Source organism: Odontesthes bonariensis, chromosome 7 (assembly GCF_027942865.1).
Source record: "Odontesthes bonariensis isolate fOdoBon6 chromosome 7, fOdoBon6.hap1, whole genome shotgun sequence".
NCBI classification, from domain to species: Eukaryota; Metazoa; Chordata; class Actinopteri; order Atheriniformes; family Atherinopsidae; genus Odontesthes; species Odontesthes bonariensis.
In genome coordinates, this window is record NC_134512.1 from 560,109 (window position 1) to 631,906 (window position 71,798).

General features: G+C 45.3%; 1 pseudogene; it reads left to right on the forward strand.

The window, feature by feature from the left end:
- The first annotated feature begins 4,762 nt into the window (after positions 1-4,762).
- LOC142383604 (paired box protein Pax-6-like) lies at positions 4,763-47,777 on the forward strand (annotated as a pseudogene).
- The last annotated feature ends 24,021 nt before the right edge of the window (positions 47,778-71,798 follow it).

The following is a 71,798-nucleotide window of genomic DNA, read 5'->3' on the forward strand; positions in this document are numbered from 1 at the left end:
CTTTCTTGTGATTTTTACTGAACCATCATTTTGTGAAACTGAAATACAAACACATACAAAACATGCATCAAAAATAGTACATGAATTACTATTATGATCAATTATGTAAAACAAAGTACTTACAGACGTTGCTTGAACAAGCATAGAAACATAAAAGGTGGCAAATGAGGAGTGGCAGACAAAGGCAGCTGTCTCCACTGCAGGTAAGGTCAAAATGATTCCCGTCACTAAGCTTCTGACAACTTCCTATTCAACTGAGTCGTCAAAATAAAAGTCTCTCAAAATCGTTTTTTTTATAACAAGAGTCATAATAACAAAATAGATACATTGGTCTTACCACAAGTGTAAACAATGAAAGTTGCATGAAAGGAAAATATTAAATGCAAGCATGACAGGGATAGAGAATCAAAATCATCTTTTTCACGTTTTTGGTGTTAGTTCTGAGTCTCCCCGCTGTGGGGGGTTACACACGAAGTGCCAGCAAGTGTCAGAACCTCTGTTTCAAGTACTCCCCCTTTTTTGAATTGCCGCCAGAAAATTGGCCAATCCGTGTTTGAGCATTAAGGCTACGGCTACACGAAAACGAAACGAGGGTTTTTTTGAAAACGGGTACGAAAATGATTGCGACCACACAGGAAAGCTTCTGTGTCCACATGGAAACGCGACGCTTGCTGAAAATGTTGCAGTACACACGAAACACCTCTAGGTGCGCTGTAAGCCACCCCCACCGGTTACACCAGAACAATAGAAGAAGCAATGCGCATGCGTGTACGCCCCTACTTCTCACAGCGCGAAGCTCACGTTGTTCCTTCAACAACGCCGCTGTAGTTAGCAGTGTCTGCAGCAGTGCTGCTATCAATGTTGTGGGGTCCATGATGATCGCTGTCTGTCCTTGCAGGGCCGTAACCAGGATTTTTCAAATACCGAGGTCAAATATTGCGATAAATCTTATTTGACAAAAAAAACATCCTAATATGGTGACTTTTTAAAATACAGTTTGTAAATGTGAATAAACAGAGGTAAATCACAAGCCCATCAAGGAGGTGAATATGTAGGTGAACAAGTTTATTATAACAATGTGATCACAAAAGTAGAGTATTTGAGTGAGTGAGTGGGTGAGTGAGTGAGTGAGTGAGTGAGTGTGAGTGAGACTCAGTTCTTCCCCTTTCTTCCTCGACTCCTGACTCTCTCTCTTCAACTCCCTCATTCTCATCCTCTCCTGTGTCATCTGTTTTAAAATATCATCATCATCATCAGCATCACCATTAATATTATTGTTATTATTAATATTACATTATTATTATTATTACTATTGTCACCATCATCACCATGCATGTGCATGACCCACTAAAAGGTCAAATGAATGAGTTGGGCTATTGGTCTAACCGATGTGCAAAATTTTAGACACCATTTGCAATAAAATCCAAATGGTTCATTAGGGAAAATGCAATCATTTTACCTAAGTAACTGGTTGAATCCACCCACTAAATTAACATCGTAGAATGTGCCAAACAGACCACAAGATGTTGGCTGTATATTCTCAATTCAATCCATTCACTCAACACAGAGAAGACATAGTATCATGCTGGGCCTGACAACTAGCTAAATGCTGGTAAAACTTGGCTTCATAATGCACCATGAGCAGCACAACTAACCTCAAGATTGTGTCATATGAGAGAGTACACGGGGTATTTCATTCTGTTATTTTGTCCCGTGTGCATCATCAATTGTTTTAAGTAAAATGAAAAATATAAGTTTCTGACCCAGTTTCTATTAGTCTGCTTTATTTACATGTCGGAAGCCATATAGCACTGAACAAAACTGTAGCTAGTGAGGCTGAATGACCATTAGCCACAGTTGGCACAAAGCTGTCAAGCCCTGATTTAAAAAAAAGTTAGCTTAACAGCCCAAGCCGTGTCACGATTCCCAATAATTTCATTACAGGTCGCTACTTTTTTTTTGGAAAATCGAATTGAGAGAGAGATCTGTGTGCAGTGTGTTTGTGCCGACTGGAAAACGAAATCCTAACCAAGGGGCTTTGTGACTGTTGCTTGAAATGCTGAGGACAACGATAGCATCCTCCTATTCCTAGCCGCGCTTTGAACGCATTTGAACATTATGAACTGTCACTCATTCTCACTGGCGATTGGCGAAATGAACTCACCTCCTTCTCTCTTTCTTTTCCCCTGGCCAGTTGGCTTTCCAAAGCTGAGTTTAGTTTGTTTAGTAGATTTCTTCATCTTGCTTCCATAGCTGACTTTCGCGTCGAAGCTGTGTAATATGATAAACATGTTTCCAATGTCGGGTGGCGTTAAAAAAAAAAAAAAAAAAAAGTCGGGTGGCGTTTTTCCGCTCAGTTTTAAAATATAACGTGATGATAAAGGGATTATGTGGACTTTATTTTCAGAAAAACGAATGAGAATGCATGCTGATCTTTCCACCAATCAAAGTCATAACTATTTTCATCTTATATTAATTTGACATTTCTCTGAATAAAAAAAATAAATAAATTTAAAAAAAAAACACCGGGGAAAATACCGAGGTCATGACCTGTGTGTCCTCAATGCTGGTTACGGCACTGTGTCCTTGTTGTGTTTTCTTCTTCCGGATTTTGAATGGAAGCCGCTTTTTGTTCTGGTCACTGACGTATGTGTATACGTCACTGGCGTTAGCCATGTGGCTGTGACGCAGATGTAAACGAATCCGTTTTCGCTGTAACAATGGAAACGAAGCGACGCCGTTCTCAGATCTTCCCACTCTGGAACCCGTTCTCAAAAACTATCGTTTTGGGGTAGTGGGAACGCCGGCTCCGTGTGGCCGCGACAGCCAAACGATAAGAAGAAGTATCATTTACAGTGAAAAACGTTTTCGTGTAGCCTCAGTGACGTATCTTTTGGGGCAATCGCCCCCCCACACCCAAATCCACAGCCACCCCCTTTCAGACACGCTCCTTCTAAATGAATTATTTATAATGTTGTGCCCACCCATTCCCACCTGGAAGAGGAGCAATGGCGAGAAACAGAAACAGGTGTGCCTTCCAAGGCTGTGAAAGCGGACTACGATCGTTACATATTCTTCCCCCGGACAGCAATGTTCCCGATCAATGGCTTTTATTTATTTTTAACAGCATCCCCAGTACATACAACCGCCGACTTTTCCTTTGCTCTGCGCATTTCACGGAGTACAGTTTCACAAAGGTTCAGTCGGAATTTAATGCTCAGTAGAGCGTCAGTTCCGACTTTGCAACAAAATCAACCCCAGGAATCAGTACAGCCTGTAAGTATCACATTTTATTTTGTTTTAAATGTGTGTTGTGCCATATTCCTGTTGTAAGAATTGCACGTTAGCTCTGGCTTGTTTTTCAGTGAGAGCAAGGGCAGCCAATCAAGCAACGGCAACCGAATAGCGCCAACACCTACCTGCATTTCATAATGAGGTTGCCAGATAAGCTCTGAAACGACGCTAATAAGGGCAAACGACGCATTCTAAACCCAGCATAGTAACAGCTGTTTCAGAGAGCCTTTTAGGGAGGTTCTGAGCCATTACAGACCCAACCAATTTTTTTTGGGCTACATATCACATCACAGAACAAGGATTAATGTCCCATTCAACCATTCTCTATCACCTTTAAAAGCCTGCTGATGAAGAACCACCTGAGCCTTAAAACTGATGAAAAGCAAGAATAGTATACAGCTCCGTTACGCCTGTGAAGAACTGAACTTATTTGAAGAGAATTAGTGCCCCTTCGTGTTTGTTTATTTGTCTGTTTAATGTCTGACAGTTTTGGAGGTTTTTTTTTCCATCTTATAACCTTATGTGTGCCTTGAACATGTACAATATACCTTTGTTTATACATGCCACATGTTTCTGTACATTATGTTAAAAGGTTTAATAAAAATTTTTATTTTAAACTCCCAAAATGTGGAGCACTTCTTCTGCATCTGTTGGGGTCTGGGAGTTCTATGTGGGCCTAACTGTGCTTAAAACATGACAGCATCATCTGTGTTGTCGCCCTCTGTCGTTTGCCTTTTTCAGAGTTAACTCCCGGTTGGGAATAAATTCAATTAGGCTTCAAGTTCAGTTTACTTATTACAATTCGTTTTAGGCAAATGCAGTGAATATAAGCACATTCAGTATTTCCACCTTCAGTCAGCTTAATTTAGTTATGAATTAATTGTGTAGCACACAGCCAATTCATTGGAGTTCCATTTTTTTCCAGTGCATTTATTCAGAAACTGTCCCAAAAATCATTTTAATGGGGTTCTTTATAAGCCAGTTGGATCCTCTAAAAACTTAAGAACAGTTCCTTGTAGATTTTATTTATTTATTTTGAAGCTTTATTGAACTATTTATTGATTGCTCCTCAAGGCCCTTTGAAAGGTCTCCAAAGAAGCTCCTGTAAAAGGTTCTTTGTGGAACTGAAAATCGTTCTTCTATGACATCATTATCAAAGCATTTTGGCTCCAGTTAACTCTTTTATCCTTCAGTGAGAGTGATGGTAGACCTCTCTGCACGTGTGTGCGCGCACGCCAATCACATAGACTAACTCCCTCTCTGTGTGAAACTCGGCTCCTCTGTCCCTCCCATCAGCCCTCCCACTCGCTCTCCCTCCCTCCCTCCCTCCCTCCTCCTCCTCCTCAGAGGACCAGCTCCGGCTCCCCCTGCACTTGTCTCCTCAGTCAAGGAGAAACTAATTGGAAGAAAGAATAGACGAAGGAACTGTTGGGAAACTGAACAAACCAAAAGTTGACTTGTCTTCAGCATGCCTCAGAAAGGTAAGCTTCTCTCGTCTTCTTCCTGTCTTCTTCAATCTTTCACTCCATTAGATTAGACACAGACACAATGTGTATCTGTTCACCATGAAAACAGCTCGCGAGCATCCTGTTTTACAAAATGTATGAAGCCAAAAAGTTTGGAGTCTGGTCTCAGAAAGAAACAAAGAAGGAGGAAAGAGGCAGACACTGGTTCGCTTCTGGTCAGATGAAGGCTGAGAGACAGTTAAAAAAAAGTTGAAAGAGGATTCAAATCCTTTTTCTTTTCTTTTTATTTCTTCTGTCATATTTTTACACAAATGGTTCATGGAGATTTTCAAAGTAGTTTTTGCATTTTGAATATCAAATATGATCCTTCAGTTTGCCTTTAACTTGGAACTAACCGGTTCACCCAGAATGTGATCTGTAACGGATCTTTAAAATAACCAGTAAATGATCCAGTAAAGGCAGCAGACCCGCCGGGTCCAAGGCCGGCTGTGGAGGTCCGGGCCGGCTGTGTAGGAGCGCTCCCGGCCGGCTGTGTAGGAGCGCTCCCGGCCGGCTGCCGCGCTGATTCCGGGCTTAAATTAGGGAGACATGAAAAAAAAGAAGATACAAATCAATCAATATCACCAACAGCAACATCAACGTCCTGCGGCGACGCTCGGGGGGAAAGGAGCGTGTTAAAGTTTGGCCTAAATAGCGCGTGTGCCCTGCTTGCTGTTTGACTCCAGAGTTGATTTGAAAGCATCTCTTCATCATTTTTCGTTGACGAGATTTCATTCAGCTCATCAGGATGTTCCTTCTGATGCTAAAGTTCCTCTGAAATTACCAGTCCGAATTGTTTCTGTTATTGTCACAGAGAAAATACACATCTCCACATCACAGCAGACATTACAGTATTTATTAATAAATACACTGAAAAAATCTCTTTGAAGCGTCACGCGACTCTGCAGCCTGATCACCGTTTTATGTGATCATGCAAGATTATTTTTATTCTTCCTCTGATTTTCAAATATAATAATAATAATAATTATAATAATAATAATTATGACATTATTATGTAATTAATAATGACACAATAATGTCATTATTATTATTATTATTATTATGATAAATCGTTCACATCGAAACCAGAGACAGAGGGCGGCCCACAGATCAGCTGTGATCAGCAGGCCGCACGTGCACAGCAGGTCAAACAAAGAATGCAAAAACATTTCCATCATCCCTTTTTTTCTGGAAAAAGCCCCCAAAGACCCTCAGCGGTGTGTTTCTGAGATGCCACGCACTTCCGATCCTGCACGAGCTGCTGAAGACTTCTTCACCTTTTCATCTTCATCCAGAGGATCTGGATTCAGTCAACATAAGATCCCTTTGAATCTGTTACCAACGCATGAACTGGAGGAATTCCATGAATTAAGGAGAGTTGTCTTGTGTCAGTACTGATGAAGCATGAGATATATAACACATGCACTCAGTCCCCTTCACTTATCTTTTTTTATTATTACTTGATGGCAATGCAATGCGCATATTATCACAGTGATTCACATGTTTTTAATGCTCCTCTACCGGCTTTCCTCTAAAAGCCCATGATGTTAACAGAGTAAGGACCCCGCAGACACAGCTGGAGTAAACAGGCTGCTCATCCGGGTCAGCTGCTGGCAGGTGGACCGGCAGACACCTGTTCGGGCTCAGCTGAGTCTCCTCTGTTTGCCCAATCAAAATAAAACAACATTATGGTTCGTGTTAATGATGGAGTTAGCAGTTTCTCTCTGTCTGGAAAGAGAACTGCTGTATTGCGAAGCAACAGGCCGGCAGCTCCGGCCCGCGGCTCCGGCCCGCGGCTCCGGCCCGCGGCTCCGGCCGGCGGCTCCGGCCCGCGGCTCCGGCCCGCGGCTCCGGCCGGCGGCTCCGGCCCGCGGCTCCGGCCCGCGGCTCCGGCCCGCGGCTCCGGCCGGCGGCTCCGGCCCGCGGCTCCGGCCCGCGGCTCCGGCCGGCGGCTCCGGCCGGCGGCTCCGGCCCGCGGCTCCGGCCCGCGGCTCCGGCACAGCGCGTCTGATAACTTGTTAAAAGAACAAATAACCATGAATTGATTGATCAATTGCTCTTCGTTCAGCTGATTTACAGAGAAACCTCTGGCTAATATAACCTCAGATCAGGAATAACCTCATCCCGATGGGTCCACTTCAGCGCGCTCCACCACGGCCTCCCGCTTGATCTAATTCACTTTCAAAGGGGGTTGGAGCCTATCCCAGCTGCGGGAAGCAGGGCCACACCATGGACGGGTCACCACAGGGCCACAGGGCCACACCATGGACGGGTCACCACAGGGCCACAGGGCCACACCATGGACGGGTCACCACAGGCCATAGGGAGACAAGCGACCGTACACACTCACACACACCGTTTAGCGTCACCAGTTAACCTAACATGCATGCTTTTGGATTGTGGGAGGAAGCCGGAGAGAACCGACGCGTGCACGGGGAGAACACGGTGCACACAGAAAGAACCAGCTAAAATCAGAACCAGAACCTTCGTGCTGTGAGGAGAGAAAGCTGAGCACTACACTATTGCAGCCTGATTCTTCTTCTTCTTATTATTATTATTATTATTATTAGCCTATTATTATGTTCATATCAATGTGTTTTTATGGAGGCCACCATAAAAGCCCAGCGCTGAGCGGTTCTGCGGCACCGGGAGAAGCAGCGGCTCTGCTCTCCTGTCTGTGCCAGGAAGCAGCGCGCTCCCTCCCGGGTCTTTTCTCCTCATATGAGCGGTTGACTGAGACTTTTATTTTGTCATCAGGGTGTTCAACAGAGCTCTTTTATGCCAGTTGTCCTGCTCAAATTAGGCTCCCCGCTGCGGTTTTGTGTTGCAAGGTTTTAACGAGCCGCAGCTAACGAGGCGACGGCACACAAAGCCCGGCGGGTATTTACGGAGCCGGGCTGCGGCCCCGCGCCTCCGCGCCTCCACCCTTTGTCCTCTTTCACAGGGAGAAAAGCGCCGAGCTGCAGCGGGAGCGAGGTGCCGGGGCCGGGCTGCGCGTGCGTTGGTGTGGACCTCCATCTCGTTTATTATGCGGCTTGTTAATGACAACAGCTTCAGATAAAGAGCTCCTTTGAAGCTTTTCTTGGATAACTTTGCTCCAACAGAAAAGGGCGCAAAGAGCAGAATAAACGAATGAATGAGTGAAGCAATGAATGGCATGAGCTCCCACACACGGACGGAGTAACACCGCCCATCTCTGCCCGGCCCTCCTCTGCAGCCGGGGCCCAACACTGAAGCCTCTGCTTAGGGCCGGGGCCCAACACTGAAGCCTCTGCTTAGGGCCGGGGCCCAACACTGAAGCCTCTGCTTAGGGCCGGGGCCCAACACTGAAGCCTCTGCTTAGGGCCGGGGCCCAACACTGAAACCTCTGCTTAGGGCCGGGGCCCAACACTGAAGCCTCTGCTTAAGGCCGGGGCCCAACAGGCCGCAGCCTGAAATGCTCAACATATTCCACTTTCATGGCTGAGCGGCGGCTTTTTTCACCTGTTTTGGGGGAAATCCTTTCGGTTTTTCAGGTTTCATGTCTAACAGGCGCAGGGTGACACGGTGCTGCAGCAGTTAGTTTTTCTGAATGTGGTTCTTCCAGTACTCACAGAGAACACAGCCATACTTTAATGTTGGGAAATTGTAGATTAATAGGGACGCCTCCTATGTTTATAACAGCAACATAATTATGATATTTCTTCTTATTATTATTATTATATATGATTACCTAAATCCTGAGACTGCAATTTAACTCTGAGGAAAGGAAAGGCTCACGTTGAGCTGAGTGTGAGAGTCCAAGTCTGCAGGTGGGCCAAACACAGTCCAGCTGTTTCAGCTGTTTCTCCATCACAACATGCTACAAACACATAGAAGGAAACCTCTGCATGTGTGCACCGAGTGCATGAACAGGTGTGTGTGTGTGTGTTTGTGTGTCTGTGAGTGTGTGTGTGTGTGTGTTTGTGTGTTTGTGAGTGTGTGTGTTTGTTTGTGAGTGTGTGTGTGTTTGTGTGTCTGTGAGTGTGTGTGTGTTTGTGTGTTTGTGAGTGTGTGTGTGTTTGTGTGTGTGAGTGTGTGTGTGTGTGTGTTTGTGTGTGTGTGAGTGTGTGTGTGTGTCTGTGTGTTTGTGTGTTTATGAGTGTGTGTGTGTGTGTGTCTGTGAGTGTGTGTCTGTGTGTGTGTGTCTGTGAGTCTGTGTGTGTGTGCGTTGGATAGTCTCACAGGTGCAGTAAAACTCATTTATAATCTCATTTCTCTGTTTGCACAGATTACAGAAGTCAGCCCAGCTGGGAGAGCGGCGTGGCCTCCATGATGCAGAACAGTGAGTCCCCCATCTTTCTGTATCTGCAGCTGCAGTAAAACGCTGGGGCCCTTAGGAGCCGCCACATCTGTGATCTGGTTTCATAAGCACACTTTAATGGTAAACAGGGATTTATTACTCAAGCAGATGAAAGAAGTATTTTAGTGTGTATCAGATAAAGTGTGAAAATGAGGTGCCATCCAGGAAGGCATGAAGCAGAATCCTGAAGAGCTTCTCTGCTGCAGCAGGTGTTAGTTCCCAGGAAAACACCCCACAAAGCCTCAGCGGGCTAAATGAAGTTCATTAACTCCAAAGATAATGACTGAAGTAGAGAAGATGTTTGGACATTCTATCACATTTCCTCCCCTGAAACACACCTTTCACAGCTTTACTCGTACAGAAAAATTCCCGTTGGCACACAGAACATGTTCATTCACCATCTCTCCTCTGCTCTCAGCTTTCTGTCCGAAGGCAAACAAAAAAGTTCACTGACTGCTTGTTGTAGTTTTCATCAGTTCTTGTCTGTCACTGACAGGGACAGGGACCTCCTCTCTATGATTCTATAGGCGAGTACAATGTTGATGCAGAAAATATGAGGCCAACTAAAAATGACTGGAATCATCCTTCAATGATCCATGGAAACACAGCTGGGTCATCAGAGTAGAGCTTTAACTGCTGAGCTGCACGCATGTGTCTCTGTGTCTCTGTCTCTCTGTGTCTCTGTCTCTGTGTCTCTCTGTCTCTGTGTCTCTGTCTCTCTGTCTCTGTCTCTCTGTGTCTCTGTATCTCTGTGTGTCTCTGTCTCTCTGTGTCTTTGTGTCTCTCTGTGTCTGTCTCTGTGTCTTTGTGTCTGTCTCTGTGTCTCTGTCTCTGTCTCTGTGTCTCTGTCTCTCTTTCTCTCCGTCTCTATGTCTCTGTGTCTTTGTCTCTCTGTGTCTCTGTATCTCTGTGTGTCTCTGTCTCTCTGTGTCTTTGTGTCTCTCTGTGTCTGTCTCTGTGTCTCTGTGTCTCTGTCTCTGTGTGTCTCTGTCTCTCTTTCTCTCTGTCTCTCTGTCTGTCTCTGTGTCTGTCTCTCTGTGTCTGCCTCTGTATCTGTCTCTGTGTCTCTCTCTCTCTTTCTATCTGTGTCTCTGTGTCTCTGTGTATCTGTGCCTCTGTGTCTCTCTGTGTCTGTGTCTCTGTCTCTGTGTCTCTCTGTGACTGTGTCTCTGTCTCTGTGTCTCTCTGTGTCTGTATCTCTGTCTCTCTCTGTGTCTCTGTGTCTCTGTCTCTGTCTCTGTGTCTCTGTCTCTCTTTCTCTCCGTCTCTATGTCTCTGTGTCTTTGTCTCTCTGTGTCTCTGTATCTCTGTGTGTCTCTGTCTCTCTGTGTCTTTGTGTCTCTCTGTGTCTGTCTCTGTGTCTCTGTGTCTCTGTCTCTGTGTGTCTCTGTCTCTCTTTCTCTCTGTCTCTCTGTCTGTCTCTGTGTCTGTCTCTCTGTGTCTGCCTCTGTATCTGTCTCTGTGTCTCTCTCTCTCTTTCTATCTGTGTCTCTGTGTCTCTCTGTCTCTGTGTCTCTCTCTCTCTTTCTCTCTGTCTCTGTGTCTCTCTTTCTCTCTGTGTCTCTTTCTCTCTGTGTTTCTGTGTCTCTCTGTGTCTGTCTCTGTGTCTCTCTCTCTTTCTCTCTGTCTCTGTGTCTCTCTTTCTCTCTGTGTCTTTCTCTCTGTGTCTCTGTCTCTATGTCTCTGTGTCTCTGTCTCTGTCTCTCTGTCTGTCTCTCTGTCTCTCTGTCTCTGTGTCTCTTTGTCTCTTTGTCTCATTGTCTCTCTGTCTCTGTCTCTGTGTCTCTGTGTCTCTGTCTCTGTCTCTGTGTCTGTCTCTCTTTCTTTTTGTCTCTCTGTCTGTCTCTGTGTCTCTCTGGTTCTCTGTGTCTGTGTGTTTCTGTCTCTGTGTCTCTCTGTCTCTCTTTCTATCTGTGTCTCTGTGTCTCTGTCTCTGTCTCTCTGTGTCTGTCTCTGTGTCTCTATGTCTCTGTGTCTCTCTGTCTCTCTTTCTCTCTGTCTCTCGGTCTCTCTGTCTCTATGTCTCTATGTCTCTGTGTCTCTCGGTCTCTCTGTCTATCTGTGTCTCTTTCACTCTGTGTCTGTGTCTGTGTCTCTCTCTGTCTGTCTCTGTGTCTCTATGTCTCTGTGTCTCTCTGTCTCCGTGTCTCTCTTTCTCTCTGTCTCTCTATCTTTGTCTCTCTGTGTCTTTGTCTCTGTGTGTCTGCCTCTGTCTCTGTGTCTCTGTGTCTCTTTGTCTCTCTGTGTCTGTGTCTCTGTGTCTCTGTGTCTCTGTGTCTTTCTGTGTCTCTCTGTCTCTCTGTCTCTCTGTGTCTGTGTCTCTGTCTCTGTGTCTCTCTGTGACTGTGTCTCTGTCTCTGTGTCTCTCTGTGTCTGTATCTCTGTCTCTCTCTGTGTCTCTGTGTCTCTGTCTCTGTCTCTGTGTCTCTGTCTCTCTTTCTCTCCGTCTCTATGTCTCTGTGTCTTTGTCTCTCTGTGTCTCTGTATCTCTGTGTGTCTCTGTCTCTCTGTGTCTTTGTGTCTCTCTGTGTCTGTCTCTGTGTCTCTGTGTCTCTGTCTCTGTGTGTCTCTGTCTCTCTTTCTCTCTGTCTCTCTGTCTGTCTCTGTGTCTGTCTCTCTGTGTCTGCCTCTGTATCTGTCTCTGTGTCTCTCTCTCTCTTTCTATCTGTGTCTCTGTGTCTCTCTGTCTCTGTCTCTCTGTCTCTGTGTCTCTCTCTCTCTTTCTCTCTGTCTCTGTGTCTCTCTTTCTCTCTGTGTCTCTTTCTCTCTGTGTTTCTGTGTCTCTCTGTGTCTGTCTCTGTGTCTCTCTCTCTTTCTCTCTGTCTCTGTGTCTCTCTTTCTCTCTGTGTCTTTCTCTCTGTGTCTCTGTCTCTATGTCTCTGTGTCTCTGTCTCTCTGTGTCTCTCTGTCTCTCTGTCTCTGTGTCTCTCTTTCTCTCTGTCTCTATGTCTCTGTGTCTTTGTCTCTCTGTGTCTGTCTCTGTGTCTCTCGGTGTCTCTCTGTGTCTCTGTCTCGGTGTCTCTCTCTGTCTCTGTGTTTCTGTCTCTCTTTCTATCTGTCTCTCTGTGTCTCTGTCTCTCTTTCTCTCTGTCTCTCTGTCTCTCTTTTTCTCTGTCTCTATGTCTCTGTGTCTTTGTCTCTCTGTCTCTCTTTCTCTGTCTCTATGTCTCTGTCTCTGTATCTCTGTCTCTCTGTGTCTCTGTATCTCTGTGTGTCTCTGTCTCTCTGTGTCTTTGTGTCTCTCTGTGTCTGTCTCTGTGTCTCTGTGTCTCTGTCTCTGTCTCTGTGTCTCTCTGTCTCTGTCTCTGTATCTCTGTGTCTCTGTATCTCTGTGTGTCTCTGTCTCTCTGTGTCTTTGTGTCTCTCTGTGTCTGTCTCTGTGTCTCTGTGTCTCTGTCTCTGTGTGTCTCTGTCTCTCTTTCTCTGTCTCTCTGTCTGTCTCTGTGTCTCTGTCTCTCTGTGTCTGCCTCTGTGTATCTGTCTCTGTGTCTCTCTGTCTCTGTCTCTGTGTGTCTCTCTCTCTCTCTTTCTATCTGTCTCTCTGTGTCTCTGTGTCTCTGTGTCTCTTTCTCTCTGTGTCTCTGTCTCTATGTCTCTCTGTCTCTGTGTCTCTCTGTGTCTCTGTCTCTCTGTGTCTGTCTCTGTGTCTCTCACTGGCTGTCTCTGTGTCTCTATGTCTCTGTGTCTCTCTTTCTCTCTGTCTCTCTGTCTCTATGTCTTTGTCTCTCTGTGTCTCTCTGTGTCTCTGTCTCTCTGTCTCTGTGTCTCTGTCTCTCTTTTTCTCTGTCTCTGTCTCTGTGTCTTTGTCTCTCTGTGTCTTTGTGTCTCTGTCTCTCTGTCTCTGTGTCTCTGTCTCTGTGTCTGTGTCTCTCTGTCTCTGTGTCTCTGTCTCTGTGTCTCTGTGTCTCTGTCTCTCTGTGTCTCTGTGTGTCTCTGTGTCTTTGTGTCTCTCTGTGTCTGTGTCTCTGTGTCTCTATGTCTCTGTGCCTCTCTGTCTCTCTGTCTCTGTGTCTCTCTTTCTCTCTGTCTCTCTGTCTCTATGTCTTTGTCTCTCTGTGTCTGTCTCTGTGTCTCTGTGCCTCTCTGTCTCTGTGTCTCTCTTTCTCTCTGTCTCTCTGTCTCTATGTCTTTGTCTCTCTGTGTCTGTCTCTGTGTCTCTGTGTCTCTGTGTCTCTCTGTCTCTCTTTCTCTCTTTCTCTCTGTCTCTGTGTCTCTGTCTCTCTTTTTCTCTGTCTCTATGTCTCTGTGTCTTTGTCTCTCTGTGTCTTTGTGTCTCTGTCTCTCTGTCTGTGTCTCTCTGTCTCTGTGTCTTTGTGTGTCTCTCTCTCTGTCTCTGTGTCTCTCTTTCTCTCTTTCTCTGTGTCTCTGTGTCTCTCTGTCTCTCTTTGTCTCTGTGTCTCTTTCTCTCCATGTCTGTCTCTGTGTCTCTCTGTCTCTCTGTGTCTGTGTCTCTGTCTCGGTGTTTCTGTGTCTCTGTGTCTCTCTGTCTTTCTGTGTCTGTGAGTCTGTCTCTGTGTCTCTCTGTCTCTCTGTGTCTTTGTGTCTCTCTGTGTCTGTCTCTCTGTGTCTTTGTGTCTGTCTCTGTGTGTCTCTGTCTCTCTTTCTCTCTGTCTCTCTGTCTGTCTCCGTGTCTCTGTGTCTCTCTCTCTGTCTCTGTCTCTCTGTCTCTGTCTCTGTCTCTGTGTCTCTCTCACTCTTTCACTCTGTCTCTGTGTCTCTCTTTCTCTCTGTGTCTCTGTCTCTATGTCTCTGTGTCTCTCTGTGTCTCTGTCTCTCTGTGTCTGTCTCTGTGTCTCTCTCTGTCTGTCTCTGTGTCTCTATGTCACTGTGCCTCTCTGTCTCTGTGTCTCTCTTTCTCTCTGTCTCTATGTCTCTGTGTCTTTGTCTCTCTGTGTCTGTCTCTGTGTCTCTGTGTCTCTCTGTGTCTCTGTCTCTCTTTCTATCTGTCTCTCTGTGTCTTTGTCTCTCTGTCTCTGTGTCTCTATGTATCTGTGTCTCTCTGTGTCTCTTTCTCTGTCTCTGTGTCTCTGTGTCTCTCTGTCTCTCTGTGTCTGTGTCTCTCTGTCTCTCTGTGTCTCTGTCTCTGTGTCTCTGTCTCTCTGTCTCTCTGTGTCTGTGTCTCTGTGTCTGTGTCTCTGTGTCTGTCTCTGTCTCTGTGTCTCTTTGTCTCTCTGTCTCTCTGTGTGTCTCTGTCTCTGTGTCTCTGTATCTCTGTGTCTCTGTCTCTCTCTGTGTCTCTCTCTCTGTGTCTCTGTGTATCTGTGTGTCTCTGTCTCCCTGTGTCTCTCTGTCTCTGTGTCTGTCTCTGTCTGTGTCTCTGTATCTCTGTGTGTCTCTGTCTCTCTCTGTGTCTGTCTCTGTGTGTTTGTGTGTCTCTGTGTATCTGTGTCTCTCTGTGTCTGTCTCTGTCTCTGTGTGTCTGTCTCTGTCTCTCTGTCTTTCTGTCTCTCTGTCTGTGTCTCTGTCTCTGTGTCTCTGTGTATCTGTGCCTCTGTGTCTCTCTGTGTCTGTGTCTCTGTGTCTCTCTGTGACTGTGTCTCTGTCTCTGTGTCTCTCTGTGTCTGTATCTCTGTCTCTCTCTGTGTCTCTGTGTCTCTGTCTCTGTCTGTGTCTCTGTCTCTGTGTCTCTGTGTCTCTGTCTCTGTCTCTCTGTCTGTCTCTCTGTCTCTGTGTCTCTTTGTCTCATTGTCTCTCTGTCTCTGTCTCTGTGTCTCTGTGTCTCTGTCTCTGTCTCTGTGTCTGTCTCTCTTTCTTTTTGTCTCTCTGTCTGTCTCTGTGTCTCTCTGGTTCTCTGTGTCTGTGTGTTTCTGTCTCTGTGTCTCTCTGTCTCTCTTTCTATCTGTGTCTCTGTGTCTCTCTGTGTCTCTGTCTCTGTCTCTCTGTGTCTGTCTCTGTGTCTCTATGTCTCTGTGTCTCTCTGTCTCTCTTTCTCTCTTTCTCTCTGTCTCTCGGTCTCTCGGTCTCTCTGTCTCTATGTCTCTATGTCTCTGTGTCTCTCGGTCTCTCTGTCTATCTGTGTCTCTTTCACTCTGTGTCTGTGTCTGTGTCTCTCTCTGTCTGTCTCTGTGTCTCTATGTCTCTGTGTCTCTCTGTCTCCGTGTCTCTCTTTCTCTCTGTCTCTCTATCTTTGTCTCTCTGTGTCTTTGTCTCTGTGTGTCTGCCTCTGTCTCTGTGTCTCTGTGTCTCTTTGTCTCTCTGTGTCTGTGTCTCTGTGTCTCTGTGTCTTTCTGTGTCTCTCTGTCTCTCTGTCTCTCTGTGTCTGTGTCTCTGTGTCTCTGTGTCTCTGTGTCTCTCTTTCTCTCTGTCTCTCTTTGTCTGTGTCTCTCTGTCTCTCTGTGTCTGTGTGTCTCTGTGTCTCTCTGTGTCTGTGTCTCTGTCTGTGTCTCTCTGTGTCTGTGTCTCTCTGTCTGTGTCTCTGTGTCTGTGTCTCTGTGTCTGTGTCTTTGTGTCTGTCTCTCTGTCTCTCTGTCTCTGTGTCTCTTTGTCTCTGTGTCTCTTTGTCTCTCTGTCTCTCTGTCTCTCTGTCTGTGTGTCTGTGTGTCTGTGTGTCTGTGTCTCTGTCTCTCTGTCTCTCTGTCTGTGTCTCTGTGTCTCTGTGTCTCTGTCTCTGTGTCTCTTTGTCTCTCTGTCTCTCTGTCTCTCTGTCTGTGTGTCTGTGTCTCTGATTCTCTGTCTCTGTCTTTCTGTCTCTGTGTCTCTGTGTCTCTGTGTCTCTCTGTCTCTGTCTCTCTGTGTCTCTGTGTCTCTGTGTCTCTCTGTCTCTCTTTCTCTCGGTCTCTCTGTCTCTATGTCTCTATGTCTTTGTCTCTCTGTGTCTGTTTCTGTGTCTCTCTGTGTCTCTGTCTCTGTGTCTCTGTCTCTGTGTCTCTCTTTCTATCTATGTCTCTTTCACTCTGTGTCTGTCTCTGTGTCTCTCTGTGTCTCTATGTCTCTGTGTCTGTCTGTCTCCGTGTCTCTCTTTCTGTCTTTCTCTCTATCTTTGTCTCTCTGTGTCTGTCTCTGTGTCTTTGTCTCTGTGTCTCTCTGTGTCTCTGTATCTGTGTGTCTCTGTCTCTGTGTCTATGTCTCTATGTCTCTCTGTGTCTCTGTGTCTTTGTCTCTGTGTGTCTGCCTCTGTCTCTCTGTCTGTGTCTGTGTCTCTCTGTCTCTGTGTCTCTCTGTGTCTGTGTCTCTGTGTCTCTCTGTCTCTCTGCGTCTTTGTCTCTCTGTCTCTCTGTGTCTGTGTGTCTCTGTCTCTGTGTCTCTCTGTCTCTCTGTGTCTGTGTCTCTCTGTCTCTCTGTGTCTGTGTGTCTCTGTCTCTGGGTCTCTCTGTCTCTCTGTGTCTGTGTGTCTCTGTCTCTCTGTGTCTGTGTGTCTCTGTCTCTCTGTGTCTGTGTGTCTCTGTCTCTGTGTCTCTCTGTGTCTGTGTCTCTGTCTGTGTCTTTGTGTCTGTCTCTCTGTGTCTCTCTGTCTGTGTGTCTGTGTCTCTGTGTCTCTGTGTATCTGTCTCTGTCTCTCTGTGTCTCTCTGTCTCTCTTTCTATCTGTCTCTGTGTCTCTGTGTCTGTCTCTCTGTCTCTCTGTCTGTCTCTATATCTCTCTCTCTGTGTCTCTGTGTCTCTCTCTGTCTGTCTCTGTGTCTCTGTCTCCGTGTCTCTCTGTCTCTATTTCTCTCTGTGTCTCTTTGTCTCTGTCTCTCTGTCTATCTCTTTCTCTCTGTCTCTGTGTCTCTCTTTGTCTTTCTTTCTCTCTGTCTTTCTGTCTCTCTGTGTCTCTCTGTGTCTCTGTCTCTGTATCGCTCTGTGTTTCTGTCTCTGTCTCTGTGTATCTGTGTCTGTGTCTCTGTCTCTCTGTGTCTCTGTGTCTCTCTTTGTTTGTCTCTTTGTCTCTGTCTCTGTGTCTCTCTTTCTCCCTGTCTCTGTCTCTGTGTCTCTGTGTCTCTCTGTCTCTCTTTTTATCTGTCTCTGTGTCTCTGTGTGTCTCTCTGTCTCTCTTTCTATCTGTCTCTGTGTCTCTGTGTCTCTCTTTCTATCTTTCTCTGTGTCTCTGTGTCTCTCTCTGTCTGTCTGTCTCTCTGTGTCTGTGTCTCTGTGTCTGTCTCTCTATGTCTCTCTGTCTCTCTGTGTGTCTCTGTCTCTGTGTCTCTGTGTCTGTGGCTGTGCCCGTTCTGTTGTCTGGCAGCAGCAGCCTCAGGCCCACAGTGAGCTGCCTCCACCCGCCCCAGCCTCACGCTCCTGATGGTGTTGCTCTGTGTTTGTCAGCTTCCTGTTGGGCTGTATGTCTGACTGCCTGCTTTTAACATCATCACCAATTCAATCAATTCTAATCCCACATAGTGAAAATAGAGCAGCTAGAGCTTGAGCACCAATATTCATTTGTTAAGATCATTAGTGAATGAAGCCCTGGTTAGATTAGTGCAACACGGGGTCCTGTCAGAGTCTGGGTGGGAATATTCTAACAAGACAAACCAGGGAACCCAACAATGATGCTCATAACTATCCAGACAAAATGCATCACTGCATTATTAGTAGGAAGTTCAGAATAAAAATCCGGTTTATTCTTTAATCCCTCCTCCTGTCTGACCTGAGGCATACACATGTGGCCATGCTCTGCCTAACTGGACCCACAGCCTCAGCTACAATCAAACCGCCCCCCCCCCCCAACGTGTCTGAATGGGACATGTCAGCCTTTATTGTAGCTCAAAAGTACCAGAGTGATGTAGGTTTATTGGTTGTTGTTTATCGTCAGGCTGCATCATTGCACAGCAATCACGTTGCTACTTCTGATATTCATGGTGAGCATGCTGATAAATAATAATACATTTTATTTACAAAAGAGCCTTTCTCAACACTCAAGGACACTTTACAACACATTAAAAACACAATAAATAAAATAACACAAGTTAAAATGAGGCTAGAGGGAGACTGCAGCTTTATAACAGATGTGTTTTGAGTCTTGATTTGAAGAGGGGTCAAGAGTCAATGTTACAGATGTCTGGTGGGAGTGAGTTCCAGAGTTGGGGAGCAGAGCGACTGAAAGCTCTGCTGCCCATGGTGCTGAGACGGGCAGAGGGCACAGAGAGGTGGAGGGAGGAGGAAGACCTGAGGGAGCGAGATGGGATGGAGATCAGACAGATATGGGGGGGCGAGGTTGTGGATGGCCTTGATGTGTAAAGCAGGGTTTTAAAAGTAATTCTGAATTTGACTGGGAGCCAGTGAAGCTGCTGGAGGACGGGGGTGAAATGGTGAAAGGAGGGGGTACTGGTGATGATGCGGGCTGCAGAGTTTTGGACCAGTTGAAGCTTATGAAGGGATTTGTGAGGGACACCGAAAAGGAGTGAGTTGCAATAATGTATGCGTGAGGTGACGAGGCTGTGGACCAGGATAGCAGTGGTGTGAGGAGTGAGAGAGGGGCGGAGGCCATTAATGTTACGTAGGTGAAAATATGCAGACCGGGTAATGTTACTGATGTGGGAGTGGAAAGAAAGTGTGCTGTCGAGGATGACACCCAGACTCTGAACCTGAGGGGAGGGGGACACGGCGGAGCTGTCTACGGTGAGGGAGAAACTGTCAACTTTGGAAAGGGTGGATTTGGTACCAACAAGGAGGAGTTCCGTTTTATCACTGTTGAGTTTAAGGAAGTTTGAGGTGAACCAGGATTTAATCTCAGAGAGGCAGTGGGTGAGGGAGGAGGGAGGAAGAGGGGAGTCAGGTTTACTGGACAGATAGAGCTGGGTGTCATCCGTGAAGCAGTGGAAATGTATACAAAATTTTCGGAAAATATTGCCAAGTGGGAGGAGGTAGATGATGAAGAGGAGGGGCCCCAGGACGGAGCCCTGGGGAACACCTGAAGTGATGGGGGAGGGCTGAGAGGGGAAGCTTGAGCTGTATGAACTGAGTGCGGCCTGTGAGGTAGGATTGAAACCAGTGCAGGGGGGTGCTGGTGATGCCTAAGGAGGAGAGTCTATTGAGGAGGAAGGGGTGAGAAATGGTGTCAAAGGCTGCACTCAGATTGAGGAGGGTGAGGATGGAGATAAAACCGGAGTCAGCTGCCATGAGGAGGTCGTTGGTGGTCTTTAAGGGCTGTTTCTGTGCTGTGGCGTGGACGGAAACCAGACTGGAATTGTTCAGTGACATCAAAATGACGTTTCAGGCCTGGCGCTTGCCTTGAAAAGAAGGCGCAGCGCGGTGTCGTGCACCAGTCGATTTTTGTAACTTGGCTGCGCCGAGAACGACAAACCGGATGGACCGATGTGAGACCAGACTCAGTCAGGAGGTGCGTTTGTACAGGCAGCTGTACGAAACTGCAGTGAAGCAGCACAGGGAGCACGTAAACTCCCAAAACTGGTGGACAGAGATTGGCAGAACTTTGGGGAAAGAGGGAGAGTTCTGTAAGAATGTGTGGAAGAAGCTACGGGACAGATACGTGAAGGCAAAGAGGAGGGCAGAGACTCTAAGTGGTGATGCCGGGGGCTTCAGACCTTCACCTCTACTGACTGAATTAAAAAATTTAAATGATCCAGATACTGCAGCAGCATCACTGTTGACAGTGTTCCTGCTCTTGACAGCGGCATTGTTTTCTTCTCCACTTTCGTGGTTGTAGAGTAGCGGTAACCTTAACGTAGCAGCGCCACCTCTGTGACGGAGAAAATTGCAACTACTGGAGCATCGACTTGTGCCACCATATATAGCCGGCACGAAATCGTGACGTCATCAACACCGCTCGCGTAGCAGACGCGGCAACCATGCTAGAGCCTTTAGGGGGACGGTAGACTGTGGCAACGATAATGGGGGTGGGTCCAGAAATTTGACAGGCAAGGCATTCCAGTGAGGAGAGAGGTGGCACAGACACTGGGAGGACCTTCCACTTCTCGCGGTAAAGTATCGCAAGACCTTCTCCGCGACCCGATCCACGAGGTTTACAAGAGTAAACAAACCCCACTGGGAAAAGTCACTAGGAACTAGAAACTAGGCCAAGTCTCATTTAAACAGTCAAATTTACGGTCCGTAAGGATATCCTGGATGAGACCTCCTTTGCCCGTGAGGGAGCGAATGTTCAGGAGACCGAAGTTAACGCCGGTGTTGTCATGGCTGAGAGGCTAACATGCTGTGATTAGCAGTCCGGTTGGTGTTTCTCGGTGCCTGGCGAGTGGGGGACTAAAAGGAGGTAATCCCCTTGGAGCCGCCAAAGTGGAAGCCGAGATCCACGGTGGATGTACCTCCGGCGAGGCAGACGGGCGATGTCCGGGTGGAGGTGCAGTGATGCTGGTGGAGATCTGGACCATTGTGAGCGGAGCCTGAGAAGCTCAGAGACCGAATACTGGAGGAGTCCACGAGTAGATGGAAGAGCGATAGGACAGTCCAGACCAGCAAAGACCACACAAAGACATTGATGACCCACATTATAGACTGCAGAGGCAACGGCGAGTAGCCGGGCGGTGTGCTGAGGAGATAGGCCCTCTGCTGCCCTGTGCTGCCCTGTGCTGCCCTGTGCTGCCCTGTGCTGCTCTGTGCTGCTCTGTGCTGCCCTGTGCTGCCCTGTGCTGCTCTGTGCTGCCCTGTGCTGCCCTGTGCTGCTCTGTGCTGCCCTGTGCTGCCCTGTGCTGATCTGTGCTGATCTGTGCTGCTCTGTGCTGCTCTGTGCTGCCCTGTGCTGCTCTGTGCTGCTCTGTGCTGCTCTGTGCTGCCCTGTGCTGCTCTGTGCTGCCCTGTGCTGCCCTGTGCTGATCTGTGCTGATCTGTGCTGCTCTGTGCTGCCCTGTGCTGCTCTGTGCTGCTCTGTGCTGCCCTGTGCTGCTCTGTGCTGCCCTGTGCTGCCCTGTGCTGCCCTGTGCTGCCCTGTGCTGATCTGTGCTGATCTGTGCTGCTCTGTGCTGCCCTGTGCTGCTCTGTGCTGCTCTGTGCTGCCCTGTGCTGCTCTGTGCTGCCCTGTGCTGCCCTGTGCTGCCCTGTGCTGATCTGTGCTGATCTGTGCTGCCCTGTGCTGCTCTGTGCTGCTCTGTGCTGCCCTGTGCTGCTCTGTGCTGCCCTGTGCTGCCCTGTGCTGCTCTGTGCTGCTCTGTTTGGACACTCGGGCGCTTCAGTTGGAGGACTTTGTGGACAGAAACAGAAGCTGGGAGAGTGAAAGTTAATTGAAGTCAGGTGTGAATGAGCTGATTTAAAGGAAAGCTGCTGAGCTGCTCCCAGGGGCCCACCTGTCCCACAGTGGGACCGAGCCAAATTGACTCCATATGTCTGCCTATTAATTGTGTGTCAGCAGAGGAGAGCCCGGTGTGTTCCTCTGGGAAATGACACTGTGATTAACATTTCTACGGTGAAAGCAGCGACCCCAGAACACTCAAGTGAACATGATGTACGGCAGCATGAGGGAGAAATAATCCTCTGTCACACTTCAAGCCAACAGCAGCTACTACTGAGGCCGGGACAGGTGCCATAATTGAATGAAGCAGCAGAGCAGCTAAATCCTGAGCCATGGCAGTGTGAGGTGTAGCTCTGCCTCTGATCATCCATCTGTTTCTCCAAGGAGCAGAGGGAGGCAGAGTGGGGCTGCTGCCATCTATATGCATCCAAATGATTGAACATCTTATTCTTTAAACCAACAGCTAATTATTTGAATAATTGCTGATGAAATCACTAATTAACGACCACTTTGAGTCTCCTGGTGTGTGAGTGGACATCTTCTCTCTGTACCTCCTGAACGTATTGCAGATTCAGTCGTCTTTCTCTCATCACCACTGTGACAGATGTAGAAAAACAACATTCAGAAAGTGGAAAACTGAACCAAAAGCTGCGTAAAGCTGGAACAACAGCTTTTATTTTTGATGTTGGCATCAACATGGCAGACTGTACCACTGTGCAGCCCGTACCACTGTGCAGCCTGAGATGTGCTGTGGGTCAGGATGTGGCTCGCAGTGTAAAAGTGCTTCGAGTGGTCAGCTGGATTAGAAAAACTCTATAAGTAGTCCGTTTACTAGGGGTGGGACGATATGCTTTGGTCACGATTCGATTGTATCACGATTCTTGATAATTGCGATTCTACAAGTATTGCGATTTGATATAATCAGTAATTGCAATTTTCTTCCTCCTTAAAGAACAAACAAGTTGAATCATACACTTCTAGAATGAATGTCGTTCCCATAAACAATGCACATCAGTCTGTGTCAGTCAGTCCAGCAGCTGACATTTATTTCAACTGAGACAAAAAGAGGTACTTAACGTGTACAGCATTTTTTAAAGTTTACAGTTACAAAATGAATTGAAATGTCCACACAGCACTAATGTGAGCTAGTTTTAACTTAACTTAATGTAATGAATTGATGAAGTTTTGAGTGGGCACGGATATGACGTAATGTAATCGATTCAGGGGAGATAAATCGATTTTTAAAATCATCCCAATAAAAAAAAATCGCGATATGTACATGAATCGATTTTTCAATTTTTCGCCCACCCCTACCGTTTACCATTACTGTTCACACTCTTGTGTGTGTGTGTGTGTGTGTGTGTGTGTGTGTGTGTGTGTGTGCCTTATTAAAGCCCTGTTGAGAGGTTTATAAATCCAATGTGTTTCCCCCACAGAGCCATTAACAGACAATAGACAATTGATTGAGTGAAAATCTCTACTTAACCTGCCTGCAGCCCCAGTCTGCGGCTGCTGACACTCAGCGGAGCAACAACACCTCAGCTCACAGCATTTTAAGCTGCAGCCTCACTCGGACCCTTGACTATTTCTCCTGCTAACAGGGTTAGCTCAAGGGCTTGAATCAAAGTGCCCTTTATTAGCGGACAATCCAAATTTGAGAGGACAAAATCTGCCAAAAGAATTGTTTAAAACTGCTCCATCAGCTCCAAAATGTATTTGGACACTTCTCCTATGAATTACACTAGCCCCTTTCACACTGCGACCCGCTACCTTAGCGGGTCCAAATTGCACCTTCGACCCGCGTCGAGCAATGTGAACGCTTGGCGTGTACAATGACGTAGGCACAAGCCATGCGTCGGAGGTAGGGTTAAATACACCTTGAGGACTCGTTTTTGCAATTGTATATGCAGTTCATGGAGATGTTATTTTACGGGGTGTGGATGGTTACAACGTGGGATGCCGCCGAAGAACATATGCGGAGAATACAAGAGCACTATAGTCCCCGAAATGTGGCGGTAAATAACGTCCTCTGCTCGGAGGCTGAGGAGCTCGCGGACCTCCTTGTCTCCCCAGTTGGCCATCTTCAAAAATGTCTCGAACTTGATGTAGGCTAAAACAGAGTGAAACTTGTCCTCACCTGTCGCTGTTGTACTGAATCAGCTGTCCATTCTGTCTTTTAAACTCCTCACGTCACGCCACGCCCACGTCCGACCCGCGTCGATTGTGTTCACACCAAACTCGGCTCGGCAAAAAGACTAGGGTCCGACGCGGGTCGAAAGGCGAGTCGAGTTGACGCGGCAGCCCGGGTCGGCAGTGTGAACGCAACAGCGGACACGCTAAATTCACGGATTAAACGCGGGTTATTCGTCAGTGTGAAAGGGGCTACTGGAACTGGTCAGTTAAATGACAGCAAAACGACAAAAAAAAGTCATGTAAAAGTTCCCACAGAAGGCCAATCTATTCATCATATGATATGGGAATTATGTTCAGGATGTAGAGGAAACATTTATGGAATCATGATGGAGAAAAATGGCAGCTCCTTTGACTTTTCTGCCAGCTTGAATTCTTTGAGGCTTTCGCTAATGGAAAACAACCTTCTTCATCAGTCAGGTTCCATCTTTGTTGTACAGCAGCTGACAGATCAGCTCTGCAGGATGGGGCTTTATTTTCACTTTCCACCATAAAGTTCCAACCCACTCTCACAGCAAAATATGTAATAGCTACGTTGGTTCACAAGGGAAAACGTAGTATTGTCACAATTTGGCCCCCAAAATTGTGACAATACCACGTTTTATTTGGCCTATTCATTTACATTGCCTTGCAACCAGGTCACGTGACTATCAAGTTTCCCTCAGAAAAAAAGAAAATGGCCAACTGTCGACCTATTTCCTGTGAAAAACATAATATTTTAAGAAAGCATCTGCATTTGTATGCATTTCGATGGCATTTCTAGCAAGAAGTATGCATAATATTTTCATAATCTTCTTTCGTTTTATTAGTTTTGCCGAAGATTTTAGTATCTCCTTAAAAAAACACAAGAATAAAATGTTTTCTACCGTTGTTGAGGTGGTTGCTATGGACGCTGCTATCTCTCTACGTAACCGACCTGCGCCGACATTCCCCGTACTTTCTGTTTAAAAAGATATATATTTATAAATACATAGATGTATATACAGGGGCACAACTACCTACTTTCTAAGGGGTATGCAGACACATGACTGGCGCCCCATGAATCTTATTCATTCAATGACTTGTGATCAAGTATGGCCTATAAAGAGTTTATTTTAAAGTAAACATTACACTGTTTTTGTCCATGTTTTTGGGAATAATTCATGAGGCTCATCTCTCAACTGTTTTTATTTTGACAGCAGGTCGGTGACGCAGAGAGATAGCAGCGTCCATAGGAACGACCTCGACAACGGTAGAAAACATTTTATTCTTATGTTTTTTTTAAGGAGACACTAAAATCTTCAGCAAAACTAATAAAACGAAAGATTGTATACATTCTCTGAACAAATATTATGAAAATATTATGCATAGTTCTCACTAGAAATGCCATCAAAATGCATACAAATGCAGATGCTTTCTTAAAATGTTGTGTTTTTCACAGAAAATAGGCAGACAGTCGGCCATTTTCTTTTTTTTCGCTGAGGGAAACTTGATAGTCACGTGACCTGGTTAATGTAAATGAATAAGCCAAATAAAACGTCACAATTTTGGGGGCCAAATTGTGACAATACGTTTTCCCTTGTGGACCAACGTAGCTATTACACATTTTGCTGTGAGACTTTTATGCCAAACATATCGTTTTGCATTGTGGCCAAACAGTTGGATTTTGGTTTCATCTGACCAGAGCATCTTCTTCCACATGTTTGGTGCGTCTCCCAGGTGGCTTGTGGCAAACTTTAAACCAGACTTTTTATGGATATCTTTGAGAAATGGCTTTCTTCTTGCCACTCTTCCATAAAGGCCAGATTTGTGCAGTGTACGGCTGATTGTTGTCCTATGGACAGACTCTCCCAGCTCAGCTGTAGATCTCTGCAGTTCATCCAGAGTGATCATGGGCCTCTGGGCTGCATCTCTGATCAGTATTCTCCTTGTTCCAAATGAAAGTTTAGAGGGAAGGCCGGGTCTGGGTAGATTTGCAGTGGTCTGATTCTCCTTCCATTTCAATATGATTGCTTGCACAGTGCTCCTTGGGATGTTTAAAGCTTGGGAAATCTTTTTGTATCCAAATCCGGCTTTAAACTTCTCCACAGCAGTATCTGGGACCTGCCTGGTGTGTTCCTTGGTCTTCATGATGCTCTCTGCGCTTTGAACAGAACCCTGAGACTATCACAGAGCAGGTGCATTCATACGGAGACTTGATTACACACAGGTGGATTCTGTTTATCATCATCAGTCATTTGGGACAACATTGGATCATTCAGAGATCCTCACTGAACTTCTGGAGTGAGTTTGCTGCACTGAAAGTAAAGGGGCCGAATAATGTTGCACACCCCACTTTTCAGTTTTTTATTTGTTAAAAAAGTTTGACACATCCAATAAATTTCATTCCACTTCACGATTGTGTCCCACTTGTTGTTGTTTCTTCACAAAAAAATTAAATTTTATATCTTTATGTTTGAAGCCTGAAATGTGGCAAAAGGTTGAAAAGTTCAAGGGGGCCAAATACTTTCGCGGGGCACTGTATTTCTCTGATCCAGTTCCACTGTGAAGGGAAAGTGTTCACCACTATGCTAAAGCTGCATGGGGAACACAGCAGAAAACTGTTCAGTCACACATTATCACACTTCAGTATAAAACATACACAGATGGGAGATGAAAGAACTTCCAGATGATGATAATATTATAAGATCCACTCACCCATCTTATTCACCACACCAGGTTGATGCAGCTCAGGGTTATCTGGTTGTATTTACTTACACCTTATTTATCTATCACCACTAACACCATATTTTATTCTATTTATTTTATTTACCGTAAGTAAAACTGTTGCATCTTACACCCTTCCCTTATTGTACATACTTATATATATTTTTTAAAATTTTTATTTTTATTTTCTCTTTGCACTGTTTTGGTGGCTTTAAATCTCGCTGTACCATGTACAATGACAAATAAAGGCATTCTGATTCTGAGATACCACAGCTGTATCCCCTGGAGACCCCCAAACATGTCGGGGTGGGATATCTGCGACAGTCCTCGGTGCAAAGATGATGGCTGAACTATCACAGCCCTGGGTTCATCTTAACATAGGGAGCGTTAGTAGGACAGAAAACATACTAATGAACTAAATAAGGATTTAACCTCTGCAAAACCTGTTGTGACGCCAAAAGATCTATCAAAAGCTGAGGAAAGGTTTAAAGTCTTATTCAGGAGTGTCGGTTGAAGCTTGAAAAGTAGTTTGAAGTGGTTGGAGTTATTCCACATGGACACAGTCAGCTATGGTATGGTTCTGCCTGACAGAAATGCTGGGCCATTGGGAGGCACGTATACAACAAACGATCATTCCATCCACACAGATAGCACCTTCTCTGTTTGTTGAGTGTAATACTCCTGCCTGCCTGGAGAGCCAGGCACTGTTGGTTGGAGCCAGCTTCCTGTAAAGCACAACCAAGATGCCTCCTGAAACTCTTCACAGTACCTGCTATATGTTCTTATCCTGTCCACTTTGTTGCTCAGTGATTCTTTTTAAATCATTTCTGCCATAACCAGAGGAAAAAAACCCAAAACAATAAATAATAACACTAACTTACACCAACAGAGCTGAGGGGTAAAGAAAGTTCAAGGCTTCTGCCCTCAAAGCAGTTATTAATGTTTCATAGACACATAGTAATTGTGGGTGTATTAACATGCATTTTAGCTGTTAACCAGCCAGCTGATGACATTTGGAAAGAGAAAAAGCTGATTTCTCTGCTTGCTCCTGCTCTGGTGCATGTGCCTGATCAGAGTGATCAGCTGATCAGCTTCCACCTGTCCTGCAGACTGCTGGCTCTGTAAAGTCAAATCTGACCAACACACATGTTGTAGGAAACCTTTCTTTGTGTGTGTGTGTGTGTGTGTGTGTGTGTGTGTGTGTGTGTGTGTGCAGGCCACAGTGGAGTAAACCAGCTCGGAGGTGTCTTTGTGAATGGGAGACCTTTACCTGACTCCACCAGACAGAAGATTGTGGAGCTGGCCCACAGCGGAGCTCGGCCGTGTGACATATCCAGAATACTGCAGGTACGGTGGGCTGGAGACAGAAGCATCATGATGTGGCTCACAGGCTCAGGCTGGCCATTGTATATACAGGGTTTGCTCTGTAACAGATCCAGGGTATGCTCTGTAACAGATCCAGGGTTTGCTCTGTAACAGATCCAGGGTTTGCTCTGTAACAGATCCAGGGTTTGCTCTGTAACAGATCCAGGGTTTGCTCTGTAACAGATCCAGGGTATGCTCTGTAACAGATCCAGGGTTTGCTCTGTAACAGATCCAGGGTTTGCTCTGTAACAGATCCAGGGTATGCTCTGTAACAGATCCAGGGTATGCTCTGTAACAGATCCAGGGTTTGCTCTGTAACAGATCCAGGGTTTGCTCTGTAACAGATCCAGGGTTTGCTCTGTAACAGATCCAGGGTATGCTCTGTAACAGATCCAGGGTTTGCTCTGTAACAGATCCAGGGTTTGCTCTGTAACAGATCCAGGGTTTGCTCTGTAACAGATCCAGGGTATGCTCTGTAACAGATCCAGGGTTTGCTCTGTAACAGATCCAGGGTATGCTCTGTAACAGATCCAGGGTTTGCTCTGTAACAGATCCAGGGTTTGCTCTGTAACAGATCCAGGGTATGCTCTGTAACAGATCCAGGGTATGCTCTGTAACAGATCCAGGGTATGCTCTGTAACAGATCCAGGGTATGCTCTGTAACAGATCCAGGGTATGCTCTGTAACAGATCCAGGGTTTGCTCTGTAACAGATCCAGGGTTTGCTCTGTAACAGATCCAGGGTATGCTCTGTAACAGATCCAGGTTTTGCTCTGTAACAGATCTGCTGAATGACTTGTGTCTGCAGTGAGTGAGGACGCAGCCTGCTGACAGCAGCAGCATGGCAGCAGTGGAAGATGTAGGACAGACTTTTCTCCTCTGCTGGTCCTCCACCAGCTAAGCTCTGGGATGCAGCTTTACTGGCACACAGCTTGAGATGATGTATTTTTGTATATTTTCTTATGGATCTGCATTGGAATAGAATAGTAGCCCATCAGCTTTTATCTTGGGAATGCAGCCTCAAAGAAATGTGAATGAATCATTTTCTCATGGTTGGACTGGTGGTGTCCAGCACCAAACTGTAGATAAAAGATGAAGATAGCCAGAGGACACACTTTGTGCTGCTCTCTCTGTACCCTCTAACAGAAAGTGTTCCATCACTCAGGTCTGACTTTCATCACTTCATCGTTCTCTAGATAAAAACTGTGTGCTCTCTGTGTGCAGGTGTCCAATGGCTGTGTGAGTAAGATCTTGGGCCGGTATTATGAGACAGGCTCCATCCGTCCTCGGGCCATAGGAGGGAGTAAACCCAGAGTGGCCACTCCAGAGGTGGTGGCTAAGATTGCTCAGTACAAGAGAGAGTGCCCATCTATTTTTGCCTGGGAGATCAGAGACCGCCTGCTGGCAGAGGGAGTGTGCACCAACGACAACATACCCAGCGTAAGGGCCCCCAGACCGGCCACATGAAGGAAGGCTTTGTTCATGGGGACATGAGCCAAAGTCCCTCACTGTGAAAACACACAACGAGCAAGAAAATGTTCTTCTTCTTTAACATGTCAGTGTGTAACACACCTCTTTATTTCAACACTGAGATCAGAAAGGGATGAAAACTTTCAACATTTCCAGCCTCAGTGATGGGATCTTACCGTACCCGGGCCCCTCAAAGTTGGGGGGGGGGGGGAGCAGTGCACCATGAGTGGGCTGCAGTCATGCCCTGCCCCCCCCCCCTCAGAGTGGGCTGCAGTCCTGCTGTTGGTGGGGTGTCTGTGTAAATGACCCCTCTTCTGTAAACCCTGATCTTTTCATTCTTTGGCTTCAGTGAAAACACAGAAACAGCATGAACACGTGGGGAAAACTTTGCTCAAGAATGAATTCATTGGATGAGATATTAAAGAAGAAGAATATTTTTGAAAATGGAGATCAGTGTTTGACTAATTGAGACATTTGCCCTCTCACACACACAGTTCACCTGGATATTTTCCAGGATGTTTGAAGACAGCTGTGCATGAGTGGAAACGGTCTCTGTTATAGTGAGGCTTACATCCATTTGTGGGCAGTCATTGTCTCAAACCCTACTTGTAAAAATGATAGAGTGATTGTTGCTTAGAGTTGGACCACTAATAACTTCAATATCCAACAAGGGTTTCTTAAATGCTGTTGTGTTCATCACCAGGTTTCTTCTATAAACCGAGTGCTCAGAAACTTGGCCAGTGACAAGCAGCAAATGGGCGGTGTGGGAGCTGAAGGGATGTTCGACAAACTCAAGATGCTCAACATCCAAAGCAGCTGGGGTGGACGCTCAGGGTGGTATGCTGGGACAACTCTCTCTGCCACTGGTAAGACATTTACCCATGTTGATAACTATTAATGTACCATTACTTCATACAAACACAGCTGCTCTACTGTACTCTGGTTTCCTTAAACATTGCAGTGCTAGCAGATTGTGAGAGGGACTGACCTATAGCCCAGTAGAAAAAGGAATATAAAATCAGTTTCAGACATGAGCAATCACAACTGCACTATAATGTCCTTTGAGAACTCTTTCTACACTGTAACACCTTGGTTTGACAAAGATCTGGACTCTTTCTTGTAGCTCTTTCTCTGGAGCTTTCAGCTGCTTCTGAAGCTCTTTCTCTGGAGCCTTCAGCTGCTTCTGAAGCTGTTTCTCTGGAGCCTTCAGCTGCTTCTGAAGCTCTTTCTCTGGAGCTTTCAGCTGCAGTTGAAGCTCTTTCTCTGGAGCTTTCAGCTGCTTCTGAAGCTCTTTCTCTGGAGCTTTCAGCTGCAGTTGAAGCTCTTTCTCTGGAGCTTTCAGCTGCAGTTGAAGCTCTTTCTCTGGAGCTTTCAGCTGCTTCTGAAGCTGTTTCTCTGGAGCCTTCAGCTGCTTCTGAAGCTGTTTCTCTGGAGCCTTCAGGTGCTTCTGAAGCTGTTTCTCTGGAGCCTTCAGCTGCTTCTGAAGCTCTTTCTCTGGAGCTTTCAGCTGCAGTTGAAGCTCTTTCTCTGGAGCTTTCAGCTGCAGTTGAAGCTCTTTCTCTGGAGCCTTCAGCTGCTTCTGAAGCTGTTTCTCTGGAGCCTTCAGGTGCTTCTGAAGCTGTTTCTCTGGAGCCTTCAGCTGCTTCTGAAGCTCTTTCTCTGGAGCTTTCAGCTGCAGTTGAAGCTCTTTCTCTGGAGCTTTCAGCTGCTTCTGAAGCTCTTTCTCTGGAGCTTTCAGCTGCAGTTGAAGCTCTTTCTCTGGAGCTTTCAGCTGCAGTTGAAGCTCTTTCTCTGGAGCTTTCAGCTGCTTCTGAAGCTCTTTCTCTGGAGCTTTCAGCTGCAGCTGAAGCTCTTTCTCTGGAGCCTTCAGCTGCTTCTGAAGCTCTTTCTCTGGAGCTTTCAGCTGCAGTTGAAGCTCTTTCTCTGGAGCCTTCAGCTGCTTCTGAAGCTCTTTCTCTGGAGCTTTCAGCTGCTTCTGAAGCTCTTTCTCTGGAGCTTTCAGCTGCAGTTGAAGCTCTTTCTCTGGAGCTTTCAGCTGCTTCTGAAGCTCTTTCTCTGGAGCTTTCAGCTGCTTCTGAAGCTCTTTCTCTGGAGCTTTCAGCTGCAACTGTAGCTCTTTCTCTGGAGCTTTCAACTGCAGCTGAAGCTCTTTCTCTGGTGCTTTCAGCTGCAGTTGAAGCTCTTTCTCTGGAGCCTTCAGCTGCTTCTGAAGCTCTTTCTCTGGAGCTTTCAGCTGCTTCTGAAGCTGTTTCTCTGGAGCTTTCAGCTGCAGTTGAAGCTCTTTCTCTGGAGCTTTCAGCTGCAGTTGAAGCTGTTTCTCTGGAGCTTTCAGCTGCAGGTGAAGCTCTTTCTCTGGAGCTTTCAGCTGCAGTTGAAGCTCTTTCTCTGGAGCTTTCAGCTGCTTCTGAAGCTCTTTCTCTGGAGCCTTCAGCTGCTTCTGAAGCTGTTTCTCTGGAGCCTTCAGGTGCTTCTGAAGCTGTTTCTCTGGAGCCTTCAGCTGCTTCTGAAGCTCTTTCTCTGGAGCTTTCAGCTGCAGTTGAAGCTCTTTCTCTGGAGCTTTCAGCTGCTTCTGAAGCTCTTTCTCTGGAGCTTTCAGCTGCAGCTGAAGCTCTTTCTCTGGAGCCTTCAGCTGCTTCTGAAGCTCTTTCTCTGGAGCCTTCAGCTGCTTCTGAAGCTCTTTCTCTGGAGCCTTCAGCTGCTTCTGAAGCTCTTTCTCTGGAGCTTTTAGCTGCAGCTGAAGCTCCTTCTCTAGAGCTTTCAGCTGCTTCTGAAGCTCTTTCTCTGGAGCTTTCAGCTGCTTCTGAAGCTCTTTCTCTGGAGCTTTCAGCTGCTTCTGAAGCTCTTTCTCTGGAGCTTTCAGCTGCAACTGTAGCTCTTTCTCTGGAGCTTTCAGCTGCAGCTGAAGCTCCTTCTCTAGAGCTTTCAGCTGCTTCTGAAGCTGTTTCTCTGGAGCTTTCAGCTGCTTCTGAAGCTGTTTCTCTGGAGCTTTCAGCTGCAGTTGAAGCTCTTTCTCTGGAGCTTTCAGCTGCAGTTGAAGCTCTTTCTCTGGAGCCTTCAGCTGCTTCTGAAGCTCTTTCTCTGGAGCTTTCAGCTGCTTCTGAAGCTTTTTCTCTGGAGCTTTCAGCTGCAGTTGAAGCTCTTTCTCTGGAGCTTTCAGCTGCAGTTGAAGCTCTTTCTCTGGAGCCTTCAGCTGCTTCTGAAGATCTTTCTCTGGAGCTTTCAGCTGCTTCTGAAGCTCTTTCTCTGGAGCTTTCAGCTGCAGTTGAAGCTCTTTCTCTGGAGCTTTCAGCTGTAGTTGAAGCTCTTTCTCTGGAGTTTTCAGCTGCTTCTGAAGCTCTTTCTCTGGAGCTTTCAGCTGCTTTTGAAGCTCTTTCTCTGGAGCTTTCAGCTGCTTCTGAAGCTCTTTCTCTGGAGCTTTCAGCTGCAGCTGCAGCTCTTTCTCTGGAGCCTTCAGCTGCAGCTGCAGCTCTTTCTCTGGAGCTTTCAGCTGCAGCTGAAGCTCTTTCTCTGGAGCTTTCAGCTGCTTCTGAAGTTCTTTCTCTGGAGCCTTCAGCTGCAGTTGAAGCTCTTTCTTTGGAGCTTTCAGCTGCAGCTGAAGCTCTTTCTCTGGAGCTTTCAGCTGCTTCTGAAGCTCTTTCTCTGAAGCTTTTAGCTGCAGTTGAAGCTCTTTCTCTGGAGCTTTCAGCTGCTTCTGAAGCTCTTTCTCTGGAGCTTTCAGCTGCTTCTGAAGCTCTTTCTCTGGAGCTTTCAGCTGCAGCTGAAGCTCCTTCTCTAGAGCTTTCAGCTGCAGTTGAAGCTCTTTCTCTGGAGCTTTTAGCTGCAGTTGAAGCTCTTTCTCTGGAGCTTTCAGCTGCTTCTGAAGCTCTTTCTCTGGAGCTTTCAGCTGCTTCTGAAGCTCTTTCTCAGGATTTTTCAGCTGCAGTTGAAGCTCTTTCTCTGGAGCTTTCAGCTGCTTCTGAAGCTCTTTCTCTGGAGCTTTCAGCTGCAACTGTAGCTCTTTCTCTGGAGCTTTCAACTGCAGCTGAAGCTCTTTCTCTGGCGCTTTCAGCTGCAGTTGAAGCTCTTTCTCTAGAGCCTTCAGCTGCTTCTGAAGCTCTTTCTCTGGAGCTTTCAGCTGCTTCTGAAGCTCTTTCTCTGGAGCTTTCAGCTGCAGTTGAAGCTCTTTCTCTGGAGCTTTTAGCTGCAGTTGAAGCTCTTTCTCTGGAGCCTTCAGCTGCTTCTGAAGATCTTTCTCTGGAGCCTTCAGCTGCTTCTGAAGCTCTTTCTCTGGAGCTTTCAGCTGCAGTTGAAGCTCTTTCTCTGGAGCTTTCAGCTGTAGTTGAAGCTCTTTCTCTGGAGTTTTCAGCTGCTTCTGAAGCTCTTTCTCTGGAGCTTTCAGCTGCTTTTGAAGCTCTTTCTCTGGAGCTTTCAGCTGCTTCTGAAGCTCTTTCTCTGGAGCTTTCAGCTGCTTCAGAGCTTCTGAAGCTCTTTCTCTGGAGCCTTCAGCTGCTTCTGAAGCTCTTTCTCTGCAGGTGCAGCTGGATGGCAGATCACTTGTGGCGTGTTTCCACTATGCAGTCCGGTACGGGTTGGTTCAGAACGGTTCTCTTATTTCAGTGTTTCCACTCCCACCAAAGCGTACCGGTCCCATGGAACCTGTTCCCATGTCTGTAACCCTTTTGCTTGGGGTACCGAGCACACAGGACAGGTTCCAGGCTCTGCTCTCCGGTGTTGGTGAGGAGGCTGTGCAGCGGAGCTCGATGGCGCTGTGCCAAACCAAAAAGTTTTCCTGCTGATTGCCGCAGAAATGTCAGAGAGTGATTTCAACCGGACCGCGAGCCAGTGTGGCATTAAGCTGAAGAAGCTTGGAGGTGGTTCCAAATTAAGGATGTTATTTGTTATTTGCTATTTATTTGCTTCAGCACGCACTCCGCCCACCCCTGAGGGTCCGCCTTTGTACAGTGGGAACGCAAGCTGACCCCAAAGCGACCCGACCCGAACCGTACCGTTCTGAACCGACCCGTACCGTTCTGAACCGACCCGACCCGTTCCGTTCTGAACCGACCCGTACCGAACCGTTCTGAACCGACCCGTACCGAACCGTTCTGAACCGACCCGTACCGGACTGCATAGTGGAAACGAGGCTTTGTTGTAACCATGATACAAAACTGTGCTCACATGGCTGGATTTTCTCATCTGGGTCATGACATGACAAGCTTCAAGGAAGAAAGTGGACATGTTTTTTTAATTTTTCTGATGTTTTATATTGTTTCCTGTTTATGACACAACATAAAAAACTACATTTAGACAATTCCCATCTATAGTGAGCATCTTAGCTCCTACGTGTTCATTCTCTGGGGTTCTCCACTCCAAAAGTTTCTAATGGGAGCTCTGCACAAAGTCCTTTGAAAAGCGACGCAGGGCACGTCTTTGCCGATCAAGTCAGTGCTCCTCGTCCTTATCTTCATCTGTCAGATGAAAGCATAGTGTAAGCTGTTTATCACTTTTACTTTTCTTGATATCATACACACACTGCTGGAAAGTGCACTTCTGGCTTTTCACCTGGGAGAACTACAAAGACTGAAGGCCTCAGTATGCTTCTCCGTCGCTATCCGCCAGTCCGACTCCGTGGCCACGCAGAGGCTGTTAAACCTTTCCAAGTTCTCCGTCGGGCTGTCGGATACCCAAGGCAGTTCCCCTCCCGATCAGCAGGCGGCGCTACGTTAGACGACCCAATCTCACGACGTCTATGGTGAAAGTGGTTGATTGGTTGTTCACCTTCCGGCTCCGTTCCACTCCTCACAGTGAACGATGGCGACCGAGAGAGAAAGACTGTTGTTGGAGTTGGAGCAAACAATTTTGACCAAATGTTGCCCGGCACACAGTAAACTCTTTCAGAAATGGCGGTGTTGTTGTTGTGAGAGGAAGGAGCTAAACCGGAAAAGTGATTCCGGAAATGATGTTGTTAGCCGACCAATCACAACCCTTGCGGTCTCTGTCAGTCTCCGGCTCCTCGACGGATAGATAGGAATGTTGACGGAGAGCGTCTGGGAGGGTCTCAGATGATGGAGAGGCTCTCCATGGCCTTTCCCGGACGACCATAAATCAGGCTTGAGACAACCACTGTTTACCGCCCCATGTTCCATTTATTCAGCAAGTTTGGAATATGATGTGGTTAACATGGTGCATGCTCTCATTGTGTCTGGTGCTCCAACCTCTTCCCACCATTCAAAGTGTACATGTTAGTTGGACTAGTGTTTCAAAGTGCACTGTAAATGTGAGCATGGATGACTCCAGCTGTGTTGGCAGTCCTGTGTTGTGTACCAACATGAAGTGGAAAAGGATTGGTTCATAAAATGCAAGTGGTATCACCTAAATGTGAAACACATTCATGTCCATCTGACTAAGGTTTAGTGTATGACCATGGATATGTGAGTGTAACTTACTGTAACTTCAAACTTCCATCAGCTTTTCTGTTATTATATAATGTAATATTGGTAGTAAAATACAAATTTTCAGATGGTTTGTTGACTTCATCCTTGATTAGATCCATCTACATCCAATTCAGAATCTACTGATTTGTGAATTTCTCATCTATCTATATATATGTAGATATATATCTATATCTACATATGTATATACATGTTGTGTGGAGTAGAGTCGTATGCTGTGGCTCCTCTTCCATCAACCTGGGATTACAGCAGTGAGACAAAGCCATGCTGTTCTACCTTGGTTGCTGCCTCCCCATCGGCCTCCAACATGTTTGAGCGTGTGTGTGTTAGCGTGTGTGTGTGTTAGCGTGTGTTAGCGTGTGTTTGCGTGTGTTAGCGTGTGTTAGCGCGTGTTAGTGTGTTAGTGTGTGTGTTTGTGTGTGTAAGTGTGTGTGTTAGCGTGTGTTAGTGTGTGTTAGTGTGTGTGTGTGTGTGTGTGTGTGTTAGCGTGTGTTTGTGTGTGTTAGTGTGTGTTAGTGTGTGTGTTTGTGTGTGTTAGTGTGTGTTAGTGTGTGTTAGTGTGTGTTAGTGTGTGTGTTTGTGTGTGTTTGTGTGTGTCTGTGTGTGTTAGTGTGTGTGTTTGTGTGTGTTAGCGTGTGTTTGTGTGTGTTAGTGTGTGTTAGTGTGTGTGTTTGTGTGTGTTAGCGTGTGTTTGTGTGTGTTAGTGTGTGTGTTTGTGTGTGTTTGTGTGTGTTAGTGTGTGTGTTTGTGTGTGTTAGTGTGTGAAGGAGGGAGAGGGCGTCTGCTCCCATTTGCCTCTGTTTCTGCCTGACTGACTATGACACTGAGCAATGGCTTCATTCTGTTTTGCAGCCTCTGTCTGTTGGGGATAATGAATAATTAGGCTAGCACCACAAAAAACACGAGGACCACAGGGAGCTGCAGTCAAGCTCCCGTCTGCTCAGAGAACACATGTCTGAGATCTCCACTCTGAAGTGTCTCCTAACTCATATATATTGACCTGCTATAGCCTACTGTGCTGCTGAAATAAATGTGAAAAATGCTTTTGTATATATATTATTGTATTCAGAATGAACCTTCATATTGTAAAATGCACATAGAATAAGTTTTTTCTTAATCCTCACCAAGATGCTTAAGCATGACAGTAGCTGGTATGAAATGACAGACATGTCATCCTTCCTTCCTCTTTACTCTGGTGGTCTGATTCTTGCCTGCGTGGTGCAGACTGTCCGCAGGCGGAGGCCGTGGAGAACATCTCAGGCTGTTCAAACGGGGAAGAATCAGAGGAGACGCAGATGAGGCTTCAGCTGAAGAGGAAACTGCAGAGGAACAGAACATCCTTCACACAGGACCAAATAGAAGCACTTGAGAAAGGTACAGCAACAAGCAAAAATAATGTGGAAAAATCAAATGAAATATTAATTATATGAAACATATTCATAAGAATAGTTTGATATTTATTTATTCTTTTATTCATTTCCCTTTATATTTCTACATTTAATTGTTTTCCCTTTTATTCTTTCATTAATTCCTCTTTATATTTCTACATTTAGTTGTTTTCCCTTTTATTCTTTCATTAATTCCTCTTTATATTTCTACATTTAATTGTTTTCCCTTTTATTCTTTCATTAATTCCTCTTTATATTTCTACATTTAGTTGTTTTCCCTTTTATTCTTTCATTAATTCCTCTTTATATTTCTACATTTAGTTGTTTTCCCTTTTATTCTTTCATTAATTCCTTTTTATATTTCTACATTTAGGTGTTTTCCCTTTATTCTTTCATTAATTCCTCTTTATATTTCTACATTTAGTTGTTTTCCCTTTTATTCTTTCATTAATTCCTCTTTATATTTCTACATTTAGTTGTTTTCCCTTTTATTCTTTCATTAATTCCTCTTTATATTTCTACATTTAGGTGTTTTCCCTTTTATTCTTTCATTAATTCCTCTTTATATTTCCGTTTTTTTTGTGATATCCCTATCCCTTCATAGGTGTGTCCAAATGTTTTACTGCTTCTGTATATGGCATATTAACATTACTTGAGGATGCTCACACATGTTGGTCAAAGAAAATAAGATTACTTGTGGAGTAAGTTTACAAGACAGGCTTTCAAATTCTTTTGTTTTTAGAGTTTGAAAGGACTCACTATCCAGATGTGTTTGCTCGTGAACGTCTTGCTAACAAAATAGACCTTCCGGAGGCGAGAATACAGGTGAGCTACATTCGATTTTTTCCAGGCAGACTGCACTCACCTAACAGACTAACAGATGAACATATAGAAAATGAATATTTTTCCTTCACAGTAAATGAATGAACAAAAATAGGTAGACTTTACTTGAATCCCATGGTTTCAGACAGGGAGCCCATAGAAATGACTAGTGAGGTGTCATGGCGAGATCGAAATAGTTCTTCGAGGCCTTCAAGAAATGATATCTCCAAATGAATTTTTTCACTACAAGGAAACTGATCAAGCGGTGTAGATGGCAAACAACTTGTGTAGGAGCCTGTGCCACGAAGCAGGTTCATCATATCCAGAGAATCTTTGAATGATCTGGCTTAACAAAGCCTTACACAGGAGAACTGGTGCTACAACAACTGCATCAGCTGGCCAATCATTCACAAAACACAGCACAGCTGCTGCAGCCACGGCAGGAAAGGAGGAGGACAGGAAAAAGGAAAGGAAAAATGGCCAATGTTGGCAGTTACCATTGTTGCAGGATGATTTCGATGTGCCTGTCAGATTCAGAGCTGCTCTCTGTACCACACGTAGAATAAACAGAGAGTTGGTTAAAAGATGATTAATTAAAGATTAATTTCAATGTATGTAATTCTTCTTTTATTGTTGTCTCTAAAAAGATGTAATAATGATAATAAGGCTTTAAGTTGTCCAGTGATGTGGTCTTTTGTTTGTCCAGCCACGTTCAAAGCATTTCGGTGTGGTCATGATGTGATAAAGAACCTGCCAGATAGTCCTACAGCGTTTGATAGCAGAACATTAGCAAAAGATCCTTTGGGTTCTGTGGGTTGCAGGGTGGGGTCTGACGGACTGGCATCAGATGGCTTTGGGCCCGCTGGTCACCTCAGACTCTTTGTCATGTGTTGTGAGTCTCACTGTTGTCCTGCTTTTAATTCAATTCAATTCAATTAATTTTTATTTATATAGCGCCAAATACAACAAATGTCATCTCAAGGCACTTAGATAGTAAGTCCAATTCAAGCCAATTGGAATTCAATTAATTAATAATAATCATAATTCATAAAATAATCCAATTCGTTCATATAGAGCCAATTCAAAAACAATTTCCTAGCTAAGGAAACCAACAGATTGCACTGAAAACTTTTTGTTTTTCGGTCCAATCTCCCGGCCTGAGCGTGCCTGAGGCGACTGTGGAGAGAAACGACTCCCTTTTAACAGGAAGAAACCTCTGGCAGAACCAGACTCAGGAAGGGTGGCCATCCGCCTCCACCAGCTGGGGTTTGAGAAGACAGAAAGGGGGGGAGGGCACTGTAACACCATTCAAAGGATATCTGTTGGAACAGGGAAACACGAGTTAATGACCACAATAATATCACATATACATAAAGAGAGTAAAGTGAGGAAAGGTGTGACAGATGAGGCCCCCCAGCAGTCTAGGCCTATAGCAGCTTAACTATGGGATGTTTCAGGATTACCTGAGCCATCCCTATTCAAGGTAAACACAAGAAACTTGTGCTAACGAAAAAATAAATAAATAATAAAATAAAGGACCAGACTCAGTGAGTAATTCCCTATACTCCCTATATAGATCTGCTCCTCACACCACAACAACCATCTTTTTACAGCCACAAGCTACCTCAGCCTCTCACCAACTGCACACCAGTCACAGCGGGAATGGGATTCAAACCCTGGTTCGGGTAGGGGGTAATGAAAGTATAGAGGGTGCCAGAGGTGGAGGCAGAACAAGACACACTAGCAGATACACTATCAGATTCAGCAGACCTAACTATAAGCTTTATAAAAAAGGAAAGTTTTAAGCCTGGTCTTAAAAGTGGAAAGGGTGTCTGCTTCCCGGACATTTACTGGCAGCTTATTCCACAATAGAGGGGCCTGATAACTGAAGGCTCTGCCTCCCATTCTACTTTTAGAAACTCTGGGAACCTCAAGTAAACCTGCAGTTTGGGAACGAAGTGCTCTGTTAGGAAAATATCTTACAATGAGATCTTTAAGATATGATGGAGCTCGGTCATTAAGAGCTTTATATGTAAGGAGAAGAATCTTAAATTCTATTCTGAATTTAACAGGGAGCCAATGAAGAGAAGCTAAAACTGGAGAAATATGATCTCTCCTGTTAGTTCTCATCAAAACTCTGGCTGCAGCATTTTGGATCAGCTGAAGGCTTTTCAGAGAATATGTGGGACAGCCCAATAATAAAGAATTACAGTAGTCCAATCTTGAAGTAACAAATGCATGGAGCAGTTTTTCTGCATCACTCTGAGACAAGATGTTCCTGATTTTAACAATATTAGAGGCTGCTGTTGGAAGGTCTGTGAACACAAAGGTTGGAGCAGGGGGTCTAAATGTTTATCTCAGTGTCACAGTAACATCCATATGGATGCTTCAGAAGAAGATGATGCAGTTACTCACTTTATCTGTCAGTGCTTTTAATGTTATGGCTGATTGGTGTGTTTGACCAGCATGGGCGGTTTGCTGTCTAAGAAGAACATTAGAGATAAACTACAATTTTCCAGTGAACATAAGAAGCCTGAAGAACAAGCCCTTTGGAAGAATCTGTCTGGGACAAGAGCTGTTTACCTACAGCAACAACTGGACAGCTGTTTCAGCTCATTGATTTCATCAATTCATTCTGCAGCACATTAAAGAGTCCTTGAAGATGATGTGATGTATCTGAAAGTTTTAACAAACTACTGATCCTCAGCACAGAGGCAAACCCGTAAAGTCCCAGCTTAGAAAAAGCAGCGGGGGGTTTGGGAACGGTCAGAATCCCAGTTTGAAATGATCCGGAGGGATTTGGATGGAAGAGTGGTCCAAAATAACACTGAAGTTTATAGAAACTTCTGCAAAAACACTACAAGAAGTGATTTCTGCCAGGGGGCAGACTACTTTCTGAGGTGCATTTACTTTTTCTGCTACAGAACAGCAGCATCAGGGTTTGAAAAAGCCATTTTTATCTGTCGGCATTGTTTCAAAGAGTCAAATGTTTGCTTCTCCAAAGATGCCAGAAAGCCAACAGTGCCATCAGCCCTTATGTGCTTCACATTTGTTATCTTGCTCAAACATTCATGGACTGTACTTATATAGTGCTTCTCTGTTCTAGTTGACTACTCAAAGCACATTCACCCATTCTCACACACACACTCATACAGCATGTCTTAGTCTATACAGCATTTCTGTATCACACCGATGGATGCCATGAGGGATTCAGTGTCTTCCCCAAAGACATTTCCACATGTGACCCAGGGAGCTAGCCATATGCATAATGAAAGGCTTTTATTTAAAGATTTCATTTTAAATACTCGAAGGATAGAAAGTTGTCCTTATACTTTGTCACATTCAGTGTGTGTTTCTTTTCCGCTGTGGTGCATGCAGGTTTGGTTCTCCAACAGACGAGCAAAGTGGAGAAGAGAGGAGAAGCTGAGAAATCAACGTCGACAGGCGTCCAACTCCTCCAGCCACATTCCCATCAGCAGCAGCTTCAGCACCAGTGCTTACCAGCCCCTACCACAACCTGCTACACCTGGTACCCATGCCCAGAAAACAACAATATGTACTACATACCCACCATAAAAACAACCAAATATTGGTTTTACTGATTGTCCACCAGAACTTAGTCTCTTGTGTCAAGTGAAATTTGGACACATTATAAAAGGAAAAGTGTTCCAGATTTCCTTAAGCCTAGCAATAATTCAATGTCACTTCCTTGATCTGGGAGCTTCAATGTAAGATGAGGGTTGATCTACTACTGTAGACAACAAAGTATATGCTATATTCTACATGAATTTTTATGAATTTTTATGTTGTAGAGTTGTGAATTTATTTTATCAATGGAGAAATTGAGCAGCCTTGCTTTGTTGTCTACAGTAGTAGATCAACCCTCATCTTACATTGAAGCTCCCAGATCAAGGAAGTGACGTCGACGCAGCTTTAGCAGCAGAGAAGCTATTAGGCTTGTGCTGATAATGATAAACTCCTGGACTATGTACAAACTTCCAAATGCATCGTTTGGTGAGTACAGACCATATTTGTACTACTGTAGAAGTTTGGTGTCATGGCATGTGATTTTAGTGTGGTAATTTTGGAGATACGGACCAGGATCCATTAACGCTTGTACTAAGCTATTCGGGATAACTCAGTAACTCGGCTGATGTTCAGCCAAGATCGAAAAAACTTCGGGTGGGCTACTTGGCTGGATGTCACGGTTCAAATGACCCTAGGGTGAATCTACTCCGAACTATCACTTTAAGCTACAACTAATGTAGATGACTTTTCTGCCCCCACGCATATTAAAGACAAATGTTGTAGCTTCAGTGTTAAGTCATAATGTTTACCTTGCTTTAGAAAACTTGTTTTTATCCTCTTTTTTAGTATCCTTTACTTCAGGAACCATGTTGGGAAGATCAGATCCAGTTCTGTCCAACAGCTATGGCCTACCAGCAATGCCCAGCTTCAGCATGGCTGCCAGCCTGCCTATGCAAGTAAGATAACCCAACAAGACTTCATAATATACAACTAGTACACTTTCGTATCAAAGCCCATCTCAGTCCAGTACCCCAGGACCTTTCTTCATTCACTTTAGGCCTCATTATGCCCCTCCATACCCCCTCTTGCAGTGCCCTTATGGAATCTTTAGCTACTGTATGGCTTCATCATCCCCACTGGCATCGCTGTGAGGGTGTTCACAGAGGGTCTGCCTTGTGAAGCTGCAGTGAGATAACCACTGAAGCGCACTGTTCACAGTGCTTTAACCAGCCTTTCAGCATAGGTGACATATTTAGTAAGAATAGCCTTCAACTTTACAGAAGTTCTCAGTACATCTCCACATTATGTTGTAACCCAGCGAGCCTGGCTGATACATAAATGTGGGCTTGTTTTGGATATTTTCAGCTTCTTATTGGAAACTGAACTTGAGATTTTTTACTGTGGGATTATTGAAGAACTAAATGAGTGACAGTCAGGGTTTTCCTTGGATATTTTGAAGGCATGTGGTTTTGGTAGGCCTTTCCTGAGCAGAGTGAGCTCAGAGTTCTCTGGACACAGATGGTTACTGATGGTTTTGTGGTTGGTGCAGACATTTCGGGCAGATTTTGTCACAGCCGTTTGTAGACAAGCCCACTCTGTATATTACACCAGCATTTATGAGAGCCTACATTAAAATTAGATGAGTACTTCTGTGTAATGTGACCTCTAGCATTGTGGAGAAGTGGGCCCATTTTGGCTGGATCCACTTGTGGAGCTTACCAGCTGAGTTAAGGCTGGAGCTCTGGTTGTGAGCCACACTAGTTGTGATCATTGTGTGTAGGTCTGTCTTTTGTGCTTCTCTATTCTTTGCTTCACTGAAATTTGTAGATATGGTCATGGCGTGCTTTACACCGCTGCATCCGACGCTTTGCATTGGACTTGGTGATGTATGGCTTGGATGCAGTTGCCATGGAAACCCATTCCATGAAGCTCTACGCCCTGTTCTTGAGCTAATCTGAAGGCCACATGAAGGTTGGAGGTCTGTAGCGACTGACTCTGCAGAAAGTTGGCGACCTCTGAGCACTATGAGCCTCAGCATCCTCTGACCCGCTCTGTCATTTTACCTGGCCGACCACTTCCTGGCTGAGCTGCTGTCGTTCCCAATTCCACTTTGTTATAACACCACTGACAGCTGACTGTGGAACATTTAGTAGAGAGGAAGTTTCACAGCTGGACTTGTTGCACAGGTGGCATCCTATCATGGTACCACTCTGGAGTTCACTGAGCTTCTGAGAGCGAGCCATTCTTTCACAGATATTTGTAGAAGCAGTCTGCATGCTGAGGTGCTTAAATTTATACACCTGTGGCCATGGAAGTGACTAGCCTGGGAATTCCCATGCTGCTTTGCGCGCGATTTCATTCACACTGCAAAGGCAGCCTGGAAACCACCGCCCTTATTTTTGCCTGAGTTAGGGAACCAATCACAGAACGGGGGGGGGGGGGCAGCAAGACGATGACGACGTCTATGCGCTACACCGAAGCTTGTAGAGTGTTAATCCAACATGGCAGCGGACACAACGTTACCGTTCAATGCAGCCTTAGAAAGTGTTTTAAGTAGCTTAGAACGCAAGTTTACTTTTAAAAATAATCGTTAAACGCCATCGTCTTCTCATACACAGTAAAGCATCTTCTTCTTCCTCGTCGAATTTCTGTTGCTCTACATACGTCATCTGGTATAAGTGATACAATTGGCTATGAATCGCCGCAAAGCAGCATGGGAAGAACCAGACGCCATTTGATAGACATTCGTAGCGCCCAATAAACGGCTCTAGGCATTCGTAAACCACGCCTCAAATACGAGAAAATGCACACCTAGTTCCCAGACCAGCATCTCATCCAGATGTGGACGCGTCAGCCAGGCTAGGAAGAGACTGGAACAGTTGAATTAAATTATTTGGATGGATGAGTGAATACTTTTGGCAACATTGTGTAGGTCCACTGTGCAAGTAACTGTTTGCAGTGGTGAACACAGTTGTGGACTACAACCATGTGGACATAAGGCCTGCCTAATGATGCTCATGGTGGGATCACCAACCCTACCACACACATCTTTGCCCAGTGCTTTGTCCAGATTTCTAACTTTGGTGAATGAAAAAAAGGAAAAAGAAAAACAGAACTATTCATTTATTAATTTACTACTCCGCTGAGACACCTGTGGCAAAAGTGGCTACCAGGTTGGACTGGAAGGCAGTTAAGGGCAGATGGCTACAGTTTTTTTAATGATAAATTTACATTTCAGGACATGTTTAAGATCTTTCTATCATTGTGTACTCAAAGTATATCAGTCATTCCAACAGCGTTTTGCTCTTACCACTGTAAAATACATTTGTTGTACAGATGAAGTCACTTGCCCCTCCAAGTCAAAAGCCAGCCAGTTTCCTGCTACTTTAGCCATTGACCTTGCAGAGAACGGGCCGTTAGTGTTGTGGAGAAAAAGGAGTCGGAACCGCCGTCGTCAGCCTCTCATGGGGAATTTTATTGAACAAACCGTCACAGAGACATGTGCATTCAGAATGTCCGGAAATTCCCTCTGACCTCAGTTTGTACCAAGCCTTCATACCGTTCTGTATCATACAATGCGTACGTGGCTCAAACCCAATCTCTCTAAGGCGCCTGGCTTTCGCCATTATCGTAAACAAGCTCATTCTAACCTTAAACGATATTCATATGAACCGAACAACAAGGCACACGATGTAATTAGGCCATGTCATGACATTTCTCTCCCACATAGTCCCCCCTGAAATCACTTATCAGTGATTTAATAAAGAAATAATCTAAAAGGAAAGAAAATCATCGCACATAATTAACATAACTAATTAATTAATAATCAATTAACATCATCAACACTAAATTATTCTAATAATTCTACATTCTAAGTCAACGGGAACATATTGAATAAATGAAAAGGAATATATATATGTACCCAAATCACATTAAATGATACTGAATTCAACAATCATTTAAATTTTTAACATTGCCATCACACTTGTCCACTGTTCGCAGTGCATAGGAGCGAAAAACCCACTGGCTGCTACTTTCGTAACTCATATTCTTATTCTTGGGAAAACTCTCCTACGGCCCCACCCCACTTGGCGACCGACCACTTAATTACTCTTTCAGTACCAAAGGTCGCACTCCGAACAGTTGACTGACACAACTGGCAATGGACATATTAGTGATTAGTTCTGATTGATACTAAACATAGAATGAATACACAACCATCATCAAATGAATAAATCACAGTTTTGTACCAAGTACAATACAGAAAATTATGAATGATCAAACAATAATTGTAATAAAATGCCATCACCCGTACTCTGGAGTCGTCTGCTTCTGGCCGAACATCCGTCCGGCTGGGTCTGGAACTGCTAAGCTAACTCTGGGAGGAGAGGTCGCCAGCACTTCGCTCCCAATCAAAGAGATCTTCAGCATCTCTTCTCCCTGTCAGACTATACTTGGTTTTACACCCGAGGAAAGAATCTTGTGAACCGTCCTGTGGTAACCTTCGTTCGCCGCCCAGTTCTTTCATGCATTGGTCCTCAGACCCGGACTCGCAAGGTCAGCTGCATCCTGGCTTCTTCCACTCTGAATAGCCTCTATAGGTGCATTCACACTGTAGGAACCTTTGGCAGTTCTAATAATCTTTTCAGGAACGGGGCCGTTTTTTCCCGCATTCGCACATACGGGAACTCGGGACCATGGCCCTCAGTTCCTGGAACCATTTCAGCTCCTTCTCCTCAGCTGGGTCTGTTCTGGGTTCCATAGCAACACATCTGACGGAGGTGTGTGGTGGTCGGTAGCTCCGCCCTTTGTCATGCTGTCAGGCTGAAATGTTTCCTCATACGACACGGACACAACCTTGGCGTGTTTAATAAGTTAAACCTCCACGTGGTCTCCTTTGTCTGCGGTGCTCTGCTCTCCTTCCTTCATGAAACCAAGAAGTATGGCCTGCGCTCCATCCTTCGTCTCCTGACTCTCTCTGTGAGCTCTTCCAGCCTCCATGTTAGACGCCCCATGTGATCGTCCATGATTAATATCACCATCATGCAGACCATGAACACGGTGGCCTCCCCGCTCTCCATATTAGCTTCTTTGTGGTGTTTTTTTCTTCTCTCCTTACTTTTACCGGGTTTTGTTTTGTTCTGGCTGGGCCGCATCAGTCCCGACTCATGTGCGAATGCAGACTGAAACAGTTCCGCTGGGGAAGGACAGCTATCAGAACGAAATTCCGAATGCAGCTTATATGAGTGGCCCATTCTAAGTGGCTCTATCTATAGATAAGTTGAGAGAATAGCTAACTCTGTGAATGTTAACTCTGCATGCATCTTCAACAATAAGGTGGTAAATAGCAAACTGCAGTTAAAGAATTCTTATTTCTTAAACCCTGAAGCCTTGTTGTAACAACAGCTGTAACAACAGTGCCTGCCAATCAGTCACTGAGGTAATAAACTGTGTATTAATGTGTTTTTCCAGGCCTCCAACCAGACTTCTTATTCCTGCATGCTGCCCACCAGCACCCCTGTAAATGGTCGAAGTTATGACACATATACTCCTCCCCACATGCAGCCACACATCAGTAGCCAGTCAATGACATCATCTGCAACATCATCGACAGGTAGGAAGTCCCTTCTGCCTGCACTGAGCACCTGGACGTTAATGCCTAATGAGATGAAACATGAATGGATGAATGCAGCTATTTTTGTCAGATTGTTCCATTTGACAGCCAGAACAACATTTCTGAAATCCTTGGTTTCCTCTTTGTACAACAAAACATTACATATTGACTACTTAATGAAGCAGAGCAGCTCTGAACTGCAGGCTTGATTGTTCAAATGGTCTCTTCCCTGATGAGCTCCTATAATTACGGAAATACACAAGAGGATTCACAGCAATAAAGCCTTCACAGAGAAAAGCAAACATTTGACGCATGCAGTCCATACAACAGATCCTTAGCCTCAAGTATCTCTCAATCAATTCTGATCCAGCCCAACAAAGACAAAAAAGATTATGCTAAGGAAGGCTTGATATCACAACAGCCTTGTGTGCATTGATTTCCTTATGTATGTATTTTCATAGTTTCATAGTTTTCATAGTTGGGTCTTATTTAGCCTGATTTATCTTGACTTGAAACTACCTTAAATATCCTCGGGAGGAACGTATTAATGATGCCATGTTAACTGTTTGCTCTAAATAGTTGCGTAACATCAGATTGCCAGCCTCTCCTCAGGATAACTTTCCTTCTGCCACATGCAGCCATATTGATAGATGGACTTTTGTTTATTTTTTCTTAAATATCTTGCTAATATCTTCGCACAAACTTAATTTACATCTGTGAACACACCTATAAATGTTTTGTTGTCATGGTGACTATGGCTTAGTAGGAGTGGCTGTCCTGTAATTGAAAACACGGTGGTTTGATACCCAGCACCTCCATATGAAGAGTATCCCTGGGCCACACATTGCCAGTGATAGTCCAGTGATGCTGGATTGGATGAGATCAGAAAGGTGCATGTGAGTGTCCATCAGGTACCATGTCTCTCTCAGAGCAGCTTTCTCATTGTTCCTCTTCTTTCCCAGGCCTGATTTCTCCTGGTGTTTCAGTTCCAGTCCAAGTTCCAGGAAGTGAAGCAGACATGTCACAGTACTGGTCCCGCCTGCAGTGACTTCAGCAACAGGACTACATTGGTGGTGAACATGGGATCTATTCATCTCTTCTGCTTGAATGCAAAGAAGGACCTTTCTTTGACTAATACTGGTGGTACCTCAGCAAACACTGACAGACAAATGACTCACATTCACGTTTGTGAGGGAATCTTCAAGGTCTTTAAAATCACAAGGATTTGAATTTTGCTGTAAAGCAGAGCTTAAACTGGATCAAATGTCTCTTCACATCACCTCCACTGGCTGCCATTCAAAGTCGGTTGGGGGGGCACTCTTGCCTGAACTGCTCCCAAGAGGCTTAGGAAGGTTTGACAACAATAAGCCCCCGTCACAAATCAGCTGCTTCGTGTCCTTATGGGCATTCTGTTGGCACATATGACCTCCACTTAAACATACAGGTGTATTTGTAGCTAAATCAAATTTTGGCTGAAATGTAAAGGGAAGAACTTGATAAAACTTGAAGTGCGCTATCTACTGTTATATTTTTTTTTCATCAGCAGATTCCAAAAGCCTTGGTGTTGGACATGTACAGGATTACAGAACATGAATCCTTGTGGTATATGTTTGATATTGTAAACCATGACAATAATGTGATATCCTAACTGGCTTTGCTCAAAATGTTTGTTTGATCTCAAAGTTTACAGTAAACTATCTGGTGGAAGCTAAAAAGCAGAACAGTTTATAAAAGCAAACATTGGAATGTATCTGAGATGTCAATTTGATGCTAATTTCAGTGTGAAATGTTTGTCTTTTGAGTGACCTGGGAGGGTTTCCATAATAAAGTAATTTCAATTACATTGTTTTTGATATTTTATACCTCAGTGGGCAGAGCATAGGAACACAAACAGAGGTTTACAACAGAGGAACCCCTGATTTAGGGATTTGACCCAGATGAAGTGTGAATATTCAAAAGCCAGAGAAGATGAGAGAGAGGAAGATTCCTCTACAGGTTCAGCCACTGGTTTCATGTGAAGCAGCAAGTAGGTTCCTGTTTCAAATCTCAGCTGGGTTCTATCTATCTGGGCTCCAGTAACAGCAACAAGCAGACCTGAAAAATGTGTGAATGAAGGCAGGATGAAGGTGTTTTAAAGCAGCAGTGATGTTGCCAGGTGCTGTGAAAACTCCAGTATGATGTAATATTGTGATTAAGATATATACATGTCTGTATAATGCATAGTCCACAGAACTTAATCTAATCATCAGGAATATTGGAATATTGCTGTGCATGTAGTGTTAACATAGCCACTGCTGAAAACACTTAGTCCCACACATTAATGCAACTATCATGGGAAATAACCTGCTGTGATCATACAACCCCAAATCCAAAAAAGTTGGCCAAATTGTAAATAGAACAGAATGCAATGATTTATACATACATAGCATTTTATTTACAGTACAATATACAAAAAACATCATTTGCATTGAAAGGGGAATCTGATGTAGCAACACATCTCATAAAAGTTGGGACACGTCCATGTTTCCCACTGTGTAACATCCCCTCTTCTTTTAATAACATCTGGAAACATATGGAACTGAGGAGAGCAGCTGCTGGACCTTGGCAGAAGAATGTTGTCCCATTCCTGTCTGATGGTGGATTCCTGGCTCTTCTTTAATGTATCTTAAATGTTTTCAGGTGGTGAAAGGTCTGGACTGCAGCAGCTCAGTCCAGCTGCCGGACTCTTCTACTATGAAGCCGTGCTGCTGGAACAGATGCAGGATGTGGTTTAACTTTGTCCTGCTGACATAAGCAAGGCCTTCCCTGAAGAAGGGAGCAGATGTTGCTCTAAGATCTTGCCCCCCCCCAACCACACACGCACACAAATATAAGCAGAAATAATTAATGGATTAGGGTTAGGGTTATGATAGATACACTTCCTGACTGAGGTAAAATCGCAGTAAAAGTTGAATACAGTGAATACTAAAAAAGAAAAGCCATTTGCACACATGAACACCAGAGATTTTCAGGAGAAAGGAAAGTCAACTTGGTCCATACTTCTTTGACAGTTGCTGTTCAGTTGCTGTTTTAATTGGTCTTTCACAGCAAGTGACTTTATGTTGGAGATGTGTTCTCACAGCTGGAGATGCAAGAGACAGCGTGTCGCGGAACAGATCACCCAGAGGGCAGCATGTGATCCCTTCAGTCTTTTTTTCATTAAAATTTAAAAAGTTTAGAGCCATCCAGGTCTTGACATCTAAACAGTTTAACAGTGGCTTAAGGGAGTATGAATCAGCCTTATTAAGGGGTACATAGATCTGGCTGTCGTCAGCATAACAGTGGAATAGAATGTCATGCTTCCTGAGAATGGAACCAAGTGGGAGAAGGAAGTGAGGCTTCCAACCTAGACACCCTTCTTCCCTTGTCTACACCTCAAGATCCTGTGCAAAAAGTCACAAACTGGATCGATGACAAGCACAAGTCTTGATGGAGTCCTGGGAATCCATTGGGACCAGAAGGATTCATACTCACCTGGAAACCACTCCTGTCTGCCTGCTCCCGTTCCTGCAGAGAAACTTCATGTTTATCTCTGAGCTCTATCAAGATCCACAGTCTGCTTTTTGGGTCCAACCCCACATCCTTCTGACACAAGTATCTTTCATAAATGTTTATTGATTCATATAATTGCTTTTATTCACCTATTCTTTTTGAAAAGCAGTCTTACACATAGAAATCTACACTGGTTGACCTTACACCAGTTAATCTTAAAGACCACCAACCAATACTGTCAAGGTTGGCAATTAATTATTAAATGTAACATCTGGAAATCATTTGGATTTTAAAAGAAAGGACCACTAGACAAAAGTCTGCAGAGTATTCAGTAAGTACAGAAGTAGTACGACACATCTGAACACTAACCAAAGCAACATCACAGTGTGTCCCTGGATGCTAATACAGCTAACAGAATTATCAGCTAAGCATAGGAACACATGATAACAGGTCAGTCTGGGACTGCAGAGAATATCAGTTCTCTTTCAACATTCGTTTCGGTATGTCACTATGGGACACGCCCCCTGCGCTTGTCCCCAGAAGCAATTTTCCACTGCGCCAGTCCTGACTGGCGGACATACGTGATGCTAGCTCCTTGGAGGAGGGACTTCCTCCTCCTTATAAGACCGGGGCGTCACGTCGTCTATTCAGTTTAAAACCTCTTCTCGCTCCTGGAAGCAACTCTCAGACGCAGGTTTTAACTAACGCTAGCTTACTGGTCACGGAGCGAGCTCACAACTCGGTCGCTGACTGAGAACGTGTTAACTCTCCTGCAGCTGCAAAGCTACAAGAGCCAGCTAGACTGTGCCCAAACAGTAGCCACTGGGTTTTCACTATGGAGGGGTCCACACCTGCGTGTGCGGCAAGAAGTTTTCTGGGGCAGATACCTGTCACGGTTATTGATGCGAGCAAAGGAGAACCCAAAAGCACGACAATGAGGCAGGCGATTAGCATGGGAAGATCCGTTTATTCAGTCCAAAAACAGTCCGGGTCACAACCAAACGATCCGAGAAAGGCAAACAAATCCGACAAGGGGCAGGCAGGTATCAGGAATCCAGGAAAGGCAGAACTAAGTCAGAACAGGTAGGACTGGAAAATGCTGGAGCGCTTGGCAAAGAACAACACAAAACAATCTGGCAGGAAACAAGTGAAAGTGACTAGTATATATACTCTGAGGAACTAATGAGCAAATAGACTGCAGGTGAGGAGGAGATGGGCAGGAAACCTAGGTGAGGGAAATGAGTAAATTGCATGGCAGGATCTGAAATGACAGGAGAGTTAGTGAAGTGACATGAAATAAAAATAAATATCAGCTAAGAATCAGTGTAACTACGTTACAGATACCCACTCCACCTGCTCCGCGTGCCTCGAGCTGCAACATGCCCAGGCCGCCCTAGCAACCCTGGTAACTTGCGAGCACTGCACGTGGTTTTCAAATAAAACCCGCCGATGCAGACTGGCGCGGCTGGCCAGCCTGTCAACCACCGACCCTATAGGGCAGATTATAGTTCTGCGTCTATCGTCTTGACGCGTTGCTTTGCTCTGGTCGCGAACCACTTTTCATGTTATGGTTCTGCAACCATAATGACTCTCGCGAGTCGCGAGAACTTCGGTGGGGGGAGTGTATATATTCCGCTGACACGCTGATCCTGGTCAGAACAACAATGGCGCGTCTGCAAGATATTATGGAGATGGATCTGGAGTTGCTCGACCTTGAAGACGAAAGGATTCTGCTATTGGAGTTGGCGAAAAGACGAAGGAGGAAGCGTAGGTGGTCTGTACGCCCGTTGAACCAGACCAGGGAAGAGACTGGGGAGTTTGCTACACTTGTTAAACCTGGAAAAGCACACCGAGGACCAATCACAGCCGCTTTTGTCTGCATGCGTCTGCGTGCGTCTGTCGCGTAGTCAGGATTTTTCTGAGGTGCACGAGAACGCACGCAGAGCCTCTGCGTGGGGGAGTGGTCAAGATTTTGACCCTCGCAGAGGCTCTGCGTGCGAGCGTCAGAGGCTTTGCGTCTGAAGCATAAATCAGGCTTATGTTGGGGGTATCCAACCCCCCACCACAGGAGTCAGAGACGGAGTGGCCCGGGGAGACACCATCCCTGAGGGCACAAGCTGGGGCGACCAGCTTGATGCAGTCGCCCCGCACTCAGTCCATGATGTCCCCAGAGCATGCCTGCTGGCAGCAGAGGAGGACATCGTGGATGTGGTGGAGTATTTTTACTCGGGGGACGAGTCCATCAGCCTGGGGTCCAAGGACGACTCAGAAATGGACTACTCCTTTGCTCCCTCGTCGGCTGCAAAGCCGCAACCCAGGGAGGAGGCGAGTGGTGGCTCCCCGAACCTGCCCGCCGGTACTGACCTGCACTCTCTGCAGGAGGGCGGCTGCAAAGCTGGGCGTTGAGTGGCCGGAAGCCCCCGCCAAGACCTCCACGTTTCGATACGAGGGAAGACAGCCCCCCAGGGCTAAACCCTCCACCAAACAGCTCTTGCCGGTGTTCCCCGAGTGCCTGGAGGAGGCGACCCGCACGTGGAGTAACCCACTCATGGTTAAGAACACCACACAGGGAGGCTCAGCGCTGGACTGGAGGAGAAAGGTTTCTCCCACCTTCCCCCGGCCGAGCCCCTCCTGGCATCCCACCTCCACCCCGGCCAGAAGTCCACCATGACAGCGGCAGGCCCCGCATTGCCGTCCAAGGCGGAATGCTTCCAGTCCTCACTGACTGAAAAGGGCTACAAGTCTGTGGCCATGTCTGTGAGGGCCCTGAACACGTCATCCCTGCTGCTTGCCTACCAGGCCAAACTGCAGGATGAGATGACGACCTCACCCTCTCCCTCTCCGGCCGTGTGGGATGAAGTTTGCGTTGTCACTGACCTCTGCTTACGCCTGCACAGATGCACTGTCCAGGCATCAGGGAGAGCCATGGCCCTGATTGTCACCCAGGAGAGAGCCAGGTGGCTCAATCTCTCCAGCCCGTCTCAAAAAGAGAAAGCCCACCTCCTCGACGTCCCTGTGGACCTGAAGGGCTTCTTTGGACCGGCTGTGGCCACCGTGCATAGAAGGTGTGAGGAGAAGAAGGAGGGTGAAGCACTTCAACTGTGCCTGCCCAGGAAGATGCCACCTCCTCCCCCCGCTGCTCCCCGGCACACGTTCGCCCAATCTGTAACCCGACCGGGCTACCGCATCCCGAGGCGTCAGCCACAGGCTCAGGTGGCTGCACAGAACAAGCCACCGCAGCCGAAAGGCGCATTAGCTGAGAAGCCGTTTGCTCCAAACGTGATGCAGGAGAGCCAGCCTGCCCCGGGAGTCACTCACGGGGGCAAGAAAAAGTGGCGGGCCACCTAGGTCGCTGTCCACAGAGGGGGATGCCAGGCCCAGCCAGACGCCCACCTTTCCCCCTCTGGAAGAGTTTCTGTTCCGGCCCAGTTCGAAGACGCCATGTTCCGGGTTCCTGATGAGACATGCAGACGCCGCCTCGGCACTCGTGGCCCACAGCCCCGAGATGCAGAGGAAGGTCGGTCCTGCAGAGAGCCCTGCAGAGACCATGTGTTACACAAGCCCACACCAGTGCCCAAAAACACACACACACCCCTCACTGTCATCAATAAAATTGTTAACCACTCCGCATCCAGGTCCAGAGCCAAGGGCACAGTTGGGTTTATTAATGAAAATAAAAAAAAAAATTCAAAAATAAAACAGAAACAAAACGTGGCTATAAAGCCTCACGTAACGCCTCGAGGGGGACATATAACCCCACTCTTGGCGCAGTGGATCAGTCTCCCTGCTGTGCACCGCGGCCGCACCACCCTCTGTCCGGCCCGACATGGTGCACCGACCACTGTTAGGTCCGCTGGCAGAGCGGGCCCAGCAGTGGCGTGTGTGCGGGACATCGGATTGGGTGTTAAAGACTGTAACCAGAGGTTACAGGCTCCAGTTTGCCCCAGATTCAACAGAGCTGTGCAATCACAAGCGCAGGGGGACAAAGCTTGCATATTACAGCAGGGGATAGACTCCTTGCTGAACAAAGGAGCTGTCCAGATAGTGCCTTCAGAAGAGAGACAGAGCGGTTTCTATTCAAGGTTCTTCCTGGTGCCGAAGGCCCATATTGGACCTGCGTGCTCTGAACAGATACATGAGACAGTACAAGTTCAGGATGCTGACGCACACGGCTCTGTTACGGTTTGTGTGCCGGGGCGATTGGTTCATGTCCATAGACCTGAGAGACGCATACTTTCTGTGTGGGGGGCACAGAAAATATCTCCGATTTGCTTTTCGGGGCATAACGTACGAGTATTTGGTGCTCCCGTTCGGTCTTTCACGAAGCCTGAGGGTGTTTGCGAAATGCACCGAGGCGGCCATTGCGCCCCTGAGAGAGATTGCGCTTGGCTACGTACATAGACGACTGGCTCCCAGCAGCTCAGTCCCCGCAACAAACCCGGGCTCATGCCAGGCTGATTACATCACATCTGGCCGCCTTGGGTTTCGCGGTGAACTAGGAGAAGAGTGTTCTGATTCCGGCTCAGGACATCAGGTTTATCGGTCTCTGGACTTCGCCGCATTCAGCGCACGTCTGTCAGCGGAGAGAGTGGAGGCCTTTCAGGCCTGTCTGGCACTTTTTCGCAGAGGGACGAGGCTAAAGTTCAGGATGTGTCCCAGGCTACTGGGTCTGATGGCGTCAGCCCTGGCGGTGGTTCCGCTCGGCCGCCTGCACATGAGGCCGTTTCAGCGGTGGGTCGCATCACTCAAGCTGAACCCGTCGCGCCACGGACACGGTGCCCTGGCGCTGCACCCTTGGAGATGCTCGGCTTCTCTGGCGGCAGGGGTTACCATGGGAACCATCATGGCCAGAAATGTTATTAGTACGGACGCCTCTCGATCAGGCTGGGGAGCAGGATAATAAATGGCACATGGAGCTCGCAAATGCGGTTACTTCACATAAACTGCTTGGAGCTGCAGGCTGTGCTGCTGGCCTCTCCTGAGAGGACAGCATGTTCTGGTCAGGACCGACAATACCACGGTTGTGGCATATATCAACAGACAGGACGGGCTGCGCTCGCATCATCTGCACATGTTGGCACACAGACTGATAACGTGGAGGAGCTCCCACCTGTTGTCGCTGAGAGCCACTCACGTGCCAGGCATATTAAACCTGGGGGTGGATTTAATCTCCAGGGGCAACCCTCACTACAAGGATTGGAAACTCCACAGCGAGGTGGTTGCCCAGATTTGGGAAGAGATACGGCGAGGCGAGAGCGGATCTGTTTGCTTCAGAGGAGAACGCTCAGTGCCCTCTGTACTACTGCCTCATTGACCGGAACGCCCCGATGGGGCTGGATGCCTTGGCGCACGAGTGGCCCCGTGGCCTCCTGTATGCTTTTCCTCCATTAGAGCTGATCACTCCTACTCTTGCCAGGGTGCGGGAGAGGCATCTGACTCTAATAGCCCCCCGCTGGCAAGGGAAACAGGGCTGGCGGGCTGGCGGAGATATTTCAACTCCTGTCCGGTCACCCGTGGCGCCTGCCTCAGCGCAGGGACCTTCTGACACAGGCTCGAGGGGAAATGTTTCATCCTTATCCAGAACGCATGGCTCTATGGGCTGAATCTGACCACCGCAGGGCTCCCGCAGAACTTCATTGCTACTGTTCAGGGTGCAAGAGCGCCGTCTACGCGCTCCGCTTATGACGGTAAGTGGAGCGCATTTGAGGACTGGTGCGTAAAAGGGGTGTTGGCTTTTTAGCACCCTGTGCCGGTTATCCTGACGTTCCTGCAGGGGCTGCTGGATAAGGGCTTGGAGTTCTCCACTGTCAAGGTGTACTTAGCCGCTATATCAGCGTGTCACGTGGGCTTTGGAGACAAAACAGCAGGTCAGCACCCCCTCGTTTGTCAGTTTATGAAAGGGGCGCGGCGCCTTCGACCGGTGTCAAAGGATCTGGCTGCTCCATGGGATCTTTCCATGGTGCTGGTGTGGGAGAAGGATGTCATGACATTCTCATGACTTCTGGCCTAGTTACATCCTGGGCCTTGTTGACTGGTTCATATGAATATTGTTGATAGTTAGAATGAGCGTGTTTATGATAAACTGCGAAAGCTAGGCGCCTCCAGAGAGGGCCACGTACACTTGTTATGATAAAACGGTATAAAAGGGTGTCACAAGATGAGCTCGTCGGACATTTTGTACATTCTGTATGCATATTTGCTGTGACAGTTTGTTCAATAAACTCCCCAATGGACGGCTGACCAACGCGGGATTGGACTCATTTTCTCCACAACATAATGGTGACCCCGAATTCGTGAGATTTTGCATCTGGATCCCGGCGGAGCGTGTCCTCTGTGCCCCGACAACCGACATCAGCTGTGAGAGCCGGCTGGTTGGATTTCCCACCATTACAGCTGGCGTCTGTTAGTGGAGCACAGATCACAGGCTTCTCCCGGCTTCCCCAAATTTAAAAGAACACAGGAGAGAGACGGATCCTGCATTCGGTAAGCATTTCATTGTGACCTCTGCACAGGGGGGCTGCTGAAATTGTAATTGTTGAAATTTTGGGCCAAGAGGTGCCATATGTGTGAATTGGGATAAAATTGGGTAAACAGCAGCTTATGTGAGTTGTAAAGCAGACAGCTGTGAGCAGTTGGTCTGGCTTGTGTTGTTGTATTTTTGTGGTAATTAAGAAGGGCTATAGTCGCTGCGCTCCGGCAAATTGTGAATCGGGTGAATTCAAACTGGATTAATTAATAGCTTTGAAGAAGCGGGCAGGTTGTTGAGCAATCGTCAATAGTACCTCTTGCATCCTATCAGCCATCCTTCAATGCATTGGGGGGAGGAATACTGACGGGAGTACGGGGTACACTAGACTCATTAAACATACGTGAAAATTATTTTCACTAGTCAAGGAGTAAAACGAATACTGATAATTGATTGACTGGCGAACATTAAAGTTCAACGATTGAATCAATCAGGCTTTCAAAAAAAACTCTGAAATGAAAAAATCCAGTTCTATGAGGAGCACATTTTAAGTATATATGTTTATATCATTTTATATATCTGCTTAGAACTCTTTGGAGTTATCCGAGACCTCAGTATAAAGACATTTTGAGAAGAAAATTCAAATTCGTTTATGAAATTGGCCACAGGAGATCATATTAAGAGGTCACAGCGAGGCTGGTAAAGTACACGTCAGCATCTGTTGCTTTGGTCAAGAAACCATATCACAAGGCTTGTAGGGAAAACACATTTTGTATTCCATATATTGCCGACACCAACATCTCCTGAAAAATTAAAAGTCTAAATGAAAGAAATTGATAATTTAAAAATGTGAAGATTTGAACGGTGACTGACAAAACTTTGATCGACTGACTTGGTGTGAGTGTGTGGGACCGGTCTCTGTTGTCTGTCAATGTGTGTGAAATCCTGCTGTTTTATGTGAATCTAAAAAAAAGAAGAAAAGGAAAAAGTTCTGACTCATCTCATCCCTTGACTTTTGAGTATTCGTAGTATTTTAAGTTAAACTCAGATTTGCTTCATTGTTATAATTTGCTTCATTGTTATAATTGCCGCATTGATAGTTTGTTGAAATAAGGGGTTGTTACAGTGATGAGTTGTGATTTTTAAACGCTGTGTGTTTATTTCTTTAAGATTCTGTATTTTCGTTGAGTGCATCTTGTTACTATTGATTATTGAATACTGCTGTGATTTGTGTTAAGTTTCTAAAGTTCTATTTTCAACAGGCGAGTGAAGGTGTTTGAGTTTCAGGGGGAGAGCGAGGTGCTGCGCGGGCATGCTGCTCGTGTGGAGGCGCGCCGCTCTGTCCTTGAGATTCCTGTGCTGTCTGTACACTGACAGATGTTCGTGCGTAATCACATTTTCTTTCCTTGTGTCTTCCAGGGGCACTTTATGGTTGAACTGTAATAATTATTAGTTTTCTTTAGGTAATGTGCTAATTGCAGAGTTGTTATCAGTCGAGTAAATGTTGGTTTCGCAATTCCTAAGGGAGAGTTTCTGTCCTTAGGCCATTGATTCTTCACGTCGTTCGACGTGAATGTGACATTCCTGATAAAGAAAGTTTTTCGCTTATGCATTGTTTCTGTATCTTTTGATGAGTAGTTTCCCCGTCCACAGCGTGTTAAATTGTATTTCTTTCTCTTTCTTAACAAATGCCATTTTGAGGTGAAGAATAGTGCAACTGTTATTTCTGTGTTGTTTGGTTTGTATTTTTTCTCTGTCCAGCTGGAAAGTTTGTATTTCCTCCTCTTTCTTAACTTGTAACAAAAAGTGTGACAAACGCCATTTTGAGTTGGGGTGTGGTTCAATTGTTATGTCTGGTTCAATTGTTATGCTTGGGAGGAGTTAGGAACAGCCTGGGAAGTAGACTTAGAGGTGTGTTCATATTTTATTGGTTAGAAGTTACGTGTCCCAGACGTGTTTCATTGGAGATAGATTTAGAGGTGTGTTCAGATTTCATTGGTCAGAAAAAAAAATAAAAAAATTTTTTTATTTCATTGGTCAGAATTGACGTAGCTGTGACGTGCATTGTATCATCTGGATTGGTGGAGGACATTGTGTGTGGATTGGATCGGAAACATCCGGATGTGAGCAAAGGTTGGGGCAACGCCTTGAGCCTGAGTCACTTCAAACAGAGTAAGCATTAACTGAGCTTTCGATTAGCAATAAATTAACATTGGGTAGCATTAGTAATACAGCAAGTATTGATTAGCAATAATTAGTATTGATTAGCAAGAACTAGCATTGTTTAGCATTGATTAGCGTTGGTTAGCAATCAATAGTATCGATTAGCAATCACTAGCATTGAATAGCATAATTAGCATTGAATAGCATAATTAGCATTCAATTAGCATTGGTCAACAAGGAAGCTAGTATGGATTAGCAATAAGTAGCATTGATTAGCAATAGTTAGCATTGGTTAGCATTAGTAGCATTTGTTAGCATTTCGTTAGCCATAATTAGCATTGATCAGAAATACAATTGGAATTGATTAGCAATACTTAGCATTGGTTAGCATTAGTAGCATTTGTTAGCATTTCGTTAGCCATAATTAGCATTGATCAGAAATACAATTAGCATTGATTAGCAATAGCAATAAGGCAAATATTGGTTTAAATCTTAATTAGCAATAGGTTAGCATTTATTAGCAACAGCTAGGAAGCTAACAGCAATTGGCATTGGTTAGCAAACATCAACATTAGCAATAATAGTAACCGAACTCCAAACTAGAAGTCAAAAAGCTAAATTAGCCTAACATTGAATTAACATTGGTTTAATTTTAAAAAACAACCTAGAGCATAAGCTTTCAAAGCTAACATAGGCTAACCTTAACATTAGCATTGACAATATCCAATCCAATAATTAGCTGCATCTAAGCTAAATTTAGCCGAGCATAAATTAGCATTGATTAGAGTTAGTTTAATTTAAATTGACTTTCAAAAAAAAAAAAAAAAAAAGGGGGAATAAGAATAATAAATAAGGAAAATTTAGAAAATAAATAAGTAAAGAAAAAGTCAAAAGTCAATAGAAGGGAACTAACTAGTTGAAACAATGGATGTAACACCAACAATAATCATCAGCGCCAAACATCCTGAACATTCCAAAGATATTAAAAAGATATCTAAAATGGGAAAAACAAACAAAAAATAACGTCTCACCCTGGCCAAAAGGTGGCACTTTTAATGGAGCTACCTGTAAGATAGTGGAACAAAGGATTAAAGCTTACAAACCAAAGGACAAAAGCAAAAAGAGACAGGAAAAAAGAGAGCTTGAATTAGAAGTTTTACATTTCTTTGAAAATGCAGAGCTATATCCAACACTGCCAGGAGCAGTAAACATACAAGGAGATTCTGAAATAAAAGATCACAAAATATCTCATGAACGTCCAGAACCACAAATAGCTACATCAAGCAGTCATGGAGCTCCTGAGCCAGACGCCGTCTGTAATTCAGATCAGGCAAGGGGACAGCTCCCACAATATAAAAAAAAAAAATCACCAGAACTGGCACCTCCAGTTCAAAAGCCATTGTCTGAAGAACATAAGAGTCCAACAGCGTCAGCACCGAGTTTGATAGAAATGACGCAGGGACAGTATGTGCCGTGGCAGACGCTCGTCCTAGGGGGGCTGGTTGCCAGACTGCCGGACATTCACACAGGTGCAAGTAGATGGATAAGAGCTTTTGAACAAGAGACTGTGCATAAACTGTTGTCTGCTGGACACATTAAGGCAGTGTGGGCACTGTGTTTTGGAACTTCTACCATGGAGGGCATTTTGAGACACAGTGAGAATGACTGGATGTTGAGCCACCGAGCTGATGGAACTGACTTTAATGCATTTCGAGCTGCACTCTGGAGAGCGTTACGAGCTGAGTTTCCGGTGGGAGTGGACCTCGAAGCATTAAAGGGGGAGCCACTGTCAGGAACAGAGAGTCCGGTTGTGTACATTGCACAACAATTGAAGAAATGGAGACAAGAGTCTGAGGGAGAAATCGAGAAGAGCCCAGCTTGGGTGACATTGTTCAGAGTTTCCATCAAAGAGGCTCTGCCTGCCCCAGTTCAGGGGAGGCTGGAGGATGTGGTGGGGTTGAATTCAATGTCACATGGACAATTCCGAGACCACGTGGTGCATGCAGTAAACAAATACAGAAAAGAACTGAAACGGAAGGAGCAGGAGAAGGATATGCAAAGGGAACTTGCACGGTTGCAGTTAGAAGAACTGCAAGCGAAGCAAGAAGTACGAGATGAGGCCATGACAGCGGGGGCCGCTGAACAGCCATCACAGGGGCAAGTCCATCGTCGACCCTGTCAAAGGTCAAGAAGAGGTGCACCTGGAGGACGAAGGTCCTCGGGGGCATGTTGGGCCTGTGGCGAGAGGGGACACTTTGTTTACAGCTGTCCGAGAGCACCGAGAAACCCGAGTGTTCGGCAGGACCGTGGCCAGTCCCTGCGGGGCGGAGCAAGTGGCCCGGCAGGTCCAAGGCGTTCCTCTGGCAGAGGAATCCCAGTATTGGTTTACATTGACATATAGAGGTAAGAAGTACACTTACATCAGACGTACTCAAAAGGGTTTAAAAACCGCCCTCAGGTGTGTCATCATTACAAAACAAAACAAAGTTTTTAAGTTAAATGTGTCACGACTACTAAGTTTCTAAAACTTAAATGTAAATAGGTCACTGTTACTAGGACAGAACAAAACAAAGTTTCTGAATTTAAAATTTAAATGTGCCACTATTACGAAGTTCTAAAATTTGAACGGAACAAAGTTTCTCATTTAAATTTTAGCATTGATAGCCTAAATTAGAGTATCTATTTAGCCCATAGGGAATTACTGATATCTCTCCATCCCACTTGGAGGGAGTAAGAAAAGCGCCATGTCCAAAATAAATAAATAAATAACTAATGAATAAATAAATAAAACTAAAATACAACAAGTATGATCTTCTTTTGGGAGGATTATGCAATAAAATGCGCTTCCTCTGGAAGGAATCATGAAAAATCCAAAGATCAAAGGTTGAAAGCACAACTGGAGAGGACAACCGAGGCTAAGTTAGCCTTTGAAAGTTTGAAACAGAATTAGCAAGAGTCATCCGAAACGGGCAACATTAGTCTATGAGAAGCCATTTTTCTTATATGTCTCCAATAAAAACCATAAGATTTCAGAACTAATAAATCAGAGTAGGTATGTTGTGACTCGGACAGGATGTTTGCAGGTTGTGCATCTTTTGACACGTCCAGATGTGAGAATACAGAAGTGTACTACATCGGGATCTGCGGATGTCATTCCACGTGAGTTGGAAGGAGAACCACATGAGCGTGTGGCAGAAGCTGTGAGATACATTAAACTGAGACCTGACTTAGAAGCAACTTCACTTGTGCAGGCTGATGTCACTTATGTTGTGTGTGGATCATGTTGTGAGATCATTTGGGTGATCATGAGGTTTTGCAGTTGTGAAACAGGAAGGTGGAAAATTTTGTGACGGTGAAAGCTGAGAAGTGTGAACGGCCATGTTCGGCAGAGTTGGCTGAACTGAAGGCACTAACGGAAGCATGTCGACTGGTGAAAGGTAAGGTTACGAATGTGTACACAGATTCTGCATATGCTCATGATATTTGCTATTTGTTTGAAGCAGTTTTGAAGCAGAGAGGGTTCAGGAGGTCAGACGGAAGCCCAGTGCGACAGGAGGTCCAAATGAAGGAGCGGATTGCAGTCATGAAAATTGAAAATTGGCAGTGATACAGTGTCAAATAATCGTAAAGGTAACAAAATGGTCAGTAAAGGTAATAACACGGCTGATGAAGCAGCGAAAGTAGCATCAAAGTGCCAGCTTGCTGTTTTGGCACCAATGGTGTTACTGGAGCCAGAGGTCGCGCCACCACAAGGATATTGGTCATACATATTGGATAAATAGTCGTAAATTTTTTTTGGTAAGAGAATTGATTCATCTGTTTGTCATTCCATCAGAGATTAGCTCAAATAATGGTTAAGGGTTGGTTAGAAAAGTGCAAGAGGCATTCTGCAGCAGCTGCGAATCAAGCAGCGCTGTGGGGCCGTTTATCATCCAAAGAGTCAAGGGATGGTTGAGAGGATCAATAGAACCTGGAAAGTGAGATTGAATTTAATCTGTGCGTAAAAACTAAACTAACTAGATGCTTTGCCGCTTGCACTAATGAGATGTCCTATGCAGACTCATAGAGTCACGCACTAACACCGCATAAAATGCTAACGGGTCGACCCATGCCGGCACCTCAGTTGAGAGGTCCCTTTAAAGGGCCCCCACTCGAGCAGCTGCAAACAGAGTTGAAAGCTTACATGAGGCAACTGACTGCAATCCACAGAACAATCTATCTACAGGAGGAGTCCAGAGACGTGAGTCTCGAACAGCCGGTTGAGAGACCAGTGGTGCCGGGCGACCAGGTGCACATCAAAGTATTCCGAAGGAAGTGGCACGAGCCAAGACGAGAAGGACCGTACGCAGTGGTGCGAGCAACGCCGACGGCAGTTCAAGTGGAAGGTAGCAACACATGGTACCATTTGAATCACTGCACTAAGGTTCGGACTAAAGACACAGACGGAGTTAAGTCCGAGGGAAAGGATGAACAAAAGAAAGAGGTTAAGATTTCTGACACTGTGAGCATCCAGGTGTGGGTGTTGGCCGACAGCATGGGCTCAGGAGAACGAAGCCTGGAGATGTTGGACGGGATCCCGCAGACAGGAGAGGCTGAAAGGGTCCCGTGATGAAGCCACCCTGCAGGGGAAGTAGCCAGCCTGGGTCAGATGAGTATGATGCAACAATACACACCCACTCAGACCATGCCACGCCACAAACTTTGCCAGCAATACACACTAGAGCTAGTCATGAAGAGGTATCTGCTAAGCTTGAATTTAAGTTCATGGAATAAACGATTTGAGGAGGTGTGGATCATGGGTCCGGAGGAGGAGACGACCAAATCACCGCCTCTGGACGCCACAACAAAGGGGCAATCTGGTAAGATCATGTCAGATTGGGTCAGAAGAAGTTGTTCACAATGGTTGTAAGAACAGAAAGAGTTCTCGTGGAAGTCTAGGGGGATTTGATACCATTAGCACTACAGGATAGAATAATCATGTTAACCCAAGAACAGACGGAGTGTACATGCACAGGTAAAGTCAGGAAAACAGTGTAACTGTGGAAATGGGTTAAGGCAGCACAGGATATGTGGTATAGATGGGCATGGTACACTACGAGAGGACTGACAGCGACAGAGTGTCTCATATGCGCAGACGCTCCAGGAGCATTGCCTGTTGTTGTTCCAGAGCCACACACCTTCAGAGACTGTGCAGTGGTCCAGCAACGGGAATGCAGAGAAGGTAGGTTCACATCGGCAGAGGATAAATGGTTATTGTTTCCTATGTGTGGTATTAAGTGCAGATTGATGTTTGGGCCAAATAAAGTACATAGTTATTTTCAAAATAAGGGAGGGCCACAAATTGGAGTCTTCTTGTGCTGAATTTAATCTGAGTACATCACAGGATGGGCCTCCCACTGATGATAGAGTTGATTACGATGGTGAGTTTGAATGCTTTTGGAACTCGCATAGGTAATACTACTGTTAAATGAAACCAATATTTATTAGGATTTATTTATTTGGATCAAATTGTGAAAATATAGAAATGATCATTTTAACTCTATATCTTTTTGGGGATCAGACACACCTGATAGCTGAGAGTTACTGGATGTGTGGAGATGATGTTTTGTTAAATGTGTTACCCAACAGGGAGATAGGTTTTTGGGCACTGGTGAGGAGGAAGACATCAGTTGTGGTAGTGTATGACAAGGTAAACGAGATGCGAGGTTTGGATGTGGGAAAAGGGAGAGTTAAAACATATAGTGGTAACTACATCATGGATAAGCACGTTTACTTGGATGCAATATGGCAGCCGAGAGGGATTCCTTTTGAGCTCAAAGCACGCAGTGAGATTGCAGCTGGATTTGAGTCTATTTTCCCGTGGATCATATTTAACAAAATGGGGAATGGACTAATTACATATGATACAACCAACAGGGAATTCTTAGCTACACGAGTGAAGGGTTTGCAGGCTTTGGAGAACAACTACATGAGACGAGTATGATGGCTTGGTAGAACAGGCAAGGTTTAGAATGGATATTAGAAGGGAAAATGGTGTGTGCCAGATGGTTGGGGAAAATGTTGTACATTTATACCCGGGAACACTGCAGCTGATAGAACGTTTACAACGGCCGTGAAGAAGATCAGAGAACGGAGAGAGGAGCTGACGTGTGATGCTGGTGGAGGTGAATGGTAGTGGACTGGTCTGTTTGGGATTTTGGGAGAGTGGGGAGCGATGGCAGTTAAGGCGGGAATAGCAAGATTGTTGATAGTGAGGATGGTTTCCCTATTGGTGTGTTGCATTATACCCATTCTGAGAAGGTGTTTGCTGCAAGTGATGTTCAAACAAACAGGGGAAGGAATCTGGAGGCGGATGACCATGCGAGACCAGGTCTGAGGACCAACGCATGGAAGAGCTGGTCAACGAATGAAGGTTATCAACGGACGGTTCACAAGTTTCTTTCCTCGAGGGTGGAACCAAGGTTAGTCTAATAGGGAGAAGAGATGCTGAAGATCTCTTTGATTGGGAGTGACGTACTGGCGACCTCTCCTCCCAGAGTTAGCTTAGCAGTTCCAGACCCAGCCGGACGGATGTTCGGCCAGGAGCAGACGACACCAGAGTACAGGAGATGGGACGGGACTGGAAGAGCTGCATTACATTGCATTTTATTACTATTGTTGTGTGAGAATCCATAATTTTATGTATTGTACTTGATACAAAACGGTGATTAACTGATTTGAAGGTGATGTATTCAGTCTATGTGTATTATCAATCAGAACTGATCACTAATATGTGCTTTGCCAGTTGTGTTAGTCAACTGTTCGGAGTGCGACCTTGGTAAAGTGGTCGGTCGCCAGTGGGGTGGGGCCGTAGGTGAGTTTTCCCAAGATAAGAACATGAGTTACGAAAGTAGCAGCCGGTGGGTTTTTCGCACCTATGCACTGCGAACAGTGGACAAGTGTGATGGCAATGTAAAACTTGTAGTGTTGTTGAATTCAATATCGTTTAATTTAATTTAATCATTTAATGTGATTCGAGTACACATATATATATTCCTTTTCATTTATTCAAAATGGTCCCGTTGATTGATATTGTAGAATTATTAGGATGATTCAGTGTTGATTATGTTAATTAATTCTTAATTAACTATGTGGGATGATTTTCTTTCATTTTAGATTATTTCTTTATTAAATCACTGATAAGTGATTTCAGGGGGGACTGTGTGGGAGAAGGATGACATGACATTCTCATGACTTCTGGCCTGGTTACATCCTGGGCCTTGTTGACTGGTTCATATGAATATTGTTGATAGTTAGAATGAGCGTGTTTATGATTCAATTCAATTCAATTCAATTCATTTTTATTTATATAGCGCCAAATACAACAAATGTCATCTCAAGGCACTTAGATAGTAAGTCCAATTCAAGCCAATTGGAATTCAATTAATTAATAATAATCATAATTCATAAAATAATCCAATTCGTTCATATAGAGCCAATTCAAAAACAATTTCCTAGCTAAGAAAACCAACAGATTGCACTGAAAACTTTTTGTTTTTCGGTCCAATCTCCCGGCCTGAGCGGCGTGCCTGAGGCGACTGTGGAGAGAAACGACTCCCTTTTAACAGGAAGAAACCTCTGGCAGAACCAGACTCAGGAAGGGTGGCCATCCGCCTCGACCAGCTGGGGTTTGAGAAGACAGAAAAAGGGGGGGGGAGGGGGGCAGGGGGCCACCGCGACGGCGGCACTGTAACACCATTCAAAGGATATCTGTTGGAACAGGGAAACACGAGTTAATGACCACAATAATATCACATATACATAAAGAGAGTAAAGTGAGGAAAGGTGTGTCAGATGAGGCCCCCCAGCAGTCTAGGCCTATAGCAGCTTAACTATGGGATGTTTCAGGATCACCTGAGCCATCCCTAACTATAAGCTTTATCAAAAAGGAAAGTTTTAAGCCTGGTCTTAAAAGTGGAAAGGGTGTCTGCTTCCCGGACATTTACTGGCAGCTTATTCCACAATTGAGGGGCCTGATAACTGAAGGCTCTGCCTCCCATTCTACTTTTAGAAACTCTGGGAACCTCAAGTAAACCTGCAGTTTGGGAACGAAGTGCTCTGTTAGGAAAATATCTTACAATGAGATCTTTAAGATATGATGGAGCTCGGTCATTAAGAGCTTTATATGTGAGGAGAAGAATCTTAAATTCTATTCTGAATTTAACAGGGAGCCAATGAAGAGAAGCTAAAACTGGAGAAATATGATCTCTGCTGTTAGTTCTCGTCAAAACTCTGGCTGCAGCATTTTGGATCAACTGAAGGCTTTTCAGAGAATATGTGGGACAGCCCAATAATAAAGAATTACAGTAGTCCAATCTTGAAGTAACAAATGCATGGACTAGTTTTTCTGCATCACTCTGAGACAAGATGTTCCTGATTTTAACAATATTACGAAGGTGAAAGAAGGCAGTCCTAGAAACCTGTTTTATATGCGAGTCAAATGATAAGTTCTGGTCAAAAATAACTCCAAGGTTCCTCACTGTAGAACTAGAAGCCAAGGAAATACCATCTAGAGTAACTATATAGCTAGACAATTTCTCCCTGAAACGCTCAGGTCCAAAGATAACGACTTCAGTTTTGTCTGAATTTAGCAGCAGACAGTTCTGAGTCATCCAGGTCTTTATGTCTTTAAGACATGCTTGTAGTCTGACCAACCTATTGGTTTCATCTGGTTTTATAGATAAGTACAGCTGAGTATCATCAGCATAGCAATGGAAATTTATGCCATGCTGTCTAATAATGTTACCTAATGGAAGCATGTATAAAGTAAAAAGAATCGGTCCAAGCACAGAACCCTGGGGAACTCCATGACTTACTCTGGTGTGTGAGGAAGATTCTTCGTTTACAAGAACAAACTGAAATCTATCAGATAAATATGATTTAAACCAGCCTAATGCAGTTCCTTTAATCCCAATAACATGTTCAAGTCTGTGTAATAAGATACTGTGATCGACCGTATCAAATGCAGCACTGAGATCCAACAGGACAAGCACAGACACAAGTCCGCTATCAGAGGCTAAGAGGAGATCATTGGTAACTTTCAGCAGTGCTGTTTCTGTGCTATGATGCACTCTGAATCCTGACTGAAACTCTTCAAACAAATTATTTCTGTGTAAATGATCACAAAGCTGAGCTGCAACTATTTTTTCAAGAACTTTAGACATAAAAGGGAGATTGGATATAGGTCTATAATGAGCCAACACTTCTGAATCAAGAGTAGGTTTTTTAAGTAAAGGTTTAATTACAGCAACCTTAAAAGTCTGAGGTACATATCCTGTCAACAAAGACAGATTGATCAAATCCAATATGGAAGTGTCAATTAATGGGAAAACCTCCTTGAACAGTCTGGTTGGGATTGGGTCTAAAACACAAGTTGATGGTTTAGAAGAGACTATTGCTGTTGTTAGTTCAGAGAGATCAACTGGGCAGAAGCCGTCTAAATACAAATCAGGTTCTAAAGATACTTCTAAAGCTGCTGTACTTGATGATACATCACTGATAATAGTGGGAAGGACTCCATCAATCTTCTCTCTGATAGAAACAATTTTATTAATAAAGAAGCTCATGAAATCATCACTGCTGAGAGTTAAAGGAATAACTGGCTCAGCAGAGCTCGGACTCTTAGTCAGACTGGCTACAGTGCTGAAAAGAAACCTGGGATTATTCTTATTCTCTTCTATCAATGATGAATAATAAGCAGTTCTAGCTTTACGAAGGGCTTTCTTATACATTGTTAAACTATCTTTCCAGACTAACTGAGACTCTTCTAAATTAGAGGAACGCCACTGTCTCTCCAGCTTTCTTGCAGTCTGCTTTAAAGCACGCAGCTGTGAATTATACCAAGGAGCCAACCTCTTCTGACTGATTACCTTCCTTTTCAGAGGGGCAACATTGTCCAGTGCTGTACGCATTGAAACTATAGTGCTGTCAACAAGAGAGTCAAATGCTGCTGAAGTAAAGTTTATGTAGTCGTCCTCTGTCATATCTGCACATGGCAGTGAAGAAAAGGATGATGGAATTAATTCTTTAAATCTGGTTACAGCATCCTCTGATAGACACCTTCTATATGTAAATTTCTTCTCAGAAACTGTATAGTCAAGTAATGTAAACTCAAAGGTTATCAGAAAATGGTCAGATAAGACAGGGTTATGAGGGAACACTGTTAACTGTTCACTCTCAATGCCATAAGTCAGAACAAGATCAAGGGTGTGATTAAGGCAGTGAGTCGGTCCGTGAACACTCTGAGAAAATCCAATAGAGTCTAATATAGAATTAAAGTTCATATTCAGGCTGTCATTTTCAACATCTACATGAATATTAAAGTCACCCACTACAATGACTTTATCTGTACTCAGCACTAACTGGGATAAAAACTCTGAGAATTCAGACAGAAACTCAGAATAAGGGCCAGGTGGACGATACACAACAACAAACACAAGAGGTTTCTGGGATTTCCACTTTGCGTGGGAAAAACTGAGAATCAGATATTCAAAAGAGCTCAAACTAATCTTGGGTCTGGGACTGATGAGTAACCCTGATCTGAAAATAGCTGCCACTCCTCCTCCTCTGCCTGTGGTTCGAGGAACGTGAACATTTAAACAGTCACAGGGAGTTGCTTCATTAATGCTAACATGATCCTCCTGCTGCAGCCAGGTTTCTGTAAGACAAAATATATCAATATGATGATCACAAATCAACTCATTCACTAACAGAGACTTCGAAAGGAGAGATCTGATATTCAGCAAACCACATTTAATAGTTTGATGTTTTTGTTCAGTTAAAGTTTTTGTTTTAATAATTTCTTTTTGCACAAGAGGATTTGCTCCTTTTGTGTTAATCGATTGGGTGGGTAGCAGCAGGTGGGAAGCTGCAGAGAAGTGTGTAAGACTACAACTCTGCATCCTGGTCTGAGCCCTGGGTTGTCATGTTTTAGGGTGGCAAATAAATTCATCCATATTTCTAGAAATGAGAGCTGCTCCTTCCAAAGTGGGATGGATGCCGTCTCTCCTCATCAGACCAGGTTTTCTCCAGAAAGATTGCCAATTATCTATGTAGCCCACGTTGTTTGCTGGACACCATCTAGACAACCAGCGATTGTAAGACGACATGCGGCTAAACATGTCATCACTGGTCAGATTTGGCAGGGGTCCAGAGAAAACTACGGAGTCCGACATTGTTTTGGCAAAATCACACACCGATGCAACATTAATTTTAGTGACCTCCGATTGGCGTAACCGGGTGTCATTAACGCCGACGTGAATAACTATTTTACCATATTTACGTTTATCCTTAGCCAGCAGTTTTAAATAGGATTCTATGTCGCCCGCTCTGGCCCCTGGGATGCATTTGACTATGGCCGCTGGTGTCTCTAATGCCACGTTTCTGACTATGGAGCTGCCAGTTACCAGGGTTTTGTCCTCAGCGGGTGTGTCGCTGAGTGGGGAAAATCTGTTAGAAGCGTGGACAGGTCGATGGTGAACAACGGGCTTGACTTTAGAGCTATGCCTCTTCCTGACAGTCACCCAGCCACGATGTAATCCCGGCTGCTCGGGTTCTGCCTGGGGGCGGCTAATGGAGCTAGCTACGCTAGGTGGCTCCACACTGGCAAAAGGGACCTGGCTCGCTATCGGTTGATTTTCAACAGTGCAGAGCCGAGCTTCCAATTCAGATAACCTCGCCTCCAAAACTACAAAAAGACTACATTTGTTACATGTACCATTATCGCTAAAGGAGGCAGAGGAGTAACTAAACATCTGACACACGGAGCAGGTGAAAGCAGGAGAAGGAGGAAGAGAACCGGTAGCCATGCTACGCTAGAGAACCAGACACACCGCTAAAAAGTGAGAATAAAGATTAAAGATCTGTAGGAGTGTGTTAGAACAGAACGGTAAGCTATAGAGTTTAACTATGCAAAATTGTGTAAGTTATAGATCGAAATAAAGTGATTATCAGTACTCCAAGCGGAGCAAGAAATTCCACAGTGCACGAGCAAGGTAACAGGAAGTGATGCAACACGTCTTACCGCAAAGCGTCACAGCGTGTTGCATCGTGTTAGCGAAAGCTAAGCGCCTCCAGAGAGGGCCACGTACACTTGTTATGATAAAACGGTATAAAAGGGTGTCACAAGATGAGCTCGTCGGACATTTTGTACATTCTGTATGCATATTTGCTGTGACAGTTTGTTCAATAAACTCCCCAATGGACGGCTGACCAACGCGGGATTCGACTCATTTTCTCCACAACACTGGATGCGCTGTCGGGTCCTCCTTTTGAGCCGCTGCTTCTGGTGGAGCTCAGAGTGCTCTCTTTGAAGACGGCTCTGTTACTGGCACTGGCTTTGGTCAAGCGTGTGAGTGACATCCATGCTCTGTCGGTGAACCTGTATGCGGTTTTCAGTGGGGGATTCTACTGAAGCCTAACCCTGCGTTTGTGCCGAAGGTTTCTAACCCGGCAGTGCCATATGGCCCTATTGAGCTCTCTGTGTTTTGTCCTCCTCCCTTCTCATCGCAGGAGCACGAATGTCTGAATGGTCTCTGCCCGGTGCGCGCATTACGCGCCTTTGTGGACAAAACAGCTCGGTTCAGGAAATCAGAACAGCTAATTGTGTCATGGGCTGCGCCACACTTGGGGAAGCCTCTTACGAAGCAGCGGTTGTGGAGGCTATTGCCTTGGCCTAAGAGAGCAAGGGGCTTCAACCCCCCTCAGGGCTGCGTGCTCATTCCACTCGTGGGATGGCCGCGTCATGGGCATTGTTCCAAGGCATTTCTATAGGGGAGATATGTGCGGCTGCTAGTTGGACTACGCCTCACACCATCTCCAGATGTTACAGATTGGATGTTACGGTACCCACGTTGGCTCACACAGTTCTGC